This window comes from Micrasema longulum, unplaced genomic scaffold (genome assembly GCF_059751315.1).
Source record: "Micrasema longulum isolate JH-2025_06_02 unplaced genomic scaffold, ASM5975131v1 h1tg000097l, whole genome shotgun sequence".
Classification (NCBI taxonomy): Eukaryota; Metazoa; Arthropoda; class Insecta; order Trichoptera; family Brachycentridae; genus Micrasema; species Micrasema longulum.
The window spans coordinates 2,587,318-2,659,406 of NW_028277303.1; the positions used below are offsets into that span (position 1 = coordinate 2,587,318).

Consider the following 72,089-nt stretch of genomic DNA (forward strand, 5'->3'; position numbering starts at 1 on the left):
CCGTTGCATTGTATTCAAAATTTTATTTCCGTTATTTTTTATTTACACATAAAATAATTTTAGCATGCTCTTTTTAAATTAAATAAAAAACAGATTACAATTATATTGTTTAAAAAAAATACAAAATATAAAAATATTTTTAGTGAAATCATTGAAAATAGTCAAAAAAATATTAACAATCTCCAATTATACCGTTTTTACAACTTTTCTGGATGTATATGTACACTATAGTTATGTTATTCCTATTTTTTTCCATACATTTTTCATTTCCTTACTTTACCGTTTTCCTCAGTTTTACTATCAATCTGTCCCAACCAAATTTTTTTAAATTTCCGTAGTATAATAATTTATAAATTCTTTAAATTAAATTTACAGTTAATCGAAATTGTAAGCTTCATTTAAAATCATTTTCATAACACTCTGATTGTTAGTTTTTAAGGACATAACAAAATTATTATAAAATTAGTTTTGGAGTCAATGGTGACTATAAGATCCAACCTTTTTTTTATTTTGAGTAAAATAAACCAGCACTAATTTAAGTAAGGTTAAGTAAGAAAAATATGATATATACTATTGCTAACATAAAGTTTTATAAAAATAAAAAATATGTTTATTAAGACCATGAAAATCAGTAATTAACAATTCAGATTGTATTTTATGATATCAAATCACTTTTCTTCATAAATTATTGTTTCTCCGTTTCCAATTTTTCTGCTGATAAGAAGTATGCACTTTTTTTTTATATTAAAAATGTTACATACACTTTTTTATATTAAAAATGTTGCTACATCATTTTGCAATATAATTTCACTGGTTTTCTTGAGTTTTTAAGACAGATTGGGACCGACCAACTAAATTAGCAGTTTAATAATTAAATGTTAGTTATAAATACCAGCCTTTGTAAGATTTAATTTACATAAAAAAAAACCACAAGGCTCATACCAATATATTTATTTAACCTATAAGGATGTAACCATTACCAAAGTACATAAAAACGCATTTTAAAATATGTTTTATTTTATTATACTTTTAAGAATAACTCTAAATTTATGTTAAATAATAATATTATTATGAATCTCCTAGCATTGTAAATATTGTTTATTTATTAAACTTTAGATTACAGCTGTATAATTATTTTATTTTTATCCCACACCAAATTGGAGGCGGGGTGTTTTATTTTAATTTTTTAAAATTTATTAAAGCGTCATTTTTGTGAAAATCACCTCAACGGCCCTGTACGTGAAATATAAATATCTCGACATGTCTTATAGCCACGGAGCACACGGGCAGTCGAGATTCCAGTATCCTGTCTCGAATTGTGGTAAAATGTAAATAAAAGGTAGGAGCTAGATTGGTCCAACTCCATGAGACCAGAGTCCTGTGTTGAGTTGGGGTGAACAATTTCAAACAAACATATTACAACAAATATTACATGAAATCAGAAACATAATAAAAATAATGACACGTGGCGCATCGTTTTCATATATATGTAGTTAAGATGATAACTGTGAAACTGACGTCGCGGGTTCGATTCCCGCCAGTTGCAAGAAAGAAATTCAAGAATGATTTTTTTCTCAATTGGTCTGGGTGTTGTGGTATCTTATTCATCACCGCCTTCCATATCCCTTCTTTCCCACCTGCTGACAAGCCTCTAAATCAGTGTTTCCCAGCCTTCTTTATGCCATGCCCCACCGTAGTCTTTTCAAAAATCAGATGCCCCACTGACATCTTTTTTAAATAAACAGCGGGTAAATTTTCAAATCATATTGTAATATGCTTGTAAACATATGAATCCCTAATGAAATGAAATAAAACCTGTTCTAACACATATATTGTAACTGAAATTATTACAAAACAAATTGAAAAGTAATTAAGTAGAATAAAATAAAAATTAAAACAATAATAAAACACAAGTGACAATTGAAATATAGTTCCAACACCCACATATCTCGACGCCTAATTCATTATTAAATTCAGTTATGCTTGTTACAAATAAATTTAATGTCCGGATCTAACTTAGTTAATTTTTAGTCCTAGGTCCCCTTTATACCTCTTAGTTATTTCCAATCTATTTCATTTTTCATGAGTAAATCGCTTGTGGCGCTAAAAGCACATACCACCAAATAAGACGAGGGAAAGGGTAATAATCATTTTCTGTCATGCAAAGTAATATTAGGATATTTTGTGTTATGTTCTTCGCAACTCCATGCCACTATTCCTACATCCTGCAAAGTTTCTGTGTTTTTAGATAATTATTGAAATTGAAACGGGTATCATTCTATTTTAAGTATTTTTAGTAAATTTTGTTATGCCCCACCGGTGGGGCGTACGCCCCACCATGGGAAACACTGCCCTAAATAGAGGCTTAGCGGGTTAATCCTTTTTTTTTAAAAAAGTCTTACGATTGCTTCAGGTGCCAGTCCAAGAACAATTACTTATGGCATTGCAGAACCACCGTTAAAATCAATATTTCACATCCAAAAATAAAACCCAGCGGAATTTTTTTATTTATTTTTATTTACAAACAACATTTTTATGTACGATAAAATTTTCGTATTGTATGATAACATCAATCAATATATTAAGATTAAACATTTATAGATTTCTACTTTTCTATACAGAAAAACTTCTGAATAAAAATAAGATAAGATTTTTCACCTTTTTCCATTATGTAGGGATCGAGAAGAAAAAAAATTGCATACATTCATATTAATTTAGAAAAAAATTATGTGCTAAAAAACAATTTGTTTATTGTAGGTATGTATTAATAATGTATGTGGATATCATAATTTTTCCGTCACCACGCCAACGTCATTATATTTAAAAAAGCATAGCTTTTGTCTATTAAAAAACATTACTCCATAATGACGTAGCAATACTGCTTCCATTGTGGAGAATGTGGGGGTAATACCATCAATCTAGAAAGGGTGTAATTTACATTGGCTCCATTCATTTCAATCAGTTTTGGATTAAAATATTAAAAATATTTTGAATTAAAGGTAACTGTGCAATGTTAAAAAGGTTTGTATAATAATTTAATAGTGAATTCTAAAAAATAATATTTTTATGCTTTCTAATTTATTAAAATTTAACATTTCTTTTCCTGGTAACTTAAATTTCAATGACTAGATTCTAGTCACTAGCACATAGAAGTATGATTTTCTTTCCAATCTAAAAGGTTGACAATAATTAAGTTATTTAAAGTGTCTACAATAATTATCTATCAAGCAGATTATTTATTGAATATTATAAAATTCTTATTCTTAAAAGTGGAGGTCAGTGCAATGCTTTAAGCTCCTGACGTCACTGCGACCTGTGAAGATCTATTGTGACGGGTCTCCATGAATAGTTCTTGCCCTCCGAGCCCAGGTCTATAAAGAGCCTGGCTACTGTGTGGAAGGTGAGAGTTCTCATTTTGCTAAATCTCCCCCTCTAAGCCCAGATCCGTTAAGAATTGGGCTATTAGATAGGGGGCGAGCTATTTAACATCCTTTAACAGATTTAACCAGTGGTCCCCGAGGATAGGGCTTCTTTAATGATGTAAAGCATCACATTCACGTAGAATGTGTATAGATGTTTTCTCATCATTCTGCAATGCAGACCCTACATCTAGATATTTCGGAAAGGTTCATTCTAGCAAGGTGTTTGTTCAATCTTCAATAGCTCTAATGATAAACCTCATTTGATTTCGGCTGAGCTTTATTAGGTCGAAGGCAAACCTTTGCGAGTACCCTTCTATCAGTTCCTTTGCATGGTGCTGATCAGGTATTTTCGGCTAAAGCATTACGCTCCGCTTCCTGGCCCATGACCTAAGCTCGTTACGAGGAGCACATCTGGGCAACCCACAATAGGGTGTATTATAAAATAGTAAATTTGATTATTTATCACAATAAATATGTCTACAGAAACACTCACCTACATATTTTACCTGTTCTCAATTGAGTTGTTTTGCCAATAGCTCCTTGAGAACATTATATAAAATGTTTTTGCATAACATGTATTACTTATAAATAAATTGGCGAGATAAGTGAACTCATTAACTTAACTAAATAATTCAGCTGTGTAACATAAAAAAGTATTCATTTAGTTACCATACTTGTGTTTTGTCACAAAATTTAAAATGTTATAATATCAAAATATGTTATTTAGTGGCTAGAATTTTGAATTTTTAGATAACAATACAGTTCTTAAAATTATACAGATATTAAAATAATGTTATTTGGTAATGTTAAATATGTATTAATGAATCGAGCAACATCAATTTTTTTAACACTTAGGTACATCACAAATTTAAAATGCAATAGCAAAACCATCAATTGATAATATTATTATAGGTACATTAAAACATCATCTACTGATATATGTATGAATCATCTTATTAACTTATGTCTAAAAAATAAATATATACCTATATGTCTTATAAAATGTTAAATGAAAGAAATATGTGTTGACTTATAAAAACAGTAGATTATTACAATAATATAAAAAAATATTTTTATAAAAACGAACTACTTTGAACGACGTCACTAATTCATATGAATCAACCAATGATAAGGGAGTTGTGAAATATTTCCGGTTTACGATAAGTTAACTGACCGATCGGCAGAACTTAACGAAAAGAAGCGGAAGGGAACTTGAAACGTCACACACTGAGTAATTTTAAAAACACACAACTTTAAAAAATCATTGCGCTGATAATACAATAGATAACAATGCTACAAAAAGAATTTTACTTAGTTTAATAGTCTATTCACAAATAATAAAAAAAACATTGAACTTCCTTTTTCTTGGATTTTTTTAGTTAAAGAAATAACAAACTTTTGATTTCTGTATTTTGAAAGAAGTGCTTTCAACATCATTCTTATTTCATGTATTCTTACTACGCTCGATTTATACGGCACCTTATTCCTAAAATAACATACCTCGAGCATTGAATCTATGAAGAATTTGATTGAAATAAATAAAAAATAAATCAATGGGCGCCGCCCAGACAATCTAAATTATCTGGGGTCTCAACAATATAATGTAGTCGATAAAAAAATATTTCATTTTTAAAAAAAAATCTAACATTTCAATCATTGGTTTTCATCACAGTTTTGTTTTTAGTTTTCGTTCGAACGGTTGCCAGACAATTCAACAAGTTGACATTATTACAATTTTTCCAAAATGCTGATTAATTTTTGTTTTTTTTTTGTTATTTCTGTAACATTTTATATATAACGGAATACTTTAATTTTCCTATCCGTTTTCAGTTAGTTGGAAGATGTTTCGTGTTTTTAATTTTTATTCAAATTTTGTGTAAATTACGCCAAAATTATACGTGTATGAGATGTTTTTATTAAATTAAAAAAACTAAAAAAACTTTTATTGGCTGTAAAATTGCTACATGTCGCTTGGTAACTTTTTCCTTTTCAGCTTCGATATGTTTGTACGTATATGTATACATTAGGAGTAAACAAAAGTCGTGATCATTTTTTTTCAAATTTGAAAATGAGCGCCTAAAACGGTAAAGGTTATATGTTATTCAAAAGAAAATTATCTGCTCTAAAATATATGATTTACTTTTACGTTACATGTATTGTTTTATTACAAGCCTTAAAAATGGAATGTCCACTAGAAGAAAGTTTTCGAATTTTCGACACCTCCTTTTGTTCGCGTTTAATCGAGGAAATAACTAGGCTGCTCGCTATATTTGCGCAGTGTGTGGTGAAGATGCTATGAATTACTAACTGATTTTTGTAAAATAATGAAGGAGAATACGTTATTAAATAATTTGTTTTTTTTCCAAATAAAGGAACAAGTGGGAAAATTTTAAAAAAAAAAAAAAAAAATAGTCAATAATGTATTTTCCTTCATTATTTTACAAAAAAATACTCAATAAATCTGTGGCTTGAATCTAGAAAGGCCGATGTAAGATTTAATATTTTTCTTGCCACCATTTTGATCGATGTTAATAAAAAAAATTGTACATGGTATTTAACTATTTTATGCAGGCATACATGTGGTGTAATGTTTTTTATTAATATTTGCTATCAAAGACGTCAAATAGTTTATTAAAACGCCACAAAATGGCTAAATGATTACTCTCCTGTAGTATTACAATTCACAACATTGGCCTTTACATATCCAAGCCACAGAATACATCGCATCTTCACCGTACACTCCGCAAATATCGCGAGCAGATTGGCAGCTTTATTCCCTCGATTGAACACGAACAGAAAGAGGTGTCGAAAATGCTCACTGTCGTCAACTTGACATACATTTTGAAGGCTTGTCGAAGACAATCAAATAAAATAATGAATGTATTGCAAAAGGAAATACAGTATCTTGAAGAACAAAAAAATTTCTTTCAAATTACGTAGAGCGATTACCTTTTATTCAAAACTTTTGGTTCTCATTTGCAAAATTGGAAAAAAAACGGATAAAACGCAATATTATATAATACCGCATAATATGATGTTCAATGAAAATAAAAAGTTAGTAAATGTTTAGGTGAGTTAAATGATATTTAAATACAAAGAAGAAAACAAAAAAGCGGTTTTTAATATGAGGGTTTTGAAAAGGATGCTCCACTTCTCAAAGTCTTTCGTATTTTTGTTGTCTTCCATCGACTTCTGGGGCCCAGAGTTGAACACATAGAAGCAGGAGCGACTCCTTCGTCTACGTCGTCTGCTTCAGTTTTGATTTCCATTTTCTAAACATAATAAACAATAAAATAATAGGTTAAAGATGCAATATACTAAGAAAGCCAGACAGTTAATACTTAATTTATGAGTCCAAGTTTGTTTTAAGTGGATTTAAAAAATGTGATGGTAAAAAAAAGGTTTCGCTTTAATAGTATTTTTTTGAATATGATGAATATTTTCCTAAACGTCCTTGCTCCTAAACAGCATGTTGGTTACAAATACATATGTGTAAATTAAAATAGTAACCTAGAGTCCTATGGGATTGTTCGGCCTTTAAATCTATGTAGGTTAGGGTTGGCCGATATTATTTTTTCCGAATTTTGAAACGAAAGGTGTCTAAAAAGTCGCCGTTTGGATTACTTGGAATGCAAAAAATATTTGATTTTCTTTTTAACCCTCAACCAGAGCTTGAAGTTTTCGAAAAAGTATTTTTTTTGCGCTAAACCGGCTGTCATTCGTATTTAAATAAGAAAACAGTCCAATTAAATTTTATAACATGCATTAAATTTGATTAAATAAGTATCTAAGGGCGTAAGTTGCACTTTGTTTTGTAATAAATGGGTAGCATTCTTTTAATGAGTCATTATTTTCTTCAATATTAGCCAGGCGCTCAACAGAATCAGTTCCGCGGAGTGTAAACTTTTTCCATTTTGGTAGTTTTAAAACGTGTTCGAATTTGTAATGTGATTAAGTAATATCTTTACTAACATTTTTTTTATCAATATAGATAACTAACAAAATGTTCAGACTTCATAAACTTCAAACCTCGGCTGAGGGCCAAAAGTAGAACATGGAATATTAAAAAAAATAATTTTTATGTTCAATGTGATCAAAAATGCAACTATTTAGACCCACTTTGATGTATATAAAAAAAAACTTCATACATCACCGGCCCACTCTAATGTAGGTATATGACTCATATGTATACACGCATTTTCAGGGCCATACCACAAAACTTCAGAGGAACAATTTTAATTACGTACTTTTAAAAATATCCTGATAAATTTTTTGGAAAATCGTATTTAAAAAAAAAAAACAAGTCGAGATTAAAAATGTATTTGACCAATGAAGCGATATTCACTGGCCCAGCCAACGCCAGAGCGGTGTTCGCCGGCAACATGCCGGTGGGCACTGGTCAGATGGGACGCATTCTTCTCAAGCGACCGGGCGGGTCGGCCTGTTGCGGATAGCCGACCCCACTGGCGTGGCACGAGGCAGTGGGGAACATCAAGGTTGATCCCGGACAAGAAAAAATATCAACCTTTCCTGTCCGGACTGGTTGGGATACCTATCATTTCATCCCATTATCCAACTAACAAACCTTCTTTCGATCTGATCCCCGACTCCTTACCACTGTCCAGAGTTCACCTTGATTCCAAAAAACCCCAATCTATGGTGTTATCCGACCCGTGCCTAGAGATGCGTGGCTGCAGGGAAGTGCAGTCAAGAACGGAGGGTAGATACCTGATACCGGGTGATTTCAAGTACTAAATAGCCTTCCCAATGAGGAAGTTCAGTGGTTTTTTTATATTTTTTTTCATGTATCATATTATCAGCGCTATAATTTCTTAAAGTTTTGTATTTCTGAAAAAACTCCACGTGTGACGTCAGAGGTTCTTTTCGTCTTATTCTCGATCAGTTCTTCCCATTGGTCCATTGACGGCAAGCAAACTGGAAATCTTCCATACCTCTCTTATCATTGGTTGATTCATATGAACTAGTGACGTCGTTCGTTGAAGTAGTTAGTTTTTATTGAAATATCTTTTATTATTTTTTTCATATATTTTATGGAAACTTTGCGGGACAATTTAATGCTCCAGTTTTTACGGCAGACAAGAAAACATTTATTGTATGCAATTTCCCGTAGGGCTGAACTTCCTCACTAGTGGACATTATAATAATGAAAATACTCGTGGAAATTTTATGGACACAAATCTAAACAAAATAACCGATGAATTTTGAGGAAACGACAGTAATTGTCCAATTGGCACGTTAGGAAAAGGCTCCAACAGCTCTCCTAACTCAATGTTACGATATGCAAAGCCATCCGATCAATTGACCAATTAGAATCGGCGGCAGGGACCTTGAATATAGTATGATCACTGCATACCATGATAACTACCCCCTGAAAACTACTAAGAGAAATCGCGAGGTCACCTGGTGGAACCACAAACTAGAATGTCTTAGAAGAACAGCTCGAGTGCAATTCAATAGGGCTAAAAGAAACCAAAACTAGGATCAATACAGAGAAGCCCACACTGAATTTAATCGAGAACTAAGGAAAGTAAAGAAAGCATCTTTGAGAAATTTCGATGAAATCAATGAAGCCGCACAATATGGCCCAGGTATCTTTTCCCGGTTTGGTGATGACTGACAAAAGAGAAAGCCACCCTATCGCACATGAAAATTTGAAGACAATACATAAATATTTATTTTTGATCTCTCAGACAGTATGGTTTCTCTAAAAGCACTGAGCTCTGTCAAGATCAATTCTAAATTAACCTTGGAATGCCTACGGGCGCTCAATTGTCTCGGTGAGTGTAACAGTGTGATATTAATTTGGGAACCTGGACACAAACGACGGTAACGAAGCAGCTGATCAATTGGCAAGGCTGGGAGCAGAGACAGCCTTGATAGGTCCTGAGACCTACTGTGAGTTGTCCAAATGTGCTCCTCGCAATGAGCTTAGGCCATGGGCTAGGAAGCAGAACGTAATGCTTTGGCAAAAAGTACCTGGTCAGCACCATGCGAAGGAACTGATAAAAGGGTACCCGCTAATGTTTGCCTTTGACCTAATAAAGTTCGGCCAAAATCAAATAAGGGTTTTCACTACAGCCCTTACAGGGCACTGCAGATTAAACAAGCACCTTGATATAATGAACCATTCCGAAATTTCTAGATGTAGGTTCTGCAGTGCAGATGAGGAAACACCTATACACACTATATGTGAATGTGATGCTTTACATTATAAAAGAAGCCTCATCCTTGGGGGACCACTGGTTGAACCTGAGGATGTTTAAGAGCTTGCCCCCTACCTAATAGCTCGATACTTTTACGAATCTGGGCTTGGAGGGGGAGATTAAGCAAAATGAGAACTCTCGCCTTCCACACAGTAGCCAGGCTCAATATAATCCTGGGCTTGGAAGGCGAGAACTATTCACGGGGACCTGTAACGCTAGATCTTCACAGGACGCAGTGACATCAGGAACCTAAGCATAGTTATAATGGACTTTGTCCGTAAATAAATAAATAAATAAATAAATAAATAGCACTGACTCTCACCTCCAAGAACAAGAATAAGATATGCACCGGACGCTGACTAGGGAAGCGGCTCAGCAGGGGAAATGTAAGGGTTTGTGGAAGAGATGCTAGTCCTTGCATCCCTAGTCATGGATTGTCTTTATTTTCAAATAGTAATAATTTATTATTTTCATTTTCGGCCTGGTGGTGTAATGGTTAGCACATTTGCCTACCTAGCAAGAGGTCTCGGGTTCGATCCCAACATGGTTGATATGAAACACGCTAGAATATTTCATAGTCCCTGGACTAGCACCTGAAGCGTAAGACTGATCATCTTACCTTGATGTACAAAAAAAATAAAAAAATAAATAGATATGCTACGATTGATGCACCAATCCAGTTCCCTTTGCACCATTAGGTGCGGAAAGGGAATGATGATGATGATAATAAGATTTTTTTATTTTAAATCACACGTCAGTGGTAACGATTATTTACCTGAATAATCAAACGCAAAAGTTGATGCTGCTGGTCCAAAGTGTTGGAGATTTCTTTGAGACGTTTCTTATGTTTTTCGAGTTCAGAAGAGATGTAATCTTCCCCACTCTCCAGTACCATGTCCAATCCTGTAAATATACACCATTTACTCAGTAATAATAACAGGTATGATAAATTTATTTTATAAGTATGCAGGATTATGACAAAAAACCTTTTAAATTTATTATTCTTATTGTAATAAAAAAATGTTTGGCAGCCCAGCTTTCGTGGGGCATAATATTTTAGAGACTCGGCTCATGCTCGGGGGTCCCAGGTTCAATTCTCAGTGCAATCACAATAATTAAATTAAAAATGTCATTTTTCTCAAGTCTAGATGATCTGTTCTGTTATTTGTTATTCACCACTGTATTTGGGCCTCTTGGCCTGTTGTGGTGCAACAAATTAGAAAATGCAAATAATTAACCTGTGAGTTGAAGTACTCATCATGGAGATTATTCATTAAATATCAGCATCAAAATTATCATCCTCATCATTCCCCTTTTCGTAACCAATAGTGCATATGGCACCAATGCAGTGCTCTATGCACCATTAGGAGAGAAATTAGAATGAAACTTTTACTACCTACAAAGTTAATTGATTTGATATGATAATATTACCCTCTTCAGTGAACGGGTTGCACAACCATTTTCGCAAAATGAAGTCCAAAAATCCAACTTTGCATTTCTTCTCGTTAGGATATTCAATCAGCTCATTTTTATCTACTCTTGCTAGTATCATTTTTGGCAATTTTCGTTCAAGCTCAGTGTGGAGAACAACCTACAAAATATAATTCATTACTGAAACCCTTCGGTGATCGGGCTATTCAATTTTGATTATAACAGTTTTTTTCCACTAACTCATTGATCAAAATAGGAGAATTTATTTTTATTTTTTTATATTTAAATTTTTCATTAATAAACCATTACATACATTTAAACAAATATTTTTACTTTTAAAATTCACATTCTACTGTTGATAATAATATTTTTAACATCCTTTGTAAATGTTGTCTGAGTCTTGTTTAGTTTTGTCTGGTAGTTTATTGTATAATTTCAGTCCATGGTTTATGAGTCTCGATTGTCCTTTTCTCGTTTCAAAAGGTTGGATATGATATTTTTCTGATATTCTCGTATTGTGTTCATGTTTACTACAGTTTTTTTCAAGTTTTAATTCTTCGTCTACAATTACATTAGTGGCTAATTTATGAATAAATTTTAAGGATTCTAGTTTAAAAGTTCCATTTAATTAATATTTTACTTTGTTAATTTTACTAACTTTGACATTTTATTTTGCTGTCTTTGTAGTCTGTTTGTCATTTTGATTTCCCGTTCCCCATAGTTGTTGCAAATAACATAATTTAGTTTTTACATAGGCTTCATACATTAAATTTTTTCCCTTTATTGGAACAAAGTTTTTGATTTAAAAAAAAAAGACTCGATAAAGTCGCCGCTTTGCTAATTAAATTGTTGATATGAATTGTCCATGTCAATTGTCTGTCTATTGTTAGTCCTAAGTATTTAACATCAGTTCCATGACAATAATTATTAACAGTAATCCCCCCACCATGCCCTATTTTCGCCGCGCGCATTCGTGATGTCGCCGCGTAATGTTGCTTGATGGGAAAATAATCATAACACAAATGCATGGTAAAAAAAAGCAATCTGTTAATTTTTCTAAAATTTTATTGTGCACGCGGAAACATTTATTGACACAATAAAGTATATAAGTAAAGGGTCATTTAATAAGAGTAACTGAATTAATTAACTTTGAACTTAAAATATAAAACAAATTTTATTTTACATAAAACGGATATTTTTATATCATGTTAAATAATATTTGATATTTTAAAGATAGTGTCGTCCAAATGTCCCCCACGGCGTTGTTTAATCCGAGGTTTAACTTTCATTAGTTCTTTCATTAGATGAGAAAAGTAGGGTAAAATAAATTTACTACCCTGGCAACACTAACAAAATTTCCATTTTGTTTCTTCGACAATCTGATAGATGGAAAAATAATTTAATTTTAAGTAATACATTTGCTATTTAAACATTCGTTTGTTAATTACACATAAAATGTGATACCATCCTGTTTCTTTAAGATTCTAGCAGTATTTTTACACTTTAAAAGGACACAACAGGGCATAGTTGAATTCAAATCAGGAATTGCGTACTGAGCGACGTCTACAAAGAAACGAATGGGTCAAAACGTAAACCTACTCATTTATGAGTAGTTTAGTTGCCTTCTGTTTGATGTACATATGCGGTTTCTGGACTATTTTTAATTCTATGCTTCGAACCAAATATGGTTTATTTATTTTAAATGAATTGAATTAATAACTTAGAATATTTATGACTAGGAATAGTTTATTTACCAGTTTAGATATATTCAAATAATAATTCTAGAATATTTACAAAAAAAATAAATAGTTAATTCAGTACTTCAAAATATATTCAGGTATCAGGTATAGTCTTAAATTGATAGAAATAAATGTAAAAATTCTCGTGATTATGTATTAAATTCACATTCTGTAAAGAAGGTGTTGCACTAAAAATATTTTGTCTAGTGTATTTCTGTGTTTTATGTGGTAATTTTCAAGCCGAGTTACCCGTCATGCTCTAGCGTTGTAGCCTAGCCGGTGGTGACTGGTTTTGTGAATGGAAGATCGCAGGTTTGACAATGCATTTTTCGGTGAAACGTGTCCAATCTTTAATTATTTTTTTATGTATAGATCCTCCATGAGCTCGCCGATGCAATGTGTCTGTGTCTTCAATGAAATCCACTTATGTTTTAATCCAGTCCACAAAAATAATAAAAAAGAGATATACTGAAAATACCTGCATTGCCAATCTCTTCAGCTGAGCATTCCGTCGCACACTCTCGATGTCACCAACTGCCAGACCGATGAGTAGGTTCATGAGGAGGATAGGCATAAAGACCATGAATAAACCAAGGATCAAAAATGTTGGAAAAGGATAAGGGAGGGAGCGGTCATCATCGTCTGTGAAGTATGGCTGTACATAAGTCCCCACAAAATCTATTTCTCCCAGCATCATGGCAAATGTACGCATCAAAGATATTGGAATCGAACTGAATGACAGGTGGTTTCCCTGAAATATAAAACGGCATAATTAGTCAGTAAACAATGCAATGGGTAGTAGGCTTTGCGTCGGTGAGAACATTTTAGATGATTTATTAACTCCCTAGGGTGGAAAACCAGTCCATGTACAAGGGTTGTTTGAAACGTTTCCGACCTCAACATGAAGATGACAACACATGTCAACGGAAATTGGGGAATGTGTTTGCGCATGCGTTGAAAGGTACCCATAAAAAATTTGGCCGTTTTGGTCTAGCAGTTATTTTTTGACAGTCGTTAGAGTGAGTTTCCATAAGTGTGGAAAATGGAAAAAATGGAAGATGAAATTGAAATAATCGCGTATTGAGCTGTTATATAATATCTATTTTTGAAAGGCAATATACGCCTACGCAAATTAAAGACGAGTAGGACACTGTGTACGGAGACTTTTCTCCATCGTAAAAAAGGAAAATTTCGGGCAGCTGAATTTAAACGTGAACGTACCAGCTTGGATGACAATGAACGTTTAGGACTGCCAAAATCTGCAACCACTGAAAATAACATCGCCCAAGTTCACCAAATGGCTCCGGACAACAGTCGGATTAAGGTTAAAGAGATAGCAAAGTAAATAAACATGTCTAAAGAACGCGTTTGTTTCATATCAAAACAAGATTTAGGCATGAGAAAGCCGACCGTGCGATGGGTGCCGCGTTTGCTCACTCCGGACCAAAAACGTGTTTGAATAAATATTAGCACCGTTCTGTTGGTGCACTTAAGGCGTAATTAATCAGACTTTTGGCGCCGATTAATTACGGTAGATGAAACGTGGATTCACTATGCTACTCCAGAAACAAAAAATCAGCCCAAACAGTGGACTGCAAGGGTGAAATCGGCCCTAAAAAGGGCAAAAACTGTTACTGTTACATACTACACATCATTGATTAAAAAATTTAAGACGGAAATCACGGAAAACGCCTACATTTGAAAAAAAGGTTTCACCAAGACAATGCGCCTTCTCACACCTCAGCGGTTGCCATGGCGAAAATCCACGAATTACGGTTTGAACTGCTTGACCACTCCTTACTCTTACTTACTTCCTTACTCACTAGATCTAGCCTCGAGCGACTTTTTTTTGTTCCCTAAGCTAAAAGTTGCGCTCGAAGGACAGAGATTCTCATCTAATGAGGATGCCATCACCTTCGTAAACGACTATTTTACAGGGAAAGACGCTAACTGCTATTCGGATGGGTTGAAGAGATGAGAGCATCGTTGGGAGAAGTGTCTAAATATAAAAAGAGACTATATAAAAAAACAAAACAAAAAATGATTGAATATGATTTGTTTCATTGTTAGGTCGGAAACATTTCAAACAACCCTCGTATACAAAAATTTGGACAAACTTAAAATATTAGCTATATGGTTAGTGGCTAGTGTCCATCACAGATCAGAGATTTGAGGTTCGGAACTCGCTCTACTACAACTTGATTATTTTCTAATAGCGAGTTATTTACAACCTGTTGAAAAAGGACACTATCATTGAGATATTTAGATAAATCATAAGAACGCAAATATTTCATTTTCAAAGAAACAACAAAATCTACATCTAAATAATTGAAATAATTGTTACAATATGGTATTGTAGGGTGGGATGGTTAAATGGCCAATATATTAAACCCTCTTAAAATAGTACAAAGATGAATTATTAAAGTGATTCTAAAGAAACCCTCAACATTCAATACGGAAAGTCTGTAGACACTCTTAATAAAATAAATTTTATTATACAATATTATGTATCTTTTTTGGGTGATACCGTGTATGTTGGATTTGATCCGACGTTTCGGCTACCATTGCAGGAGCCATCTTTAGGGAAAACAAAATTTCAGATGCATTGGACCATAATAGATATAAGAAGAAACAAATTGACAACATTATTAAATCGCAAGGGACAAAGAAGAACAAGGAAGAAGATATTACCAGAGGGACTGCATACCTGCCATATGTACAGAATGTAACTGACAGGATAGCCAAAGTGCTGAAGAAACAAAATATTGCAACAACGTTTGGGACTGTGGGAAAAATAAAAGACCATTTAGTAAACCCAAAAGATAAAAATCCTCTGGAAACTGAAGCCGTGTACAAACTAAGTTGCCAAGGATGTGATTAAGTGTATATTGGACAAACAGGGCGCACAGCAAAGAAGAGAATTGACGAACACAAAAGAGCGTGTAAACTTGGGCACCCAGACAAATCCGCAATAGCGGAACACTTTATAGACACAGGACATTTTTTCGCCTTTGAACCAAAAATTCTACATAAACCTAGTAATTATAGTGCACGAATAATAAAAGAGGCAATTAAAATACACAGACATCCAAATAATATAAACAAAGACGACGGGCTTAAATTAAATTCAACATGGTTCCCAGCACTACATATGACAAAAACGAATAAAAATGTGCCTACTGCCGACTGCAACACGGTACAAATTACTAGTACATAAACATAATTATTTTTTCCTACAAAACTAGAAATGTGCCTACTGCTGACTGTGACACGGTACAAATTACTAGTACATGAACACATACATTTCTTTTTTTTTATCTTTTTTTTTTATCAATATTCCTACAGAGATGAGGTAGAATTTGTTCAAATTCAGGATTATCGATATTCGAGCGTTTACAGGGCTTATGACCTGTCATTGGCTGGGTTGAGTGGCCACTTTACGTTTTTTACAACATTCCCCATTCCGCTTATTAGCGAATATCATACATTTCTCTATAAAACACACAGTTTTCCCTGAAGATGGCTCCTGCAATGGTAGCCGAAACGTCGGATCAAATCCAACATACACGGTATCACCCAAAAAACATACATAATATTGATAACAGTGACCGTGAAAACCTTCGCACCTATTTATTATACAAATTTATAAAGAAGAAAAAATAAAAGAATTTGAGATGAATAAGTCACTCAGATACCAACATAATATTAAAATTCCTAAATTCCACACAAGTCATGAGCAAAATAGCTTTGTCTTTAAAGGTGTAAAAAATTATAAAAATCTTCGCAATGAACTAAACACTTTTAAAAATAATATATCAATAAATAAATTTAAAGTAAATCTAAAGAAATTTTTTGAATACGTGTAAAAACTACATTTAATTAGTTTGAATGTATTATTGTTTTATAATTTTTCTTTGTACATCCTATGTTTTTTTTCTTTGTACATCCTATGTTTTTTTTCTCATGTCCTCGTATTTAAAATTATATAAACTCCTATAAATAAACAACTACAACAGTGTAAGTCACTCCCCAAGAACAAGAGTTAGTCTCTTTTTTTGAAGAGTTACAGTGATAACTTTTACTAGATGTGTAAAAGTAGATATGTATAGAATTTTTTAATAACATGTATCTTTTATGAAATTCATTAAAAAAAATAAAAATATATCATATACCTAATTTTGTATTTGTAATGATGAATAAATAAACAATATATAGATGATGAGCTTGCCTTACCTTTGACATAAGAATAAAGAATGCCAGTCCAAAGGCGATGATTAGTATAGAAAACACCATCAAAACCTTTATGAGAGTTTGTAGAATTTCTAAAAACATCACTACGTATATTCCAATTCGATCAAAATGTTGCAGCAGTAGAAGCAGTTGGAACCAACTCAAGAATACGGTTAGAGATGCCGCCGAGTACTGGAATTAATAATAATAATAATAATCATAGTTTATTGACAAAAATAATAATTACTTTATCTACTACATACACTCTTAGGTAATAGATTTCTCTAAATCATGTCTAGTCTGCCTAACTAGGTACAACCTGTTTTAAGGCAGACATTTTTATGCAAAAATAAACAATAAAATTACTACTTACTAGTTAATTTACTATACAGTTTTACAATATTAATTTATTGGGAATGTATTTTGAGTAAATTTTCCGATTTTTCTCGACCTAAAACCGGTAACCAATTTTTTACAAATTTGTTAAATTGAATCCGGGCCATGGTTTTGCAATTTTTGGGTAACATATTGAATATTTTGGGGCCCAGAAACCTGAAATTTCTTTGCCCGAATTCAGAGTTTGTGATAGACCCCATGACTCTATCCTCTAGTTTGACTTCTGGTAGTGTGGGAGTGTTCCTTTTGGGATTTGATAAAATAATTTACTTTCACAAACATTATTATTCTAAAAATTTGAAATTACCTTATATCTAAGATCTCAAATTCCTCAAATAACTTGACGCTGGGGTACCTGAAGGGCTTTTTAAAAATTATTTTAATGATTGATTTTTGAGCAGATTCGAGAGGTTTTAATATCGATTTATTAGTGCGTCCCCATCCTATTATGCCATAAGTTAAAATAACAAAATACAATATTATCATAAAATGTGTACTTGAATAAAAAATAGTGACTACAATAAACATGTATTTCGACCTTTTTAGCAAGATTACCTGAATGTCATCAAAATAATCGGTTCCTATTGGTGAAATCATTATCATGGAGGAAATGTGAAGTAGCCACGCTACTAAGTTGGTCGGGTCGACTACGTATCTAAACTTCTGTTGGGAAATGTTGTAAACTTCTCTCACTGCGCAGACGACATTGTACATTATTATCCCCATAGAGCTCACGTACATAATGGCAGTTGTTTGTACCGCTAAAAAAGGAATTAAACTAATATTTATTTTATTCGGGAAAATATCAACAGATATGAAAACCACTCTGGGTAAGGAATATAGAAGTGTAGACATGTACGTACACGTACAGGGCTTATGACCTGCCATTAGCTGATTTAAGTGATTTTACATACTCACTTTACATACTCTAACATTCACCACTCTGCCTTTGTTTGATCAACCACATTTATTTCATGATACTCAAGATGTTATTTATATAAAACTGTTTTAAAATTTATACAAAAACGTATATCGATGTATCACAGTGAGACTTTGCAATTACAAGGGGCAGGCGCTCGAATTGTTACCAACTTCACGCTGCTGCAGCAACCAAACGGCTAATGACAGTGCGCTCATGTTTTGACACGTGTCAGTCTGTTATATTGTTAATAATTCTACTTAAGCATACCGTTTTACGCCACAGTTAAAAATAGTTATAGATATGGAATTCAAACTCAACAGTGTTATAGCTCTGTATCTGGCTGTAAAATCGCAACCACCCATTATTAATGAGCTACGACATTTACATGTCAACAAAATGTGTCTGTATCGGACCATTTAACGTTAAAATGATACTGGTAGCATAAAAAACGCCATGGAGGTGGACGTCCAAAAACAGCAACATCAACAGAAATGTTTCGAAAGGTGAAGGCCAGAATTCAATGTACCACGTTCTACGACAAAGCGCAGTTTAATTAACAAAATATCTCAATGTGTCCGCTCGTAGCATGGGGTGCATTTTAAAAATGAACTACGATTAAAGCCCTACAAAACACAAAAAGTGTAAGATTTAACGCCTGCACAAAAGGTAGTTCGCCTAGCAAGAGCAAAGATGTTCAAACGCTTGCACGTTGGTGGCGAGCTAGAAAATTTGATTTTTTCTGATGAAAAAAATTTTACCGAGATTTTTTTCGATATATATACTTTCGACAAGACTTTTATTTCATCAGTCATAAGCCTAACCTTAATATCAAAGTACCTCTCGGCGAAACTAAGTTACGATATTTAACTAAACGTATTCTTCTTCGCTCCTAATATTATGTAGGAATAATGCATTTACGTGCAATATGATAAACTTTTTAGTAGCTTTAAAAAAGTACTATTCACTGTACCAAAGATCAATTTCTTACCTTCTTGTTTATCACCATAGCTCTTTTTAATGATATGAACGAAATCAAGATTTTTCAATAGATATCTGCTATGGTGCCTCGTTGTATTCCCCCCATCAGAGTAGAGATTCATGAGGGACGATGAAAATATGGTAACAAGGGATAAAAATACACAGTAGAAAACCAACGTCGCGAGGTGGAAGTATTTCCCATATGAATTCCATTTCATCTCGAGATATTTTTGACTCAACGGGTGTGCCAAGAGTTCCACTCTCCCATGGGAAACCATCGCCTGAAAACATATTCTCAAAATTTAAAATTTTTGAAAAGACACTAATATTGGGTAATTTTGAAATATAAATGCATGCTTAGTTTTACATATAATTGATTTTTTGTGTGTGATGTTATTCGTACCTATCTCGTAATTGCCTACCATAAATTGCAGTAGATATACAAAAAATACAATCATTATTCCATGTCCGCTCCCTAGTTGTAGCATATAGTGTCCACAAATGCAGCTGCGAGCTTCTGTATACCCTCCCGAGTCATGTTGGTTTTGCGTTGTTATGACGTGAGCTGGCAAAGAACAGTTAGCAGTGGATATCCCGGACGCCGGGAATCTGATGCCTTCTAAATTTGACAAGCATGGTCAGGGCATTCAGGATGCATCTGCGGTATATTTGGCCTAGCCAATCGTATCACCTCCGCTTGGTAAGAGTTGCCACAGGAAGTTGCTGCATCAACGAAAACAAACCACCGCAGACCCGAAATTCTTAGACTGCTTTTCTCAAAACTCATTATTTTACTGTTCTAGACCACCCTAGTGAGGTGCCACGATTCTCATCCGTAGAAGAAAATAGGTGTTATGCAGGCATTTGGTATTGAATGAGTAAATATTCGATCTCCAGATAGCCATCAAACTGTTAAATGCGGTATCTGCTATTCCTGGCCGAACTCTCGGCTCTTTTTGATAACCGCCATTTCCCGTTACTTAATATGTAACGGGAAAGTACATAATATGAAGGTACCTGGTACATGAAACGCTGAGCCTTTTCGATGACTCGGTTCGACAGTCGGGGGATTTTACAAAACCATATATTACCAATAAATGACTTTGCATTAACAAGAGGGTTTTTAATAAAATAAAGTACATATTTGCAGACATTACTACACTATGCACGAGAGGAAAATTTAACTTTGACTTCCCTTGAATTTATAAGTTATACAATATTTACAACAAAACTTTATGTAAAATCGAATTAAATGTCTTTCTTAGGTCTAGAAAAATATCCAAACTTACAAGAATATTATCTAGAAGATTAATTGTTGCTTCTGTTTTAAAAAAATATTATTTTTAAAAGAATAACCCGCTAAGCCTCCATTTTAAAGTCTTTTTAGCAGCTAGGAAAGAGAGGACATGGAAGGAAGTTATAAAAAATACGCCCAACACCCAGACTAGATGAGAAAAAAAAGAAGTTTTTTTTTGCAAATGGCAGGAATCGAACCCGCCACGCCAGTTTCACTGTCGGCCGTTTAACCAACAGCGTCTCGGCACCTGTCATTTTTTTATTAAAAATAATAAGCCCTTGCATTTTCAGTATCCATGTCTGTCCGAAATCTGAATTTATTTTCTGAGAGTAGGTAGGTTATTATTTTACAGAAAGTTATCAAGTTTGAGTTGAACTACAATAGATGATTGTTTAGTCATGACACTCTACTCGTAAATTCTATTATGTATTTCGACTGACTTGCTTGAAGAATTCAAAGGTATCTAACAAACATTTGACTGAATTTACGAAAACCGTCTTGCAAAAGTAGCAAAAAGTCTCATTACTCCGACTTAATGAAGATTATTTTTTGTTAATTTAATGTATTATTTGCAAATGAAAAATAAAGCTATAACGAGAAGGCACATCTCATTTTTTAAAGTAGAATAATGTATAGATACTAATTATGTTAATAAGAATTAACATATACATTATTGGCCCAGTGCCCAGCGATATATTTGTTTATGTATCTACGTATGTGGGTGTTGCTTCGTAATGAACCCAGGTCGTGGGCCCGGGAGCAGAGCAAGAAGCACCTGGTCAGCACTAAGCGAAGAACTAAAGAAGTAGGTACTCCCAAAGGTATGTTTTGACCTAATGAAACTTAGCTGAAACCAAGTGAGGGTTATCACTATGGCCCTTAGAGGGCACTGCAGATTGAATGACCTCCTTGCTAAAATGAAACTTCTAGACAAAGATCCTGCACTGCAGATGATGAAACATCTATAAACATTAAATGTGAATGGATTTTTTTAAATAGAAAATGAAGCTGCATCCTTGGGGGACTGGTGAAACCTGAGGATGTCTAATAGCCGGATACTTTGAAAACTTGGGCTTGGAGTGGGAGATTTAGCGATATGAGAACACTTGCCCTCTACCCAGGCTCTAATGATCCGGTTTCGAGAGCGAGGACTAATTCACGGAGACCCGTCACAATAGATCTAAAGAAGGACGCAGGACGTCAGGGGCTTATATGGCACTGACCCCATTTTTCAGAATGAGAATGAGAATATGAATAATGTGAGTGTTGTTAGTAATTTATTTTTTACAATAATAAATAAATAAATAACAAGGATAATTTCGAGCCTGTGTTTTATTTTCTTTTTTCTTGTGATAATAACACTGTTTGCCACAAAATCACTTGCAAACGAGTGGAGGTTTAATAAAATTAGTTTTTTTTTTCTGGGGGCATTTAAATTAATGTTAAAATACATCGTTGACATTTAAACAAAAAGCGTGAGTTACGAATGTTGATAGGATATCAGCGTAAATTATTTTCTTTATTATTTATAAATTCCCTCTTTTAAATATGAATTTAAAGCTTTTGTTAAATTATAAATTATTTAAGCGTAGCAAGAAAGTTTTGAAAACTTACAACATTGAGTATTTACAGGTCAAAAGTATAATTTAAACGATTTCTGACTTACATTGGCAACACACAGTGGCTGATACTTAGGATCATCAGTTATCCCCAAAGAAGAAATTTCGGCTTGGGTTTTTTGGTAGAAATTGAATTTGTACTTGATCTATTATTCGAAACAAAAAAATATCTTAGTAAATGCTTGTGGTTATGTGACTTACATTCAATGCAGGCAATGGGAACATCGTGAAGCTCTTCTTTCGTTTATAGTCTTCACAAGATACAACAGGACACAGCAATGAACTGAAGTTGTATTTTATCTATATCAAAAATACACATGTCCATTATTGAGAACTAGCCCTAATTCAATAGGTAACCTCAATCTGCTTAAGTAATAAAGAATTGCAGAAAATACCTCATTAAAATAAAAAAAAACAATTCACAAATTAAGTTTGTCATGCATATGAATGGTTCATTTGAATGATAAATAAATCTTAATAAACGATAGTTACTACAACATAGATGAAGTGGAATTGAGTGGGTAAAACGAAAATCTTTCTTAAGATCTGTTATGTCTAAACACCAACATAATGTGCATGTTGTATCTTCAATTCTTCCTTTATTGATGTGCGTGAGATTCTATCAAATTATTTACCCACTAGGAAACTTTCACTCTTTATAGTCTCTATACATTTTATAATATATTTTGATCCTAATAAACTCAACATATAGTTGTGAAATTTATTTAGCGAAAATACAAATATAAATTATTGAACATTTTGGGGAAAACGATAGTTTTAAGTAAGTTTTTGTAGATTTTATAGACTTACGTAAAAAGATTTAGAGTCCTTTTTGCAGTTGGCTTTAGTTATGCATTTATCCTGCACAGCTTCAAATACTCGCGGCATGAAAGCTATCAGAGCCAAAGTCACACAGGGATGTTTATCTGATCGGAGTATCATCATTTCAGCAGCTCTGGAATTTAATTAAATTAGAACTCCATCACCCATAGCGTTTAGGGCACTGCATCGGTATAACAAATGCAGCATACCTAAATAATTATATAAAGAAATAGTGATCAGCCTTGGCCAACTATTGCATAACGAGGCGGACTTGTCTCCACTCGATTGCATTTTTCAGGATTTTGTATGAAAAAGGTCATCGAGTCGAAAATACTCGTGCAGGATTCTAGGTCTATAGCACAAACAGAATTCTATTCAACAAACTGTATTTTTCGTCCGCCTAGCCATGGACAGCGGAATAAATCTGGCAGAGTTTTTTTTAGATGATGGCAAACCATGGACAAATCCATTTGTACAAATCCGATGCAGAAAAATGTATTAAATTTGACCACACCGACATGGCCGTCTCTATTGAGAGAACAACAGAATTATTATAGTTGTACAGAACTGGAACAATTGAACGTAGTTATGCAGAAAGCAGCCAGTCCACAATTTCAGAAAAATGAGATATTGATGTCATCGGGTGCAGTAAGGTCGATTCTATGTTCTGCTAAAAACAGCCAGACCGCTTTCATATAAAAAACTGTATTAATCACCTCCGGAAAAAGGTGTCGATCACAAAAACGGTATTTCTCAATTTGCAGAAATCACCCACAAAACTAGAAAAATCTTATAGTACTTTTAAAATCTTTTAAACTGGTTAAATACGCAATAAGATTCTTGTTTGTAATATATAAAAAAACTTATGTATTCATTGTTTATCAAAAACATTCAAACGATTGTGTAGATTTTATAATTCTCTCTTTTTATAAAATGGCTATTATCTCAGTTTCACTTTTCTATGGCTGGCTGCTTTCTGTATAACTACGTTAAATTTATTGTTGTATGTGTATACAGTCCTCCATCAGTTTTATATGATGACTTCCAAAAAAACATAGAAGAAGTTTTACATAATCTAAATAAAAACAAATATTATTGTTTGCGGTGATTTCAACATAAATATGTTAGATAACACAATACATGTTAAGCTATTTATTATTTATTTATTTTAAAGAAACAAACAGTCGACAATGAAATAATATATATTTTTTAAAAAATCAGACCAGCAAAGTTTCTAAATAAAAATCATACATATTATTAAATTGTGTTACAACAAAGGTATGTGTTTTTGTGTATTTGTATGAGAGTAAGTGTAGATGTGTGTTTATGTGTATTAGTGTGGGAGTAAGTGTTCAGGAGTATGCATCATTAAATAATAAGTGGAATCGTATCGCAGCCAGAAATAATAAGTCTTAATTTATTTTATTTTATTATTTAAGGGGTATGTAAAATATATCAATAGATGAAAAAAAACATTATAGTTAGAGCTATTAAAACAAAAAAGTTATTTGCATCTTTTAAGGTAATAAATTTGTTTATGGAGCCGACTAGAATAACTGCCAATACTAATTCCACACGTAATGATACTTTTTTCAGACATTGTACCAATACATCGATCAATAATTAGTAAATTGGACTCGGCTCATTGTGGCCAGCTAATACGAATTGCAAGTTGTGAAAGAAAATAGATTAAAAGAAAACTCTCATATAAACCGGTAACTGTAGATCGCGTGAGAAGAATGAGATTCTATTTCATATAATGAAGATTCAAAGAGTTAATTTTTTAAAACATTCAATTTTATTAGTGAAAATTCTTGGTGGAAGATCATTGTGATTTAATATAGAAATAAAAGATAAGTGATAATTAAATCCACAAATTTGGAATAACCATTCACCGGCTTCATTACTATTGCGATAATTTCGAGATTAGTATACAAAATAAATTTATTTTAATAAATACATTAAAAAAATGTTATTAAATATTTGTATACAATCACTTACCGTCTTTTCTATGTCTACCGGTTTCAAGACGTACGCGTTTCTGCGTCATAGAAAAATCGGTAAGTGGTTATATATAAATATTTAATAACATTTAGTAAAACGTTTGACCACAAAGTGAATGCTTTTAATATTAATAATAAATACATTTAATTTTGTAATACCGATCTAAATTTTTTTTAAAGTTATGCATAAAATTAATGATATTCTTCAAATTTATTTTTGTGATCCTAAAAAATCTTTTCTTTTATATTTTGTATGTTCGTTTTATTACTTGCAAGCGAATACAGAAAACAACATGTTTTTTGGAATGTTTAATTTTTAATAATATTTTATGAAAATGTTAATTTTTCTCCACAATAGACATAATTATAATATATTATTGTAAAGTAAATATGTCACCTTTTTTCATGTGTGACCATTGCAAGAGCTGATTCCGGAAATTTGTAATAGATAGCATAATCGATTGCACTCATATCCATAGCATTATACGTCAACTTGCATCCCATATTAAGTAATAGAGTTAATGCCTTTGGTTTGTTTTCCATTGTAGCCAAATGAAGAGCTGTATTCTGAAAGAAAAAACTGTGAAATTTATGTATTGTTTTTTTAATAATGCAAAAATGGAATGAAATTGGATTGAAATTATTATGTTTTTAAAACTGATATGATAAAAACATTAAAACTCAAAAAAACACAAACCCACGTTTTTGTCTGACGTCATCAATATTGTTACTTCTCGTTCTTTAGTTTTTTAATTATAATAATTGTCGAAATGATTGCTTTTAAAGACCAATAAACATAGTTTAATCAACTGACGAGTTGACATACATTTAAAAACCAAAAAGCTTATTTTGAATTTACGGCTTGTACAGCCTTTTTTAAAATACAAAATTAAATATAACAAAACTGCTTTTACAAGTTTCGCAAATAAACAAATTGAACTAAATATTATGCAGTATTCACATCTACAATTAGTATTTGCCTTTAGTTACGTTTCATGCAATAAAAATGATCAAGATAGTTGGATAAGTGTACCAATGCAGTTTCCTATGCACCATTAGATGCGGAAAGGGAATGATGATGATGATGAGTTTTATCTTCAGACGATAGGCCCACCAATATTATGAATAAGCGTATCGTAAATAATTAAATACGTTTCACCCGGGATTTTAAAATTAAAATAGTAAAATGCAAATTATACTAATAAAACCTTAAATAGTAGAGATGGGTGCGTAGGTTTTCACGGTCACTGTTATCAATATGTATATTTTTTGGGTGATCCGTGTAAAGCTAGGGTTTCCTAGGACAGCGGTGCCCGTATTTTAACGGCCGTAGTGAACGGTGATGCAGTAGACAGCCGTCGTAACGTCGACTAGAGAGTGGTTTCTTAGGAAAACGGTGTTAAATGGTGTTGATAACACCGTTTTCCTAGAAAACCACACTCTAGTCACCGTTACGACGGCTGTCCACTGCATCACCGTTCACTACGGCCGTTAAAATACGGGCACCGCTGTCCTAGGAAACCCTAGCTTAAGTCAGGTTAACTTTATCCTGAAGATGGCTCCAGCAATGGTAGCCGAATAGTTGAAACGAATCCAACTTACACGGGATCACCCAAAAATCATAGTAAATAGTTTAATAGTATTTTTTTGTTATTATACCAAAACAAACTTCTTTGAAATTTCATGAACTTACATCAATCGATCAAATAAGAGTAAAAATTATTCTGAAATAATACGCTTTTTTACTGTTGGCAACACAAAATTTTGTAGCCCGTTAAACTGATTTTTTATTTTAAAATACATAACATGTACTCATATTTGAAATTACCTACCGTACATTCACGGAGACTGGACCGCTGTGAACGTGCAAACCACGAGCCCACTGCGTGATATCGCATAATTGGCCCATTTCACACCACGGCGAAACTTTACACGGCATGATAAAATACAATACGGTGGATCAATACGTATTGTTTTACAGTTATTCATTTATTCGATGCCTGGCAAACGCAATAACCAAGATTATACCAAGAGTATACCAAGAGACCGACTAATCTCCAGTCGATTTCATTGTGCAGAATTTTTACCTGACAGTACTCGCTGAATTTTAATAATGATTTTCATAAAATTATCATTAAAATCTGTTTTATTAAGTTTTACTTTATTACTTGATTCGAGTTGTGGTCCCGTGACTAGTGTTGCGGACTCATGGATCAGAGATCTGAGGTTTGAAGCCCAATCTACCCCAACTTTTCCACTTTCTAATAGTGAGTTATTTACAACTCGTCAAAAATGGTAACCAGAATTAAAATATTTGGGTAAATTATAAGAACGTTAGTAATTATTTTTATATAAGAGACGTTTTTAATAATATTTTTATTAAAATCATTAACTATGGAGTTTTATATAAAAAAAACAAAAATATAAATATTATTAAATTTAAAAAGGTACAAACGAATCTAAAAAATGTCGATCCATTATAATTTTACCGTGCCGTTAAGATTAAGATGATATGTGTGAAACAGGCTATTCTCCGTCGGTTATCACGCGGCTGGTTTGTTCATTTGGAAATTCTTGTAATAATGAACAGACTTTAGGCGTTATATTTCAGTAAGTACTGCATTCTTTAAAGTGTTACCACAAGAATACCAGCGCAGCGAACTCAATGATGTTCTACTCTTGTTTGACAGATTATATGCATTACAGTAATTGAAAATGGAAAAAAAAAAATGAATTTGTTTTCAACCCCATCTTTATCCGTCTGGTCCAGAAGATGCGAGTGCACAGAATGCAGGAGTTCAACAGTCTGAGTGTACCCCGACATGGCAGCGAGGTGCAGGGGGTTGCGGCCGTGATGATCTCTATGTAGCAGCGCGCCCCTGGACAGCAGCAGCTGGATGACGCGAGTGTGGCCTTGCTGCGAGGCTATATGGAGAGGAGTTAGCCCTTCTCCGTCACTCTCATTAATGATGAACGCCCCCTTTAGAGAATCGAGCAGCTGGCAAACGGTGTGGTAGCGACCATACCTGAAAGAAGTTTCCAGCCCTTTGGATGCTTACACTAATCATGCTTTCGCGCTCGTATGTATTTTATGAGAAAACATATTATACATATTTTTTTTTGAAATTCTCAAGGAGTTTTTGTAAAAAACTTAAATTGACAAGCACAAAATAATGTCGGCTGGTGTAATGGTCAGCACGTTTGCCTACCATGCAAAAGGTCTCGGGCTCGATTCCCGAGATAGTTGATTTGAAATATTTATTTAAAAGGGTGTTTTCACACTGGAATATTTCACAGGACTGGTACCTAAAGCGTAAAACAAAAACAGATGCCGTTTAACAAGTACTTTATAAGTACTCCTGGGCCCCGATTACAATGGGAAGTTAACATTTATCTATAACTTTATCTACAAAGTAAAATTAAGTTTTTTTTCTAAACATGTTCAATTATATAAATATTAGTTTTTCTTCATAGACAGTCGAAGATAACTGTTAACTTCCCATTGTAATCGGAGCCCTGGGCCGCGATTATGAACGGCTATCTTCATCGGTAAATACTGATACGGTATAAACTAATATCGATATTTATGTACGAAATTGTGTATATTTGTATTAAAATTCAAAGTGTCTTCGTCGGTAACCGGTAATTGAACATATTTAGAAAATATAATTGTAAACATATTCAATTTTTCATACAGAAAACTTAATTTTACTTTGTAAATAAAATTGAATATAAATGTTTACTCCCCATTGTAATCGGGGTCCTGATATGAATTATTTTAAAGACAGGATATACTTATAAAGGTAATTAAAATATAGACTTATTGTTGGATTTTTACCTGGCTGCGAAATGCAGCGGACTTTCGTTGTTATTATTTTTCAAATTGATACAAGCTCCGAGTTGTATTAGATTTTCCAAAGAACGGATATGTCCACCTCTGCTTGCATAATGGAGTGGTGAACATCCCATGTTGTCTTTCTCGTTAAGTAACTGGCGGATGTTCTTACTCTTTTCGTGCTAGAAGTTCATAAAAACTAAGTGAGAACTTAATAAATACAGATTATTAATTACGCTTTCATAGTGGATGTGATTTGAGTACCTTGTACAAATTAGAAAAGTCTTCTAGACGACCTCCATTGAGAACCACTAGATGCAGTACATTCCGGTTGTTCATGTCTTTAAGAGTTATGTTGGCATTAAGTCGAATCTGAAAATAAATCATTTTCACTTCCTGTTCCAGCTTTCATTTTGTATTTGAGTTTTTTTTTTTTGTTTCGCGTTGTGAACAATGAACGTTTATTTTAGAATTTTATACAATACTTGCCTCCGACATTGAAAAAATAAAGTCTTAAATTCAGACCCTATCTAAGATAACTACGAGTATGTAATTTTTTTTAAATACTCCTTATTCATAATGTAAAAATTTTGTATGGAGTAATTACTAGATATTTAGTAAGGTGGTTCGATTTCTTATTTTTTGAAATTTCAAAACGGCCCCATGCTGAAAAAGGTGTTATATGGCCTACAGATTAAGATAAAAATAAACCAAAAAATATATTTTTACGATAATATTTACCGCGAGACCGTTGACGTTTAGGTATTTTAGCATTTTCATACTATTATTAAATAAAAAAATTTCGTAAGCAAATACGTTTTTTTTTGTATTAATTACAAAGATAAAACATATGAATAATGGATGCAATGTATATATTTTTACTATACGTATTGAGCAGTTTCAGAATACTTTATTTTTTCTTTTAAAATAAACATCAAAATTTCGGTTAACGGTTATCACGCCTAGTGTTAAGTCGGGCTGTAGTCGGGTAAAACGCACAAAAAATTAGGAAATCATACCATTTTGCCATTTCAGAAATGAATGTATTTTTTTAAATCGCTCAATAATAAAAAAAACATAAACAAGATAAAAACAATAATTATTAAATTTTAAATAATTTTTAAACAATAATTTTTTATTTGTTTTTTCCCCTATTCTACATACTATAGAACATCTTTTTCCAGAGCCATATTGATAATTTCTTTTTTTTCCATAAAAGATTGATCTACCCTAATATTTAGGTAATCAATATCCACTCTATTAACTTATGAGCGAAAGGCGTATTTTTTTAAACATTGTTCACTGTATTGGAGTAAACAAACAGATCATTATACTTACGCAAAAAAATAATTTGTACTATTTTTTTAAAAGGAAATTATGTTAATTTTCGTTAAAAAAGGTTTATCGTAATAAAATCCCCAACTTTCAAATTGTGAATTATTGAGACCATTAAAAAAAAAAATTCTTGCACAGAGCACTCAAATGAACACATATTTTAGAATTAATTCAAAATAAACCATTGTGCGGAGTCACGGATCGGAGGTCCGTGGTTCAATCCCCATTCAATCACAATACGAATATCTTACTATTATTAAATTTTAAAATGATATTAAGACGTTAGAGTTTGCTTTATAATTTTATGGAACACTGTAAATGTTTCGGAACGCTCGTCAAATTGAAATATTATAAGTATTTACTTAATTTTTTAATTTTCTAAATTTTTAAAGAATTGATTGTAAAGTAATAATAAAAAAAAACATGAACGATAATAAATTCAGAAATAATTATTGGTATTTCTATTACTTAGTAAGATTTCCAAGTATTTATTTTTACATGAAAAATAGTTCCGATTCGTAAACATACCAGAGTATGAACTGTTTTCCATCCTCCCCTAGAAGCAGCTAGCAATAAGGGAGACCGCAGTTCTTTATCGAGCGGGTTAATGTCCGACCCCTCCTGTATGAGATATTCTACTATGGCTGGGTGGTCGAACATGGCCGCACAGTGAAGCGGAGTCATCCTCTGAACGTCACAAGACATGAGGCAAGCTGCTTTCTCCGTTGGTTGCATTCCAAACATCAACTTTATAATGTCGATCGCACCCTGGAAACATATTTATTATCTGCTATAAGATACAATTAAAACAAGCGGAACCGGTTTCAATTTAATAGAATTAAAAGGCTGACCATATTGTTTAGTATCTAAGACGCTTGGCATTAGATTAGTGCTGGGATCACAATAATTAAATGTGATTTTTCTGAAACAAGGCATGGGTGTTATTCACCACTGCATGTGGGGTCTCCTAGAATACTGTAGTATTAAAAAATATATATGCTACATTGATGTATACAATTATGTTTATTTCTTCACATAAAACACATATTATACTCTCAGAAATTAATAAGCTCATTTTGGGACGGTACGCAAATAAATAAAAATAATGCGACAACAATACCTCCATAATAAACATAATTTAATATGATAATATGCATATTTTTATGATATCTATAGGCGTACATTGTATTTTAGTAATACAAATCGACCTTTTTATTAAAAATATGGCATAAAAAAAAACAAAATAACTTTTAGTAAAAAGCAAAATCTTTTTATTTGAATCTATTTATTTATATGGGCTAAATTTAATAAAAATATTAAAATGTATATAACGTTTTGTATCAATCCATTTTAAGTCATTAGTAAATCATACCTGGGAACAAGCTAAGTGCACGGGAGTAGACAAGTCATGTTGTTGCGTCGATATTTTAGCCCCTGACTTGAGACAAAGTTCTACAGCCTTGATGTCTCCTCCGTGAACAGCCGAGTGAAGAGGAACGTTTCCTTCGGAGTCATAGAAAGATATCATCTCCTCTCTACTGCAGCCCTTGGATTCTCCCCACTGCAGAAACACTTCCATGGTCTTAGAAGACGCATTTTTCGCAGCTTCGTGTATTGGGTAATAACCGTTGTTGCATGGACGCCGTGGACATGCCCCGAATTCTGTGATCTGAAACAGCCAAATTTAATATTTTTACTCGCGACTTATATTTTAGGCGCCCTTAAACAAAAAGGTGGACAGAAGAATACTCAATATCGAATTGCAAAGTTTATGTTGAAATTTTTGACATATGAAAATACATGTGTTTTACTAATAAAGCGAAAGTCGAGCTGGAAATAATTACACTCCGTAGTGATATTGCACTAAAAAGTACTATTAATGAAAACGATGCAGTTTTTAAGGTTATGGACCCAATTAAATATAAAAATATACTCAACTGTGCACTAATTGTCAAAGCGTTTTTTCGGCCAACCTTTTTGTGTGAACAGGTTTTCTCCTAATAAAAAACAAATACAGCAACATGTTGACTGACGAGCAAGATGATTTTGGCATTCACCAGCAACCGGATTTTAGGAAGTTATCCAAAAATGTAAATAGTCGAAAATCACATTAAATAGATTTTTTCTGTATGTTTTCTGTATATAAAACTTTCTGAAATTTCTTTTATTTTACTTTTATTTTTTTTTAAACAGTACGGAGGCTTATTCGAAGATTGTCAAAGCATGTTGCTTTTTGTTATTTAGAGATGTATGTTGTGTGTTTAGTTGTATTAATTACAAATACCTTTTAAGTATTTTGCAAATGGATATCTTATTTATAAGTTTCATTTTTACTTATAAATAAGATATCCATTTGCAAAATACTTAAAATGTATATAATATATCAAGATTATACCAATTTGTGATATATTTAGGGTACGACCATCCATTGGTTAGCACTTGCAAAATCACCCAATCGCTCAGCAAGCCGATAATTCTTTAAGGTTTTTATTCGATTGTTGGCTTTTTTATTTTTCATATAATTTAGAATCGAGGTTAGAAGATAAATCGATTTAACGATTAACCTAATTCATCTCTTCTCTTCCTAGGTATACAAGTGTACAGGTGTACCTACCTATGGTCACCAAATAGTGCATTGAGAACTGCTTTGGTATACAAACGATGATCAAGTTTTGCGCTTCAGATATACTCGTATCTTTGCGCGCAATTTCGTTCAGAATACAAGCCCAGCGCAGCGGTGCTATTCTGAACCGCTCTCGTGGCCGTAGAAAACACTTTTATCTCGCGTATTTTGTATGTAAAAGCTTTTTTTACGGCCGCGAGAGCGTTTGGCATATCACCCCAGGAGTGCAATTATGAATCTTCTCTATCTTTTAGACTAATTTTTGCTTCATATATGGCCACACTGATGATTAAACGTCAACAAATATGAACACGTGAAATCAAACATGATGATTTTCCTTTAGAACATTATTGCTACCTTAAGCATTACACAAAACACTTACCTAATTACGTGACTAAACCGTATAATTATATTTCTGTTTTTGAAGCAGTTTTATAGACCATTTGACATTTAATCATCAGTGTGGCCATTATATGAATCAAAGTGTGGTTGCATTAAAAAAAAACAAATTAATTAAAATTCAAACGAAACGAAATACCTACGTGTAACGTGGTCACATGTCGCAGCTAGACTGAACTAAAGTACTGCAATATTTAGAGTTTGTCCAAATTTTTGTAGACAAGGACTGGATTCAACTCTCTGGGGAGCTGTTAATATTAACATACTACAACAGAGATGAAGAACATTTTAGAGAAGGTAATATTGAATTCTAGGTATCTACAGGGCTAATGACCTGTCATTGGCTGGTTTAAGTGGACACTTTACACACTGTGTAACATTCACCATTCTGCCCATATTTGAACATCTATATTCCTTTAATTCATGCATCTGTTGATGTTTGTGAAGTTAAAGAGCTGAAACCTTTATTTGTGGGGTGAGATTCATCTAATTGAATTATTTCACCTACATATTAGGCAACGCCTGATTTTTTATTTTTTATATCTTTACTTCTTCATGGACCAGGTGAATTTATCAACAATATTCCGAGTTTGTCTAAATGATGTATCCAGTACGTGCATCAGGGTAGCTTTGCGCACATGTAGTGATGAGTAAAAAATACATTATGCTTTGCCCTCCCTTCCCCTGTTTACTGCTTACAATTAGATAAACGCTTTTGGAACTTACCAAAATTCTGGCACATTCTTCGTGATCGTATATGGCAGCAAGATGTAAAGCTGATCGTCCATGTTCACCGCCCTGCTGGATGTCTATGACGTGACGGTGTGCGCTCATAGCCCGCAGCGTCAAAGGCCTGTTGAGTTCTGTAGCCAGGTGGACGGGGGCCTGTTTCTTGTCGTTCAAAATGCTGGTGTTTACAGGCCTTCGAAAACAATACACACCAATTAACATAAACATATCCATTTATTAAGAAATATTTTTTTTCAAAACACAGCAGTTCTGTTAGCAAGCAGCAAGGATGATTTGCAACAGGTAGTCTCTAGAATGTATGATGTATGCCTGGAGAGCGAATTGGCGATGAACGATGTAAAGTAAGTCAAAAGTGATGGTATTTGAAAGGGATAGTGAGGTTACTGACTGCATAATAAATGTAAACAACGAATGTCTCGAGCAAGTAGAAGAATTTGTGTATCTGGGAAGCATGTTTTCAAGAGATGGAAGAGTAGAAAAAGATGATGAAAGAAGAGTGAATGCGGGCAACAAAATGAACGGAGCACTAAGCGCAGTAATTTCTAATAAAAATATGTCAATCGAAGCTAAACTGGCAGTGCACAACGGAGTTTTAGTCCCAACACTTATGTATGGAAGTGAAACATGGAACTGGCAGAGGAAGGATGAAAGCCGAGTAAACGCGGTTGAAATGCGATCTCTTAGACGAATGTGTGGGAAATCAATGTATGACAGGGTTACGAGTGATGAAATCAGGCGAGAGTGTAAATCTGAGTCAAGTATAATTGATAAGATTAAGAAAGGGTCTCTGAGATGGTTTGGTCACGTAGAACGAATGGACGACGAAAGAATGGTAAAACAAATATATATGGCAAAAATGAACGGCAACGTGAGACGAGGACGACCAAGGAAGACGTGGCATGATCAGATAAACCAAAATCTTAAGTCTGGTCATGTCAAAAGCTGACTGAACCGAAGGGCATGTATGACAAGATGTATGAATGTGGAGGAAGCTAAGAATGTATGCTAGGATAGACGTGTGTAGTGGTCCATTCTCTCTGCCTACCCCTACGGGGAAATGGCATGATGGTAGTAGTAGTAGTAGTAGTAGTAGTAGTAGTAGTAGTAATGTTTTCCAGTTTCATGAAAATTTTATCTTGTGTTGATTTGGGACGTATGTAAAAATACAGTTACATATCGTAGGATTTTTCAAAATAATAAACCATAATCTGAATTCAATTGATAAAATTTGAAGTTTAAAAACAATCTAGTGGTTTACAACAGAGATGGAGAGCATTTTACAGAAGGAAATATCAAAGTTTAGCTAATAACTATCATTGGCTGTTAAAGTGGCCACTTCACACTGTGTAACATTCATGATTCTGTCTATGTTTGAAAATCCAATTTCTTTAAATCTTCCATCAATTGATTTTTGTTAAATTAAAGAGCTGAAACCTTTGTTGATAAGGGTGAGATTCGTCTGGGTGAATAATTTATCTTATCAATTTTTATACTTCTTCTTGGACCATTTGGTTTGATCATAATGTCTTGAGTTTTTCCAGCATTTTTGTGGCCAAAGACTGGCCAACGACTGTATTTTAAATGTCACAAGTGTCTTCCTTCCTATAAAATCTATCTGCGAAACTAATTGTCCGAATATTTAAGAATTGACATTTTGAAATTTGTTATTTAACTTACCAAAAACATAAGTGCATAATATATTTCTTATATAGTGCAACAATTCTCATTTTTTTTCAGGTATCTACAAAACGTGTAAAATTATTTAGAATATCCACGTTTTCATTGAATTACAGACTAAAGCTAAGTTATTTATAAAATTACTTACACTTGCAATAAAAAGTTAATAACTTCCAAGGCATCACACTCTACAGCCACATGAAGTGGTGTATTTCCAGCGTTATCTTGTATATTCAGATCTAAAACAGATTTAAGTTAAAATTCACACAAAGCACCCTAAAAAATTGTACCTAAATATATACATTGAGGGGATCCAAAAGCCCACCCGCGGCGCGGTGTTATAGAGTCCTGGGGGACTCTGCGCAAAGAGTAAATTTAGCAAAAATATCCCCAAGGAATAAAAACTCTTCAGATTAATGAGAAGCAGAGGATGTATGGACGATGGCCAACATGTCGCTCCCACTCCTTAGGATCCCCTCTATACCACTGTTTTTTTTATTCAACAATAAAATACCTACATAATGTATAAACAACTGATTTAACAAAAATATAAAACAAAGAATCAAGCATACACTAATAATGATACTGGTAAAACCTTCTAAATGACTATATTTGAGAATATAAGTTATAAATGCAGTTACATGCAAATTTTCGTGCTTTATCAACTGGTAAAAACCATCTAAACCCTCCCAAGTTTAGTTTCAAAGTTATCGTGTGTGAACAGCACTCACATTTTTTCATTTTTCAAATGTTTTCTGGGGAAAACCATTAATTCCATTTACTAGATATTTTTTTCCGAAATTTCATCCATTCAAACAATTTAAATAAACTTAGATTGTTTTATAAATATGTATCTCGTCCAAAATATGTAATTGAGTAAAATTATTTCTCAGCATAGTCAATAATGCATTTAAAGGGTTTTACCAGTATTCCGACGGTACATAATATGACAAACACGAAAATAAAACGTTATTAATAAACATGGAGTTCGTAATGTTTAAAAAAAAGTCATGTGAATACGCCGCTTTAGAGTACATTGCCTTTTAAACGCAAAACTTTGCTTTATAACCTTTGTAACATAAGGTATTAATTTAAATTAAATAAATAAAAATACAGATGTTTCCACGGAAAAATTTATTTCATTTTTGAGATGTCAATAAGGGGGGAAATTGTTCATTCAAAAGTAATGCGGAAATATTATAGTATAAGTATCGCTTGTATCGTCATAATCATAGAAAAACGACGCATGTGATTTTCTTCATATTTTTACGAGTGCGGCTTAAACTAGAGATGAAACGGATATCCGGCAACTATCCGGTATCCGGCCTATCCGGCCTAATTTTACTTTCCGGCCGGATACTGGATAGTAGCTCATTATATGATGAATTTCTAATGTTCATTAAACAGCGAAAATTTCATGAAATCAAAGCCACTAAATTAATTTATTTACATCGACCGTATTTGGGAAAAGGGAAGTAATTGACTTTTTTGCATAAAACCGTTCGTCGGTGTTCAGATACACTCTAGAAAAAGAATTTAACCGGTATATATTATTTTTTCAATTGATATGCAACTCATAGATCGATAAGTGATTATTAAAAATATTTTAACCCCTTTTCATGTTATGCCAATTAAAAGTTTTGTTTTTAACTATGAGGGAAATTCAATATCCTGCTATTCGGCTAAGGGGCTCGCCGAATATTCGGCATCCGGCCAAACGGCTATCTGTTACATCACTCGTTTAAATATCATTTGACACGTTATGTTACAACTCGATAACTACATCTTCATACTTGGGTCAATTACACATACATATTTTTTAAACCGGGAATATAAAACCTTTTCTAGATCAAATATAAAAGAAAGCCGCATTTTTCGCACTTGAGTCGTCGTTTTACGATCACGACAACATATTCACAAAAATAACAAATATTTATGGTAATTTTTATGCAGAGTATGGATGTCTTTTTGGTTATGACGATCAAACACTTAAACCTAACCACGCTTAAGAATGGTGTAAAGAAATAGGTATTAAAACTAGAGCAAGAAGTTTGACAGATTCTTTGTCCATAAAAATTTTTTTTACTAAGTTTTATCAAGAAATTTGGCAAAAAAACATCTCTATTATGGATAAATATCACATGAATATATAAAACTGTCAATGTAAAGGTAAGCAATGAAAGACGCTTTTTCTAAAACACCGGTATCCGGCAATGACCTAAGAGTGGGTGGAATAAAACATAAATGCTTACAATTTTACATATTTATCTTGTTGAATAGTTTGACACATAACCGCTAAACCTCAGAGTAATAATTCGCTCTCGCTTAAAGAGACGCCCTTTACCTCTATTGCATAGAACTAAATCGTTCCAAACTTCGTAGTTTGGTTTTTAGTTTAACAATAACCGTGTAATAATGATTTCGGTTTACGCTTGCAATTCTCAACGGCTCGTTGTATTGCTGTAAACTGTAGCTAACTTCGTAGTAACACTAGTCAACATGATTTTTGTCGTACGAGGTGCACTTAATTCAGTATTTTATCCTGTTTTTAAATATGTAGTCGGAATTTCTCCATCCACGGATAACCTCTTGGTTTCATGTACCTCAGAACAGAAATTTCCTTAAACAAGTGATGCAAAGATTAAAGAAGGAATATTTGTGACGATCACTCAATGCATGGTGAAAACTTTGAGGCACTAGAGAATGCAGCTTAGCAAGCATTAAAAAAAGGTTGCTCAAAGTTTCTAGATAAGTCAGAATGTTTGAATATCAAACAGTTAAGAATGCAAAAAGTATTAAAATGTTTGAAATTATAAACGCCTGTTTCTTGGAAACCTTGGGTGATGGGGAAAAATCGATATCATATTTTAATTTAAGCGAAAAAATACTCTCAGAATCACATATTTTTATTTCTGAGTCAGCAAAAACATTTTTTGTTGCCCAGAGTAATTATAGAATGGTTATTGTCCGTGTTGGCGACTCTATTAGCCAGTGGCGTATTATTACTCTAAGCGCTAAACACACGTTAATTCAGTTTCGCTAACAATGTAAACATTGTTTTATTGAATTTTGTAATTAAAATAATGATTTCACTATTTTAGTATTTTTTTTTAGTTTTGGTTTTAAACTTATAATTAATAGCCAAAACGTCAAGTCGGTAAATTGCACTCTAGCTGGAAAAAAATCAAGGAGTTTTAACAACTAGTGTGTTAGGTAGAGCTGTTAATTGACAATAACATATTCTGCTTGCGACCTTGAATTCTTAGTAAAAGTATATCTCGACTTTAGCTTATCCCAGACAAATACTGTTAACTACAAGAATGGAGAGCACTGTTTAAAATGCAATTCTTTTTATGACAACTTTTTACGCTGCGTGGCGCGTGCGCGGCCTAGCGCGAATTTGTTGATCTATATAATAAATTATAAGTTTTAGCAAAAAGTTGATTAAGATCAAATTGTAGCTTAAATAGTGCTCTTTATCTGTTTATTAACAGTATTTGTCCGGGTTAAGCCAATGTCGTGATATTCTCAAAAAGACAAAAATTCTGGCATATTTTGCATTTTTTTAAAAACTTCCATTAAGAATTCAAGGTCGCAAACATAATTTGTTATTGGCAACTCCCAGCTCCATCTGACACACAAGTTATTAAAACTTTCTTGAATTATTTCTAGGCAAAACTATCAGACATCTGAGCTATAAAGCAGGATACAAAATCCATTATCTCAGTGGAACATTCCAGTTTCTTCCGAATGGGTTTTCTGCGGTTATCTATTAAAAAAACAAATCTTGCCATAGCTGACGATCCCTTCAGATCCTCAAATAATAGTAACAGCAGTTAGAAGTAACATAATGCAGTCAATCTTGCACATAATAAGCGAGACATAAATTAAGCAACTCCCATCTAAAAAAAATATTTGTTTTGCACTGACCTCCGCCCGCTGAGTTGACAAAGTTTAGTATGGCGGGGCGGTCGCGGGCAGCCGCGAGGTGAGCCGCGCAGCGCCCGCGGTTATCTCGCACGACCAGCCTCTCCGGGCGGGCGACATACAGAGCCCGAAACTCCTCTACGTTACCGCTTTCCGCTGCCTAAAACCGAATATTTGTTTGAATATTCCTCAATTTTTAGAGACCCTAGTAATAAATAAATAGCACAGTTTTTGATGGACAAATATTTAGACAGAAATGAAAAACTTATATGCGCACCTGATTGTGCACAGGGCAATGAAATAGGGACAGTAAAATTTAAAATATTTCTCCACTGAATTTCATGTCGTCCTTGCCTAGAATCTAATTCAAGACCCCAGGCACCGTTGGCCCACGCACCAGCCAATAATTAACCACTAATCTAATCTAATCTCTACCAGATTTCCTACTTCAGGTTTTTTACCCGAAAGTAGTCATCGAGTGGAAACACTCGTCTTCAGTTCACACTCTGTTTATTTTGGTGATGCAAAGATCTCAACCCCTTAACTGTTTAAATTTGTCGATCTTGATAAAAATCCCCCGTGTATTAAATCCATTATTTATCAACAAATTTTTAAACACAGGCATTAAATATATATTTTTTAGAAGCACGAACGATTTATTTAACATTTATTCTGAACAATCCATCATCAGGGTTCTGATTACAGCGGGAAGTTAAGAGAGTTATCTTAAATTGCCTATAAAGTAAAATCGAATCTTCTCTCCGAAAATGTGTATATTTTTATGATCTTTTTATTCGAAAAATGTTTAATTACATGTTACCGACCACTTACCGACGAAGAAACTTCAAGTTTTTTATAAAAATATTTTGGTTTAAAAAATATTTTTCTTTATAGACATTGACGTTTACTTATAGTTATCTTTGACTGTATACAAATAAGAATGTAAGTACAAAAATGTGTATATTTGTTAAAAAAAAGTATCTTCGTCGGTAACCTGTAATTAAACATTTTGAAATTGTTGCAAGGGAAGAGCATGTCTAATTAAGTAGAAACCTCGTAACTATTTAGAAAAAGGTTTTTCGAAAAAAAAATACCCACATTAATTGCATTAAAATCTAAACCAATAATGTAGCCTTTGTTACTTTATTACTGAAAGGGTAAGAAGTCATATTGGATTCTGAAAAGTTTTTCTAAAAGAAAGTTCGGAAATAAAGCCAATTACTCATATGTATTCTGAGAAAAACAAGATTTATCCAAGGGAAATAGCAAGATACTACTCGTATCAAAAGCGTATATAATATACAGTCAAATACGTACGAAATCTCAAGTCTGACAGTTTTATGGAAAAAAAACGGTTAGGTATGAACTGCTGAAATAATTAGGAGTAACTTTGTTATCTTGCTTGTGGCTTTTTTATTCTCCCATTAAAAATAAAAGTTTTTTTAAACGAGCCAATCTTTAAAGATTGTAATTCTTGAAAATTCAGTATTATTTTGCGAAACAATTTATTTAAGGATGCAAAAACCCATACGCTGTATTGTAACACTACATGCCTTGATGCCCAAAAACCCCAGACCCTGTGAACACAAGTCATCGAAAGGGTCGAGAGTTTTAAATACCTGGGAGTATACTCGTATGTTACGGAAAATGGCAGCTTTCGAAAAGAACTGGGTGCGGCTAGGAATAGCAGGCGCCACAGTTAACGGTATGAAGGCTGACTGGAGATCGTATATTTACTCAGTGAAAACCAAATGCCGCCTATGGATCGCCTGCAAAACACCTATTCTCCTCAATGGATGAGAATCGTGGCACCTCACTAGGGCCTAAAACAGCAAAAATCTGAGATTTGAGAATAGGTGTCTCAGAAGAATCTTGGGTGTGCGGTGGTTTGACTTTGTAAGGAACGAAGTAATAAGAGAACGGACGCAGCAATCTCCAGCGACAACTGTCATCAAACGGCAGCGATACGGTTGGCTTAGCCACTTGCTGCGGATGCCTCCTGAAAGCCTTAACCACGCATGACTACTTTACAAGGCGTCAGTTTCCAACGTCCTGGACGTCCACTGCTGACTGTTCGTGTGCAGTTCGTGTCAGAACTACGGGACGCGAAAATGACTTGGGAGGATGCACAGAAGCTGGCAGCCGACAGGGATGCTTGGAGGATCTTTGTGGACACCATATGCTCGCGGACATGGTATGAAGAAGAAGAAGAAGAAGAAGAAATTTAGAAGTTCTTCTTAATTACTATGGTATTAACCTTTTAGAAGAATCCTCATTAACCCTCGGCTGATATTATAGCATCATCCCTTAATGAGTTATTTGATACTCCTGTTTATTTTATCTAAAATGTTGTAATTTGATACTTGACTGTTTTATCGATAGAAAGGTTACAGAAACTTTCCTTGTTGTTTTATAATTTAGTCTAAAGAAAAGTAATGATTATTATCGACGATAAAATTATAAAGACAATTCCTTTACTTGTAACGAGTAAACAAAGTCAGACGTCATCGAAGGAGAAATATTTTTAAGAAGATAAATTTTGTACAATTTAATACTTAGGTACAAAAATAATGCCGAATTTCAGAGTTAATAAAATATGAACCAAAACAAATAATAAAGTAGTTAAATTCATGAGTAGTATTTACGTGAGAACGCGGCGTCTGAATGCTATACAAAATTCATGGGTGTGTCAATTTATTTATTCATTACACATTTTTGAGAGATAAGTCCTAACTCCCAAGATGATCAGGTGCCAGTTCAAGGGCTATAAATTATTCTAGTGTAAAAACACTGTTTTAGATAAATATTTAATAGTAAAGATTTACATTTAATTTTTTTTTATTTGGGTTCACCAATAAGGACGACAGGAATTTTATAACTCATGACGGCCATATTTTAAGCTCGTCACTTCAGTTTGTTTTTGTCCAGCAGACCAAAATACAAATCTGCTGAAATAGAGCTTTAAAGTTTTTTTATTCGAAATAGGCATAAATAAGGACCACAACTTTAGACAGAAAAAATTCTTTAAAAAAACACATTAATTAAAAAAATATATTGTTTAAATTTAATTTTAAAAATAAAGGCTTCCCCGGAACTTCTGTACAAGTTTAGTTAGAATGATAGTTTAGATATAAAATTGTAAAGCACCCTTGAGGTGATTTTTTACAAAAATGGTGCTATATAAATCAGCCAAATATTATTATTATTACTTAACTCGTTTTCGTTAAAAACGGTCCGTTGGACAAAAACAAACTAAAGCGACGAGTTGTCATCAGTAAGGTTTGCCATTTCATCGCGAGTCGTTTCACGTTGCCCCAGTACAGCGTTTGGAAATAATTGTTCAAATATTCTACCAAATTCGAGAAGTTTTGTTTTTACTCAAATAACATTTTGTTCAAAACATAGTCGTCATTCTGCTCCTTCTGAGCTCACTATTCGTCGCATAGTTCAAAAGTTTGGGACTAAATTTACTCTACACGATAGTAAGACACCGACACGAATTCCTAATGCTCGCAGTGAAGAAAATATACTCGCTGTTTGAGCAAGTGTGGCAGAAAACGATCATGTTTTCGCTTCGCGCCGTTCACAAGAGTTAGGCTTGCTCAAAATAACTATCTGGTGAATTTTGCGATTGGACTTGGGCCTACATCTGTATAAAATGGTATTGGATCAAAAGCGCAGGCCAACTGACTATCGTTCGCGTAGAGAGTTATCTGATTGAGCTCTAGAAGAGATGGAAGGAAATGCCGATTTTCTTCGAAAAATCATCTTCTCAGATGAGGCTCATTTTTGTGTCTAAACGGCTACGTCAACAAGCAAAATTGCCGCTATTGGTGTGAGTCAAACTCTCAAATGATTGATGAGGCTCCATTACATCCAGAAAAACTCACTGTCTGGGCCCCGATTACAATGGTAAGTAAAGGAGTTATCTTCGACTGTCTATGAAGAAAAACTGATATTTGTGTACGAAAATGAGTATATTTGCATGAACATTTAAAGTATATTTGTCGGAAACCTATAATTGAACGTGTTTAGAAGAAAAAAATGTATACATATTCTGCTCTTCGAACAGAAAACGGGATTTTATTTGTAGATAAAATTGAAGATAAGTGTTAACTTCCCGTTGTAATCGGGGCCCAGGCGTGGATTATTTATGATATATTGTTCGGTGGTACTTTTTTCCAAAAATGAGCAAGGACGTACCGTTACTGCGAATGGTGAGTGCTATTGTGCCATTCTGAATGTTTTTTTTTTCTTTAAATTGAATAAATTGATAAGGACGATATTCATTTTTAACAAGATAGCGCATCTTGCCATACAGCGGGCGTTACGATGTAGTTATTGAGTAAAACATTTGGTGAATCGGTTATTTACATAATGGTCCTTACAATTGACCACCAAGACCTTGTGATATGACACAACTAGACTATTTTCTGAGAGGATATGTTAAATCACAGGTTTACACCGACAAACCTAGGACTCTTGATGAGCTCGAAGCCAACATTCGCCGTACCATAGCCATTGTATCGCCCGAAATGCTGCACAGAGTCGTCGAAAATTATGATTAATGTACATGTTATAGATCATAAGATTATTTTTATTTTTTACTTAAGTACCTTGAATTATATAGCTATATAAATACATTTAATCCATGTAATAATCTTCACATTTCATTTAATTACATCGTTTGAAAATACCCTAACAAGGCCAAACAATTGCTATGAAATTTTTGTTTTTATATTTGTGAAAATAAAAGAAAGTGCTCAGTAGACTCAAATCAGTGTTTGATTTCTTATATTGTAAGTTTTCCTATCGTTCTTATTTGTAAACCCTCTATGTACAATAAATAGTTTACCATTATACTTTCCATAGAAGTGTTTTTGAGAAGTGAATGCAGAAATCACCTTTTACGACTTATCCGTCTTTTTAAAGAAATATTTCGAAAAAACGTTCGCCTTTGAAGGCACTAGTAAACGTAATTGGTACGCTGACATACAGAATGTGGTAGTATCTATTTGGGAGTTTTCTAGAAGTAAGTAGTTTCACAAAAAAAGAAAACCCGTCTATCTTTTCCATTTTCTAACAGATTTACGATTAACTGAAAATGGACCCCAAAATGAAATTAACACATTAAAATAGAGATGTGGAACATTTTGAAGAAGGACAGATGGAAGTCTAGGTATTTACAGGGCTCATGACCTGCCTATGTTCAAATAACCATATTTCTTCAATTTATATAAACAGGTTCAGAACTAGACTGGATGCCGCTTCAGATCTCCATGTTTAATTGTCGGCAATTAAACCTAATTTAAATGCTATTAAAAATAAGAAAAATTTTAATTTTTCACATTTAGTAAGTGAAATGATAATTTTTAATTCAAAATACCTGTAGACTTTATTTTCAAACTGAACATTACAACATGCAAACAATGAGGTGTTGGTTATTAAAATTCATAGATAAGGGTTCTGTAGCCAAAAGAATGGCAACCGCTGGTCCAGACTTCCATATTCCCTTCTCGAAAATGTTTTCCCTCTCTGTTGCAACAATTTTAGAACAAATTTTAAGCTTTAATGAACGGTAACTTACAAATAGAAAATACGTGGATTTAATTTTTCCTACAATTTCATAGTCCCTGTATTGGTAATGGAGCCATCGAATAAACAATGACATATTTTGTAATTCTCAAATAGTAAAACGTAGTTAATTAAAAATGAAGATTACTTACCCTGAGGATTCTGTACGGACTATCCGTCAGTAAACACACTTCTCCTACTTTCTTGGAATCAGCTTTTTCCAAATTGTTTTGCATCATCGTCTGCATCTCCCCTCCTTCCACACTCCTCTCAGTCACGGACTTGCGAGATGATAATCCAAACACTTTTTGAAACCACGGCTGCAATAAATTCCAATTAAATTAAGATAACTGACTGAACTTCTCAAATAAATAGAATATCCATATTCTTATTAATAAAATGCAGATACTGCGCAATATTTGACAACTATGAAATATGTTTTTGAAATCTGAATATAGTAAAACAGGACCTTTTAATTTTGTATACATAAATGCGTACTAATGTTGTTAAGTCATGTTTTCTTATTTTCAGGCCACTAAAGAAAGAAATAAATTTATATTTTTATTTGACTTATTTTTTAAACTGAACCTAACAATGTCAAGTGGGATTTAGGTACCTAATGCTTTCAGGAACTCCTATATAATTAAATAAACATTGTTTATGTTAATCTGGATTCAAACTCGTAGGTTTTCACGACCTTTCAGATACTTGTGATGTTTATCTAGGTTGTATTATTTATTGTTCGACGTTTCTGACAGTGTTACAGTGTCCATCTTCAGTTAGAAGAAAAATAAATTCAAGACGCCACCCCGTAAAAAAACGCATTTTCCTAGACAAATTTGTTTATTAAAGCAAAAATAAGCATTAGGTAATATTGATAATACATACAACTGGGAATGAAGCGATAAGGCAAATGTGGAAAAATGACTACAGGAAGATGTACGCAGAGTTCTTAAAACTAGCATAAAGAAATAAATACAGTGATTACTATGAAATTGCGTGCACTATTCGAGCAGAAGCTGTTTAACAGGTCATAAAGAATACTAAATGAACAATGCTGCGCGCGCAGAAACGGTGCAAAGTGCTTGCCAAAAATTTATAATAATGTGAGCCTTAGTTTTAATGCTATGTTCCGGGACTTTTTTATTTCCGATCTGAAAGGCTGAACTTCCGTATAACAAAAATGATCCGGATACGCAGCAGTTGGAATAGTAATCCGGTGCCCTATGATACTAGGGAAATAGTTATGATGATGAAGAAATATCTATAAATCTTGATAAACTCCCTAGGGTATAAAGTCTAGTACTAGTGTACAAACATTTGGATATGCCTGCTAAAAATACTGTTTTTAAGTTTTTATTTTTTATTTTTTTATTTATCTTTTAGTTATCAATTAACTATTTCAATATTTGAAATAATTTCAAAGGGGGTTAAATAATTTTGTATCATAACTATTTAACTGGTTTTCATCAATTCATTAATAAGGTTATGTATTTCATAAAGCGATCCTTATCAGCTTTCAGAAAAATATTAAGTACCCAGGTGGAGTAGTTTTTTAAGCAATTACTTTATTCTTGTGAAAAGTCTAATCATGTATGAAAAAATCCCAATACCGCCATAAAACTCTGAGGACTTTGTGGTAAATTTGTTGCATAATATAATGTTTAGTACTACCCCTTTTAAGGAATGGGTTGATTTTCCAGCCAGCCTGAATAATGTTATCTTAATTACACGATAAAATATACAAATTACAGAAATAAATAATATATAAACAAACAAAGATATAAAAAAAAATATTAATAAGTTTTAATGCAAGGAGAGAAATCTTTTTTCATAAAGTTCAAGCTCTAACAAAAAATTGCACAATTTATTTATAAAGATCAAATATCATTATTTATAAAATACCTAAATATCATTGAACAAAACAAAACTCTGAACGGAACAATAATTTATTGATAAAATGACGAAACTAATTTCTAAAATATATTTTTTTAAATCCTCATTATCTTTCTACTCCTTATGGTGCATAAGGCGCTGCGTTGGTTCTTAAACCACATAGTATCTTAATCATTTTTGTTACACTAATGTAAGATAATCAATCTTACGCTTCAGGTGCTAGTTCAGATATTATGAAATACTGTATTGTGAAAACACCTATTCAAATAAATAGTTCATGTCAACTACATAGTTCACGACATCGTGAATCAAACCCGAGATCTCTTTCATGGCAGGTAAACGTGCTGACTATTAGACGACTGGGTGAAATACTAAAAAAACAATCAAATGTATTTTATAAATCAGGAGCAATTATTGATTGCATTGCAAAACATTATAAATTTATTGGAGAGCATTTTCAACTTAACAATTTAACACTAAATTGTGATATGCAAATTTTACAATTTTTTTAATGAAAAAAGCTCCAAAAACCTTCATAAATTAGTAATTTATATTCGGTTGGTAAATTTTTGTTTGTGAAAACAACGGGGTCAGATAGTAATTTGTGGTTTCAGTTTTTTTATTGGGACGAGTATTTATAATTACACTTTCAGAATCGCGATAAGGTTAATGGAATTGTGAAAAAGCGTGTGTTATGCGTAATATATGGATTTATTGAAATCCTTGTTGATGGAATATACATGTACGTGTGATGTGCGTTATTATTTGGATTAAAACCTTGTTGATGGAATCGTCGTTCATATTATTTGTGCTTGGCCTTCTGGTTGGTGTGGTGAATCCCAAATATCGGAACAGGAACATTATCAGAATCCCACGCAGTTTCCAATATTGGCGGAGCTAGGGGCAAACAACATAGGCAAACAATGAAAAAACTATTTTCCGTCGGGAAATTTACACATAAACAAACAGCAATTAATTAGATTATTTATATAACTAGTGATATAGTTGATATCGCTACATCGGGCTATTATTGAAGGAAAAATAAATAAGTCAAATATCACAAAATTTGTGTAATTTAAAGTGCTTGAATTTTTTTTTTGAAAACCAAAATTCAAATGTATTATTTATTCAATTTATTATCTTTACACCAAATGTTCCCTTTATATGAGTACTAATGCACCTAAGCTTAGTCTAAATTTCAAGATGCGTAATCTGCCGGACGAAAAGTAATTTTGTTTTGATTATATAAAACTTTTAAGTATTTTTTTAAAATCAGAAATACCTAAGAAAATATTGTTTTCATATAAAAGTTATTAACATTATTTTTTTAATAGCGCGATTCTCAAAGAACCATGTTTTAAAATCGCAAAATCAAATTATTTCCTTACTTTTTTTAGGACTTCAGCTTCAGACTTCGAATCGAGTTTTAAAAAAAATATATTTTATCAAATCCAACAAGATACACCTATATAATGATTTATTTTACAATCAACATACCTACCTAGTCATATAAACCTTTGTAATTGTTTGTAGGTTCATTTTACTGGTCCATAGGCGCATTCTAGAGTGCCATATGAATCATTTTATTTATATATTTACAATGGGCTAAAGATGTATACTCTGAGGCATATTCCTCTCTAGTCTCTCTTCTAGTCGCATAAAATAAAATAAATGTTGCATAAGAATTGCAAATCAAAACAGCAACTGCTTTGTGAGCAGGGTATTAAAACAAGGTGGCGCAAAAGTTGTCACCTGATGTTCTTTGGCTGTTTTTTTTTTTATAAATGAACATTTTTGGTTCTGTTTTTGGATTGTATTTATTTGATGTCTTATTTTTTTCCATTAGTTGAGAAAATAATATCGGCCATGTGGCCGCCGCCAGAATTGATTACCATTTATGGTATTTCTCATTACTCTTTCCAGAACTTCCAGGGACAGGTTCTCGCATTTTTGTCGGATATTCTCTTTGAGGACTTCCAGAGTCTGAAACTTGTTAACATAGACTCGTGACTTCAAGAAACCCCACAAAAACAGTCTGGGTCGGTTGAATCGGGCGATCTTGCCAGCCGGTGCAAATCACCAAAACGAGAGATTCGGCGACCCAGAAATGCAGGCCTCGGAATATTGGTTGTGGCTCGTGCAGTATGCGTCGTTGCTTCATTTTGTTGGAACCACATGTTCATCCAATTAAGGAATGAGAGGTCGTAGAGCATGGCTCTGTAGCGTTCGCCGTCCACAGTAGTCGTTTGACCCGTGGCGTTTTCAAAAAAATAAGACCCACTGACGCCTCCAGCGTAAACACCAAACCATGCAGTAACTTACCAACCAAAATTCTCTGTAAAGGTCGCCGATTGATGCCTAATTGCGTGGCACGTCATCTGGTTAATACTCCGGGGCCCTCTGCGACATGTTTAGCCACTCCGCAGAAAGGCTGCTCCGGGGCCGGCCAGACCCGGCGGCTTCTTGTGTTGTCTCATACTCGTCTAGGCGAGCGCCTAAGCCCCGTAGTGTTTGCGCAGTTAGCGTCGGACGCCTGGGAAATCTGCGTCTAAATTCACGCTGCGCCAACACCACCGACGAATTATTCCGCAAAAAAATCAAAACAATTTTTCCGCGTTCTTGAGAAGTCTAGCGATTCATGTCTTGTTTGCGTGTATCTTGTATCTGTTTACTTCACAAATACCAAAGCAGAACTGACATTTGCCGCTTTTTGCAAAAATTATGCCATCTTCTGATAGGGTGATGACTTTTGCGCCATCTTGTATTACTGGAACCCAATACTAATATTATTATCTAGTTTGGACACGAGCCAATGTAACTGTGTGACCATGTTCAATAAAAATAAAGAAAAGTAAAGTTTTAATGAAAGTTATTTAAACGGATATACCATACCACAGGTAATAAGCCTTGTAAATTGTCTAGATCTACACATTCTCAAATGGTTTTGCCATATTTGTTGAAATATCTGTCAATATCGATAAACTGCCTGGAAAGTGGAATACAGTATGCTTCAGTTCGGGTTTGTCCAACTGACCAAAACACATCTGCGGAAATAAAGCTTTAAAGTTTTTTTTTTACGAAGTAGGTACAAATAATAACCACACGAAAGGACGAAATTCGTTAAAAAATTTCTCAAACAATTTAAAAAAAAAAACTTTGTTATTTTAATTTTATGGAAATAATTTTTTTTTTTTTCTCAGAACTCTGGTAAACTTAACTCAATTTCGTCGAAAATGGTCTGTTGGACAAAAACAAACTAAAGCGTCAATTTATCTACGAGCATTTTGACTTACTCAAAATATGAATTATATGGATGATAAAGTAATATGATATTATATGATGCTTCATTCCTAATCTTAAAAGTTCCATACCCAAAATACGTTATTTTCTGTTTCATTTATGACAAATAATGTAAAAATAAAGAAAACATGGACAAATTTTACCGTTGATACGCGATGCCATAAGATATCCTTAAATTTTACACAAAAATAGATAAAAATAAATTACCATTTTAAAAATACGCTTAATCAGTTAACATTTTAGCATAGCTTTCACACTAATGTTGTTAGAGCGAATTGCACAGTTTGCGCAAGAAAGTTTTTTCTCTTTATTTTTATTATTTAGGTAAGCAATAAAAAAAGTTTAGTTAACAAAAAAAACTAATAGAAAATTTTACACAATAAAATAACAACAAAACTAACTGCGACCCAACATGTTCAGTACTTGATACAACAGATCAAATTAAATATCTTGGTAGACCAAAATTTAAAATGGAAAGACCATATTAGTGAACTAGTTAAACGTATTAGAAAATGTATTTACATTATTATTAGATTAAGGAATATTTTAAAAATCAATCATTTAAAAATAGTTTATTACTCTATTGTACAATATTTATTACAATATGGTATTGTAGGATGGGGTGGTGCATATGCCAATATATTAAACCCTCTTAAAATAGTACAAAGATTAATTATTAAAGTAATTTTAAAGAAACCCTCAACACTCAATACGGATATTCTATACAAACTATTTAAATTATATACAGTAGACAATATTTATAAAATGAATTCCATTATACAAATTTATGAAGAAGAAAAAATAAAATTATTTGAGATGAATAAGTTACTCAGATACCAAAATAATATTAATAAATCCTTAAACTCCACACAAGTCATGGTAAAAATAGATTTATCTTCAAAGGTGTCAAAAATTACAATATTCTCCCCAATGAACTAACAACTATTAAAGCGAATATATCAATAAATAAATTCAAAGTAAATCTAAAGAAATTTTTTGAACAAGTGTAAAAACTGCATTAAAATTGAATTAGTATGAATGTGTTATTATATTTTCTGTTTTTCTTTACATATCCTATAAGTTTTTTTTTCATGTACTCGTATGTTCAAAATTATATAAATTCTAATAAATAAACAACTATAACGGTGTAAGTCACTCTCCAAGCAGAAGAGTAAGTCTCTTTTTTTAAGAGTTACAGTTATAACATTTTTCACTAGATGTATAAAAGTAAATTTGTACAGAATAAAAAAAACATGTACCATTTATGAAATATATTAATAAAGAAATTAATATATGAATGAAGAAATATAACAATATTATAATGTTATGTAAATATTTTATCGAATTGAAGAGTTCAATTGATCGATAATAATCAGAATAGATCAATTAATTATTGCTTACTTTTGTTATTCAGAGGATAGATGCATTTTTTTTTTCAGTCATTTTGGCTATTTAAAAATCCATACAGTTCATTAAACTTGACTAATGTGTACGTGACAGAACGTTTTCATATGAAAATTCTAGTGTGCTTACTAACACAAACAAAATTTGTATATTTTATTTGGTTCACCGACAGGTTTGGTTTAACGCAATAGCATGGCTTATTAAACATTCGAACGCCCTGTACTTGGTTTACAAATCGTGGGTATTCTGGAAAAAACTTTAACTCAAAAATATGCGGATTTGACTTAATGATGCAGTTTTGTAAAGTTTTTGACGTTCTACAAACTGGCAAAATACACTAAGCCATATTAAATTTCATTTCTCTTTAGTTTTAAAAATAAATTTAAGGTTAAGCCGTATACCAGGTATTTTATTCAGGCTAAAAGCTTTAAATAACTTAATTCTTACTTAATATAAAACTAAGAAACGGAAAAATTAAAAACATGTCCTCAAATGAGCACTTAACATCTTACTACATTTAAATAAAATATAAAAGAGTAAAATTAGAACAAAACTTAAATGCCTAAAATTAAGAATAGTCCTGAAGGAGCGTAGAATCATATTTGAATACATTGGACTGTGTCCAATAATTCCCCCACTTATACACACTTTCGCCGCGCGCATACGTTAGGTCGCCGGGTAATGTTGCTTGATGGGGGAAAAAAATAATCATAACACAAATGTAAGGTTAAAAAAAAGCAATCTGTTAATTTCTCTAAAATTTTATTGTGCACGGGGAAACATTGATTGACACAACAGATTAGATAAGCAAAGGGTCATTTAATAAGAGTAATTGAATTTATGAACTTTGAACTTAAAATATAAAAGAAATTTTATTTGACACAAAACGGATGTTTTTATATAATATAATATTTATATGTTTTACAGATAATGTCGTTCAAATGTCATAAGTTCTTTTACTAAATGAGCAAAGTAGGGTAAAAAAAAATCTACCCTGGCAACACTAACGAAATTTCTATGTTGTTTCTTCGACAATCTGACAGATGGAAAAATAATTCAATTTTTCAGTTATTCATTTGCTACTTAAACATTCGTTTGTTAATTACTCATGAAATGTGATGCCATCCTGTTTCTTTAAGATCCTAGCAGTATTTCTACACTTTAAAAGGACACAACACGGCATAGTTGAATTCAAATCAGGAGTTGCGTACTGAGCGTCGTCTACAAAGAAACGAATGGGTCAAAACGTAAACCTACTCATTTATGAGCAGTTGAGTCGCCTTTTGTTTGATGTGCGTATGCGGTTTCTGGAATATTCTTAATTCTATGCTTAAATGCTTGAATTCTCAAAACAGGGATTTGAGAGTTGAAGGTTTTTGCCAGTATACCCACGAAATACGACTCAGAACAAAGTACAGTAGTTCTACAAAGTTCTTGGTCAGAAGAAGAAACGGCAATAATCTATTATTATTGTGCAATAGTCATCGATCTTAAACACTTCTCATACAATTTATGATTATACTGCTACAATATCATTATTTATACACATTTCAGGATCAGATTATCTATCACCAAACATAAGTGGCCGTATGTTGCGAAGCTTGATTACATTGCGTCATATTTGCGTTAAATAGTTGGGTTCACTTTTATCACAGGAGATTATTTCGTTCCGACTAATTAGACACTATCTAATTAACGATAGAAATCATCCTACATAAAATCATTTATGGAATTATTGACTAATCACAAATCACAATGTTTCTAGAAAGATTTTAAAACGTTTTGATAAATATGTTGCGCGCGCCCGGTGGTGTGCACGGAAGAAACAGCACAGGAGTTTCGAGTTCGCTTCCCTGCAATATTTACTACAAAAATAAAATGTGTGGTTTGTATGTGTTGTATTTATTCATTATCATTATTCTATTTCCGCACCTAATGGTGCCTAGGGCACTGCATTGGTACACCAATCGCAGTGCATCTTAATCGCTTCTGTAACATGAAGGTAAGATGATCAGTTTTACGTTTCAGGTACCAGTCCAGGGACCATGAAATATTCGAAATAGAATCATGAAATATTGATAATAACTGCAATTGTTGTGGTGCGAAAAAATCATACTAATATTGTAAATACGAAAGAATGTTTGTCTAATTGTTTGTGTTTCGTTCACGTGGTAACGGAGCAACCGATCAACGTGTTTTTTTTTACATAGGGACAGCCGGAGAGCTGAGAAACACTGGCTATTTTTCATCCCGAAAAAATCGCTCCTCAAGTTTTGATGCTATAATGTGTGTTTATTATCTATTTATTCATTAATTCATTCACAAATAACTTATTTTTTTGCCTTTATTAAAACTCAAATCCTAACTCCACGAAACTAATATCCTGTGATGAGTCGGGGCGGATAATTAAACTTATTGAAAATAGTAAGGGAACCTTAAGTGTGCACATAAATATATTCTTCATCTATTGTTAAACTATGTACCTACCTTTTATAAATTAAAATAAAAGAAATAAAAAAAGAAATGTAAACCGCAGACATGCCTCGGCTTTGCGGGAACAAAAATACAATTATGTATGTTATTTTATTTGTTAAAATAATTAATATTGAAGAAAAAAACATGTAATTTCATTTGTTAGATTATTGTTATTTGTATATCAAGATGTAGTTTACAATTAAGAATTTAATGGATTGTTTATAAAAAAATAGATTGGATAATTTTATGAAAGATATATATTTTTTTTGAATAGTTTTTACTAATAATTATTACTTTCGTATACTTTTGTGTATTTACGTGTTTACTTCAGTAGATAATTTTTTAATTATTATTTTTTTGAGATTATAAACAATTTTATTACTCTTTGTATTTTATTTATTTATATTTTTAATATAAAAAATCTTTTTTTTTTTAAATTAAAAGTTTTATATGGACACATTGTTGAATTTTAAAAAAAAATCTATATCTTAGCATGTTCTTTATATGAAACTGCTGTGTTTTAGTATTTATGAAACATGATACTTTTTTTTCTTTATCACATTATATTGAAGTGTATTTTTCATCAAATATGTATTTTTGTAAGGTAAAAGGCACTGCGTGTCGTATATATTAAAAAATAAATAAATATATTACAAAAATAAATACATACCTAAAGATACATGAAGTTAAATTTTTGATTATATAAGAAATATTTTGTATTTTGATCTGCAAATGGTATTATTTTTATATTAAAATCTTCTTTTCTCCGAAAAACCACTGTCATTTTTGGCCAGATGTCAAGGCCTGCGAGCGAAATAATAAAGGTTTTTCAGTATATACAGTGTGAGCTGAACCCGGCTATGCTTTGCTATTGCTAGATTTGAGTACAAACTCGCATGTAAAATTATTTTTTTTGCGTTTCGGTTTAGATAAATTGTGAGGATAATTTTTTTTGATAAATACGTAATCGAATATTGTTTTCCTGTCTCAGTCTTGCAGACGCTTCCTTGATACTGACTGATACTGAAAGACAACTGCATGTCAGACGTTTTGTTAAAATAGGCAAAATCATCGATTCGCTATCCCGTTTTCCGCACCTTAAAACTAACCCGATTTTGTTTTTTTTTTAGACAGAGCACCAGACTGAAATGTTCAGTAACGGTACGTTTTGCGTTTTTTTTAATAGGTATATTTGTATACCGTGCGCCCGATGACAGCAGATAAAACTGTGTTTTTTACGGGTTTTTGGATGGTTCTATTTCACATAAAAAACTATTTTTATAAAAAAGAAACCATAGGGACACGCCATTGGTAAATATCTATAGTGTGTAAAAGATCACTGCTCTAGCGCCATAATCCAGAAACAAAATAGGGGAATACATTTGTATGTAGAAAAGTCGGACCGCGTTTCCTCTTAAGATTAAATATTATTAAGTATACTTATAAAACTTTACTTCATTATGCTTTTATGTAACCATAGAAACTGGTTCGGTGTTCTTTAATAAAACCATCAACCTATTAATACACAAAGACGCACCCGGAACCCTCTAAAATTATGACACTTAACTCATGCCCAAACGCTCAGTCCTGCCCTATGCGTATTTAGTCATTCTTTAACCACTAGCTGTATTTTGACGAGAGCTTGACGTGAGCTTAAACTTGTTCGGATAAAAAGAAAAAAGATGAAGTAACTTTTCTTTGATAAGTAGGAACCTTGGTACTTGTTTATGATTAAATTCCAAATCCAAAAATCATTCATCTTTAAATATTAAATTTAAGTACTTACCTAGGTACTTGTTTACGGTTGATTTCCAAAACTTCAAATAATTCATTTTTAAATTTAGAATTCTTTTTGAAAATGTCAAATTCTGCTCTTCTCACCAATATGGGTGCACTTTTTTTAGGAATGCTATTTCAAAAATGCATTGAATGTCATTTTTTAGAATTACCAAAAATCCAGTAAAAAGAAACAAATGGGTAAAAATTAAAAGGAATTTAAGGAAAACATCTGATTGGGAGTCATAAAAAACGAATGTTGTTAGTAAACATTCAAATACAAGCTTTTTTGAAAAAAATAATATCCAATCAATTTTTTTGTAAATGCATTCTCCTCGAATGCAGCCCTGGTTATGGTGAATAAAACATTTACGCTCCCAACTTTTTTCTACATAATATATTCACAATCATAAGAGTTATAAATAGTACCCGTGGCTAAACCCATCATTTTGATAAAAACCGCATGTAATTCGGTCCAGTAGTTTTTTTTTTTTATAAAAAGAAATATTTGCTTTCTTATGATTTACCCAAATATTTAATTTTGAGGGCCATTTTCAACGAGTTGTAAATAACTCACTATTAGAACATGGAATCAAGTTGGGGTAGAGTGGGAAGTTATCTAGTATATCGAAAACCCACATGAGAACATTGCCTTGTATATATATCAGATGGACCAAATAATTTCCCAAATTTATTTAATAAACAATGTTGTAGGATTTTAAAAATTATACTTTTATTAAATATACTGTTTTTTTATCCTTCCTTAACTGCTTCAGTAATCATTAAAAAATTAAAAAACGGAAGAAAAAAAAAGTTTTTTTAATGAATTAACTTTATCAACTGAACATATACAGATATTATCCTTTGTAAAAGCCATTTCAGGCCCAAAATGGGACATAAAGTTGATATACTATGGTGCATAGCGTGGGTCAAGAAATAAAAAATATTCATTATAATTCATTAAATATCATATAATATAATATTATATAATAAATTATTTATTTTCACCCGAGTGTGTTCGAGAGTGGTTTTTTCTGCTAGTAAATTTTGCCCGAGTTATTTCGGGTGTGGAAATTCTCGCACGTGATAGCCGCCCGAGTATACTCAGGTGTAGTCCGGTTAAAAAAAACGTGGTTTTGCAATAAGACTCCGCAAACGGTATGTAAGTTTGCACTTTTAGTTTACTTTTCTTCTTCCATATTTTTGTATGTCCAAATGTTTGTAATCCTGTAGGGATATAATCGAAATCAACAAACATTTTCAACAGAGATGGAGAACGTCTTTAAGGTAATAAAATATATGAAAACATCGCACACAATATACTTTTCATATAACTTTCTAGATTTGCGCAAATAAATTTGTATTATCTGACACACATTCAGACTTTAGCTATTTTTCCCAGGGGGAATTATTTTAAAACATAATTGAAAATATGTAGATTGACCTGCATATTCTTGATTGTCATGTTTCATATCGTGTACCGCGGAGGTAAATGAATTATCTAACCACCCTCCTTCCTAGCATTGTCCGAAGGACGTACTTATCATATATTTATAGACGTTTTTATTACGAGTAGTATAAATATTATTATTATTGTTTATTTTTATTATTATAAATATATAAATAATAAAAGTATCATTTTAATCTATGATTTTTTTATTTAATACGTACAATACACAATTTTAGAATAGCACAATCGTATTTATTTATATCCCGACTAAATTTAATATATTTTTAAATATTACGACACATCCATATTATACAAAATACATAATAATAATTTATACACGTCAAAAAATGCAACACAGATAAGTTATTAAATAATACTTTATTTAGCAGAGTTAAGATCACATTTTTTAAATTTTAATTTACTTCTTTAATAATTTCATAACTCAATTTAAATATTAATGTTGATAGTAAGAATAAAAATAAAATAATTCAATAAAATAATAACAATAATACATTTATATGGTACAATATACAATTCAGTGAACAGATTAATAATTTATTTGTTTATTAAAGAAAATATTTGCGTTCTTATGATTTACCCAAATATTTCATTTTGAGGGCCATTTTTAACGAGTTGTAAATAACTCACTACTAGAAAATGGGAATCAAGTTGGGGTAGAGTGGGATTCGAACCATGGACCTTTGATATGTTAGTCCGAGACACTAGCCACGGGACCATAACCCGATTTTATTTTTTGATAAGCAATAGTTAAAATACATATTTACAAATTATTAAGCATCGGTGTTTATTTCAAGTATTGTCCGAATTAATGGAACAAAACACACTGTTATCATAAAAAAGGATTTTTAATAATACGTTGACTTACATATGACATATAACCATAAAATATGTTTTATAAAATATAATATAATTATGTTTTTATATTTTTTTAACAGTCTGAGCACGTCTTGGCAAAGAAATATTTAAATTTTGACAATTTCTCTTTTATTTTATCGTCCCAACACCACGTCTTAATTACAACTTATATTATCTTTATCGCGGTATCCACTCATTTTCGTTTTCTAGATTTACAAATCGCCATTACTGTCTGTTTGGTTACAAACCTTGTTGAAGTGGTTTGACGTAAGGTTAATTTTTTCACATTTTCCTTGGCGTGATACTTATGATGAGAACCAACTCAAAAACACGATTCAATAATATATGCAAGTACTAAAATCATTATTTTGTTTAGAAAATTTTAAAAATCATAAATCCACTCACAAACGCCAATATGAGCTCTCAAAGAACCAACGAACTTAGAGATTTTTGTTAATTCTGGTTATAATTTTTACTACGTATAGGTCATTTTGAGTGTGTCTAAATGTTATAGGGCAGATTTCATAAATTTATCGCAACAGAGAGGGATATTATTTTTGAACGTGTAAGCTGATTGGCTGGTTTAGGTGGCCACTTTACACCCGGTGAAACATTCACCATTCTGCATACGTTTAAACAACCTAATTTCCTCGGTTTTTCTATCTGTTGACTTTTTGAAGTAAAAGAGATGAAACCTTTATCGATGTGGGTGGGATTTATTTGGCAGAACTATTTCACCTACTAGGCAACGACTAAACATATTTTTCAGTGTTTGTGCTTCTTTTTTAAGGTACCAGTAAGTTTAATCAAAAATATTTATTTTTCACTCTTTCGAATACATACATATTTCAAAAAAATCATAACAACGTATCCCAAACTCTGTGAGGCTAAGGGCCCTGTGTTGAGTTGGGATACAACATAATGAAAAGTGGAAGCATGCGCATTATTAAATAATATCAAAAATAAAAATAAAATTTTATTACATAAACATGCATATATTTCTATAAACATCTGGACAACACGCTAAATAGTATATAAATATCTCGCAGCATATATATATATATATTGAGTGTGTCCAAATGTTAAAAAAAATATGATGTAGTACATCATTTTTCAAACTGCACTAACATTTAGATACTGTTTTTATTTATACAAAAAACTCCGAGGGTTCAATGTTCCTCCGAAATTCAAATAAAACATATTTTCTCTATCTTTAACCACTGATATAGTACTTTAAGTGTATGAACATATCGCTAATAAAATTGAACAGTGAAATACATCTGAAGAACATATTCTGTGATAATGGGACTCTGAGGTGTGCAAAGGATTTAACTGAATAAAATTATTTGAAATAGATTACGAATACTGTATATGCATGTAGGTTAACTATTCTAATTCAACATGTTATTATTTAAAAACATGAATTAATTAACGTATGTGCATGATTGTGTATCTTAAAATCGAAAACGTTTTTTTTTGTTTTACTGTCGCTTTGTGCTAGCGATATTCAGAATGGTAAATGTTACACAGTGTGAAAAGTGTCCACTTAAACCAACCAATGACCCTTCGTATTTCCTGAGAGTAGCCATTAAGTCACAAACTCTTCCACACGAAGAACTGTATCATTTATTTCGCCACATTTTGGAGAAGTTTGACCATAAAATCAGTGTTTGTGTTGATATTGTATCCAAGAAATCATTTTAAAAATACGATTTCAGCTAGCAGTAAACTTTACCCGACGACTTTTTGGGAAATGGGTTAATAGGTTTGAATATTTGGAACGCGTTGTCATATGAATAAAGAACTTTACAAACCCAAAAGATTATTTCATATTTCACCAGAGATAGAAAATACTTTTTAAAAAGGAAATATATTCCAAACATTTTTTGTTTGCTATAGATTATCGTTAAATGTCTTTATTTTAATTAATTACTTCTCCAGTAGGATCAAAGTACCGTAAAATGGGGTTATTTCAAATAAATTTTAGATTATCATCAAAACTATAGAATTCTTAAAGAAAAAAATATAAGAACAAATTAATAATCTAATCCTGCGCAATATCAAAGAAGAAGAAACAGGAATTTCCTAGCCAGTGGGGCGCTATTTGGAATTGGATTTTTGTAATACCGTTTTCATTAAATTAAACCGTAAATATCAAATAACTCATTTAGTACGATACTTAAATCATAAATTAAACATACCAGGGTCCGTATTTTGACGAAAAGTTAAAATTTATCTTCAATTTTATCTACAAAGAAAAATAAAGTTTTCTGTGTGAAAAATATATAACGTGGTTTTTTTTTCTAAACGTGTTCAATTTCAGGCTACTGACGAAGGTACTTTGAATTTTTATACAAATATACACATTTTCGTACACAAATATTGATGTTAGTTTATACCGTCTCTATATGTACCAATGAAGAAATCGTACATAATCACGGCTCAGAGTACTTTTATAACTTATTTTTTGAGTAGTTTTCTTAGTTTTTTCATCAAAATGCCTGTCGTGGATCAGAAAATCTTTTTCAAACAATTTCAAATATATTTTTGGTCACAAAATTGAATAAAACGATAAACTGAAGAAAAACATATCTAAAAAATTAAACAATAGTGAAATAAAAAATACAACAAACCAAAACAGTAATAAAAAATGTAGTAAAAATAGAGTGTAACAAATGTTCTGTTTGAAAAAATTCATGACAAGCTTATTAAAATTTACCGAACAATCTTGAAACATAATTATTTTTCTAATATGAGGGGCTATTCGAAACATCACCAACATTCAAACAAAATAAAAATCACACTCAATTAGGGCTATTTAAAACGTGTTCCAAATAATCCCATAGTTCGTTTTAAATAGCTTTACTGTAGATTACATGACATTAAAATGAAACTCAAGTACTGTTGATACTCAAGTATCATTTGAAAATCTGATTTATTATGACAACGTAATATATAATTACAATAAAAAATAAGTATTGCACTTCCTTCATAAATATTTCCGGTATTCGCGATGGCGATTTGACATAGACGATATTAGTGGTAATGGACACAATAACGAAATAGTCTTGCTGGAAAAATAGCTATCAGAAATATTTGTTTTATTTTAAATAGCCCCGCGATTCCAAATAGCCCTCATCTTACGGTATCATCATTTGATTTATAAATAAATTATTTTTAGTTTTAAAAACCAGATTAGGTCACACGTTTTAACATTCTCATGATGTAGTAGTTAGCTTTTTTTATAAAACCATAATAGGAAAATGAGAATGGTGAAAAATAATGAAATGGCACGTTTTCGGTTTTATTAAAATATGAATAAATAATAAATTAATAATAATAAGTAAATTAAACATCTGTAATGCTAGGTATAATATTATAATCTTGCCTTTATTTTACAAATATAAACAATTTGTTTTCACTTTGCCCAGCTGTATAAAATAGTACTTATGATTTTCTTGTTATATTACTTTAAAATATTTTATTATTTGATTTGTTTTTTACATTTATTTTTGAATTGTTTAAACTTTCTACTGAATATGTTGTATAATTTTTGGGTTAATGTTTAAAAATAAATCTTGTATAATTTTTAGGTTTAATTTTTTTTATAAATCTTGGGTAAAAGGAAATTTATGTTATAAAAAAAAGTATATTAAGCCAAATATGTTAGTATTATATTTTTTTGTAAAAGGCAAATTTGCCGTTTTTGTTAATAAAATAAAATAAAATAAAATAAAATAAAATAAAATAAAATAAAATAAAATAAAATAAAATAAAATAAAATAAAATAAAATAAAATAAAATAAAATAAAATAAAATAAAATAAAATAAAATAAAATAAAATAAAATAAAATAAAATAAAATAAAATAAAATAAAATAAAAATAAAAAATAAAATAAAATAAAATAAAATAAAATAAAATAAAATAAAATTGAATAAAAAAAAAAAATAAAAAAAAATAAAATAAAAAAAAAAAAAATAAACTGAAATTAAATTAAATTGTGCGAAACCTGTCACCCTATGTACCATTAGATCATCACGTGTTCATTAAAATGTTTTTTATTAATATTTTAAATACTGACTTGAAGTCTAAAACTGATGTAATATGTTTCCTTCTTTTATCGATTGGCGATAAACGATAGGGTACAGTTTACATTCATGTGTCGGCACGGAATGGTGAATACAATTATGTGTAAGAAATGGAACGAGAACCACGGACGAGTGTTTTCTATTAAATATCTGAGAAAAGAAATCCAGTGGAATTAGAGATCCATCTAAGATCTTAGATTCGACACGAAATGTTGTTTTAATAAGGAAGTTCAGTGGTTTTAAATATTCTTTTATTTGTTAAGAGACTATAAAACTAAGATAATTTTTGAAATATTATTTCTATGTGTCCCATGATCATCGCTACGTTTTTTTTAAATATTTTGTAATTTTATAATTACTCACTAGTTCTCTTAGGTGAGTTGTCCTGAATAGTGGGTTAGCTTTCCGGAAACCGGAAATCTATCAAAACACTCTACCATTGGTTGATTTAGAATTTATTAACTAAAAGTAAACCCCTCCCTTGGCCATCTAAATTTTTGATAATACAATAATTCGGATACTTTTTTATGAAATCGTAATAAAAAAGGAGACGAGAAAAAAAGGAATTTAATTGTTTTTTTGTAGACCCCTAAAAATACGTTTGCTGACTTATGGGGTTTCTAAATATAACGATTCAAAAATGATCGCCGATATGGTGCGATTGAAGTTTAAATGCAGTGCGTTATGCACTATGGAATGATGTTGAAGATAATGAAATGATAAGTACAAATGTTTCATCTTACCTAAAATTAGTCGAGTAACTTGTAATCTTTGTACATGTTGCAGGAACGAATGTAGGGAAAAAACTAAATCAAACTGAAGGAAAACTTTTTACGTAACGCGCATTCGGGGTTTTCCGCTTTCATTCGGCTATTGTCGTGAACCAGGGGGTTTTAAACTATTTGGACCAAGGGTCATTGATTGTTCAACTTTTGACTTCTGACACTTTTTAAGTTCGGAGTGCCACAAATCAAAGTACCTACTCTATTACGATTTTACTGATGTTAAATGTATACGTGCTTGCGTACACGTTATGTGTTTTGAACATATTTTATTAACAATATTTCAAATTTTCATAAATAAGCTTGATTTTACCTCGAGGGAATTCGTAAAGGTTGGTCGAAGTTTCAAAGGAGATAGTGAACCTTTTTAGAAGTAAATATGGAATTTTAAGCATTTACATTGCGTTTATTTTATTTTCATTTTATTAACAAAGACGCCTCGTAATGTAAATAAGCGTGGTAAGTAAGGTATCAGAAGGTAATAATGTTTTAAGGTCGTCTAAATGTTTACACACAGGCTGGATTTCCTCCCTAGGGAGTTATTCAGATCTAAAATTGTTGCAACGGAGAGGAAAAACATTTTGTTAAGTAAATATGAGAGTCTTGGCATATACAGGGCTTATAATCTGTAATTGGCTGGTTTAAGTTGCCACTTTACACACTGTATCATTCACCGTTCTGCCTATGTTTATGCCTAGACTACCATATTTCCTTCTCAAAATGTTTTCCCTTTCTGTTGCAACAATTTTATACCAGACGGCATATTACGCAGTAACCTTTCGATCGATGACCAAATCGATTTTTTTATAACATTTAACATACATATTAATTAAACACGTTTTCATTTATCTTACTGTTTTTTTTTTTAAATATCGATAATCAAATGTTTTACATTTTAAATGCACCATATACGTAATTCTACGTACCTACCTACAAGTTGCTTATACAAGGAAAGTATTTCGTATTTTTCGGACCATAAGACGCAATTTTTTACTCTGAAAATTCAACCGAAAATTAGGGTGCGTCTTAAAGATCGATGCGTCTTGTTTTACAAAACCATTTTTTCTTCAAAAAATTGATACTTATATAAATTTTGGGGTGCGTCTTATCGCCCGCAAAATACGGTAGGTTTTTTCATCAAAAGTCGATTTACGGAACTAAAATCGACGTTTTGTAGATTGAATTTGGGAGTTAAGTCATCCCTAAGCAGAAAAGTCAGGCGACTATTAAAAAAAAAAAATTCTCTAGTTAAGTGCCACGAGAAATTCGTACAGAAGAATATGTATGAATATGCAGCATTTAGTTTTAACAAAGCATGAATCCAAAAGAAGGAAACAATTCTGTGTGGGAAATAGATCCAGAATCCTGGACGAGTGTTTTCGACTCGATGACTGCCCTCAGATAAGAATCCTGAAAAAAGAAATGGAATGGAGAAAAGTCCTCATAGTGTAGTGGTTGGCCCGTTTGCTTACCGTGCTCGAGTCCTATGTTAGATTTCTGGAGTGGTTGACATGAAATTTGTTTATATGTTACTTTTAATTTGCAATATTGAATTGTCCCTGGAAAGGCGTAAGACTTGCCCTTCCTAACAGACGATCGAGATACGCTTAATTTACTTAAAAAATATAGCGCCCTATTCACCATCAGGTGTGGATAAGGTTTGACGATGATGCTAAATCCTATCTTCAGATATTGAACATAGCGCAGGACCGACGCCTGTTAATTCTAGTATCTATCAGTTATAAAAGGTTTAGTACCTTATATATCCAAATGTAAATACATATCCACAATATTTTGAGTATATCTAAATGTTTATAGACAAGAACTTTTCCCTCCTTTTCTTCCTAGGGAGTTACCAAGATTAATTTTAATATTACAAGACATATAGTCCGTAATATAACCACTCAAACCAGCCAATGATAGGTCACAAGCCATGTAAATGTCTCTACTTTCATACTTTAATCTCTGTCGCTATTCAAAAAAGTTTTTTTTTCCATTTTTATTTTAAAAAGTAAATAACGTCACAATTCACGCCCGAAGGATCGATTTAAGCGGGACGATCGTAGGCCGCGGGCCGTAGTTTAGAGACCCCTGTCGTAAACTAACAAGTTTGTATAGGGGATGCTGTAAAGACACGTAGTGAAAACGCTGTCACCCCGGCGGGTAATGGTTAATGCATTTGACTACCGCCCCGGGTTCTTATACCTGGAAAGTCGTTTTGAAGTAATTGTTTATTGAATCATTTATCTACGTATTTTTAGTGAAAGTTACTGAAAACCAACCAGTTTCAGAGCGAGGCTGTTCTTATATTTATATTATTAAAAATGAAGAAAAATCACCTCTTATATCATATTATGAATATCTCAGATCGACCTTGCTGGGCAATGATCATAATACCTCAGGCGCGGTATGCAAACACTAGACCAGGAGGTAGACTAAACTCCACTCTATTTCTGTTTTTAGGATAATTTCTATAGAGCCGAACAATCGTTTAGGGTTCTTATTCTATTCAATATACAGAATTGTATATACACTAGCTAAAATGTATTTGGGACAGATTTAATAAATTAATAAAATAAAAATTAATAAAAAATATTATACAAAAACCAAACAAACAAACCATCACGCCTCACGCATCACGAAGGGTAGGCAGAGGATAGAACGTCATATCACTCTATCTTTGCATACACGCACACTGATTATTCAGGCATTTAACATGTCTGAATAAACCTTCAAGTATTTGTGGGATTTGGTCATGCCATGTTTTTCTCGGTTTTCCTCTATTTCTGCATCCTTCAAAATTAGCATTGTATATATTTTTATTTGTTCTTTCACTATCCATTCGCTCTACATGTCCAAACCGACGCAGAGCTCCTTTCTTGATTTTGTCGATAATGTTTATCTCAGCCTTACATAATGTACGGATATCAACATTTAATTTGACGTAAATTTAACGAAAAATTTACAGCAAATAAATAAAACGTGCTTATTTAATATATTATTAATTAAGATCGGGGACTTTCTCTCCAGAGCAAAACCTACTTTTTGCCCTGTTTGAAGCTAAATATTGAAATTTAACAATCGAAGACATGAGTGGATAAAGGTGTTATTTGACAAAAACATAATTCAGCAATATCTGGGGTTAAAATTTAGAACACCAGTACAAAAGGGAAATATTACATATTACAAATACCGATAAAAACACCTGAAATAGATTTTTCAAAATTAATTGTGTTTTCAAAATCAATATGGATATTGTGGAAAATGTTTTCATGCATAATTTTTTATTTCAAATTGTTTAAAATATGTCGTAACAAAAACGCGATATGTTTGTTCTTGAAAAATCTGTGTCTTGGGTCTAAAAGGGCCAATGTCGGAAAGCCCTATACGGGGGTTGTTTGACGAAAAGTTTAAGTAAGAAAACGCACGATTTTTGTTGTTTTTATCATTTATTTTTCAACATAGTCCCCTTTTAGCGCAATACGTTTTCAAGAAGACTTTCCAAGTTTTTCATCCCCTCCGAAAGGTAATTTTGCTTGAGCTCTTCAAAATAGCGGTAAGTTTCGGTCGTCACTTCATCGTGTGTTGCAAAACGGGGTCCTCCGAGCCACTTTTTTTAGGTTTGGGAACAGGAAGAAGTCATATGGGGATCTGGTGAATACGGAGGGTGGTCGATAAATAAGGATCTTCAGCCCTACAGAAAATTGGATACAAAAATGTTTTTCTTTCGCGTTGGCGGTAAAAATAAGGACATTAAATTGTACAGCAAAGTTTGAAAATGTACGAAAAAAATATTTTAATTAAAACGAACACTATACTTTGAACAATGTCGCAAGTTTATATGAATCAACCAATGATACGAGAGTTGATGAAGATTTCCAGTTTACTTACCGTCAACGGACCAATCAGCAGAACTGACCAAGAAGAAACCAGTGCATTTTTTCTTCGATTCGGCGTCAAAAAGGTCCATTTATACTGCGTAGTAATTTCCAGTTATTGTTTTCCTCTCTGGAAAGTAATCAATAAGAATAATGACTTTCATTCTTCTTATTGATTACATCTTAAGTCTCAATATTACGTCTCCACTGCATCGGCGTGTAGTAATGGACCCACGTTTCATCAACATAGGCGTATCGATGAAAAAAATCCTCAGATCACATTTTATCTTCGCCAAAAAATTCTCCTTTCTTTTAGTGAGCAAACCCGGCACCCATCGCGCGAATAGCTTTTTCATATCCAAATGTTGGTGCATGATGGCGTGGAAAAGGGTCAGTTGATATGTTTTTTTGTAATTTTTTTATGGGAGTTGCGTTATCATTTACCTTGCTTATAATATACAAGGTTCAAAGTTACAGTTGTATATAGTGGATATGTTTGCAGCTTATGCTAGCTCACGGATTTTTATTCGACAGTTTTCTATAATCATATCATGGGATTTGTTGACGATTTCTGGGTGGTCATCATCAATAACACTTGTACGACCACGAACAAATTCAGCTTTCTAAAATGTAACTGTTGCTAGTGACTTCGATTAGATTTCTGCATTGTTTTTCCCTTTCTTGTGCAGAAACTTAATCACTGAACTATATTCGACTTTTTTATTTTTCACAAAACACAAGTTGATTCCTTGCAACGGCCGTAAAAACCAAACCAATAGTTATTTTGCTTCGAATTTTGACAGATGGCAGATGTCGAAACCAATATGGCATTTGCTGTCACGTAACGCCATCTATCGAAGGCTAGCTTCCGTCAAACGACCCTCGTATGTATATTATTGCGAGAACGTGTATTATTCTTATTCAGATCTATATTTAAAATAGACTTAAGATTACTATGTGATGAATCCAGTATTATTTTATAGGGACTAGTATTATAATTCGTCGGCCTCGTGGTGTAATGATCAGCGCGTTTGCCTACCATGCGAGAGGCCTCGGGTCCATTCTCGACATGGTTGATATGAAAGTTTTTCAGACTAGAATATTTCATGGTCCCTGGACTGGTACCTGAAGAGTAAGAACGATCATCTTACCTTCTTGTAACAAAACATGATCAAAATAAGCTGCGATTGGCGTACCAATGCAGTGCCCTATGCACCATTAGGTGCGGAAAGGGAATGATGAGTATTAATATTAGTATTAATATTAATATTAGGCGCCCTCCGTGGTATAGTGGTCAAGACGCTTGATTCACGCACGGAAGGTTCCGTGTTCGATTTCCGGTGAGAACATAAAAATTAAAATGTGATTTTTCTCAAGCCTGGGTGCTCTGTGATGTAATTCACCACTGTAATTAGGCCTCCTGGTCTGTTGTGGTGCAAAAAAAAATGTAAATATTCAAGACGCTTGACTCACACACGGAAGGTTCCGGGCTCGATTCCCGGTGAGAACACATAAATTAAATGTGATTTTCATCAAGCTTGGGTGTTCTGTGATGTAATTCACCACTGTAATTGGGCCTCCTGGCCTGTTGTAGTGCAAAAAAAAGTAATATTAGTGATATCATAGGTATTATTTTTATAGTTTTATGTCTTTAAATTTAATGTAAAAATATGCTTAAAAGATTAAAACTTTATTTTAAAGTGTTAAAAAAATTACACTAATCAAAAAAAATGAGTAGGTATAATATTATCTTTTCATCTCTATTTTCAGCGTATACACACTAAAACTATTTTATCGCTACGCATAAGTTTACTAGAAGAATTCTTACAAGATACTTCGTATGTATCTTAATTAGAGAAGCCTTATTTGTGTACTAGATTCTGAAATTCGGCAATTGTGTTTTTGTTATTCTTTAGCTGGCCAAATGAAAATACTTATTATTATGTATCTATATTATAAGATACGTTTTATGCACCACTAAATAATATTATATTTTCAACATAGCACGCATGATAGCATCCACGAGCGTATTTATAGCTTGCACGTGATGTTCTAGAAAAATTAAAATAAAACATTTGAACCTCTCTGTGCCCAGGCGGATGAAGAAAACAGCTTTGTGTGTGAAATAGAACCAGCAGACTTGTGCGCTTAATGACCGTCTGTAGGTATCTAACGATCGATTCAAATCCGGCTCTTTTAACGTCTCGATACACACACTCGGAAAGATAGTAGGAAACAGATGGAAAAAATATAATAACTAAATTTATTTTTTACTCTGGTAACTCCCTTGCCTAGATACTCTTAAAACTTGAAGGGGGGGGGTCAGTGGTATATCTTTGTAATCGCTAGAGGGAATTTATCTTAACTATACCGTCAAGGTGAAGGTATGACGACTTTATCTTCCCATCATAATCGAGGCCCTGGACGAACGGTTTCGATTCGATGGCTGCTCTCAAAAAAGCCTGAATACGTCGTGTAGCGGTTGGCGCGTTCATCTACCATTCTCGAGGTCCTGTGTTCGGTTCCTAGCGTGGTCGTGGTATACAAACGGCAGTATTTCATTGTTCATGAACTGGCATTGAAAGCGTAAGACTGGTTACCTTACTTTCTCGTAACAGATAATCGTCACACGCTGCATTTGGTTTGCAAATGCAGTGCCCTTTGCACAACCGGGTGCTTAAACGGAAACTAGTGTTCCCATCGATCTTTATTTTTTAATTAACGTAATGATGAAAAATTCGTAATAGGTGCCTTTGGAGTTTTCTAAATTAATTATATTTAGTGTAAATTACTTTTCGATGGGGGGTTTTGAACCCCCTAGACTTACCCCTTAGACCCTTATATACGTCGTTGGCATCTATCCATCTGTTTTCCATAATTCACATGTAGACACTTCTGTTGGAAAAATAAGTAACTTGTTGTCACCATATTTTCTTCTGTCTTCGTCGGTCGGAGAAGCCTGTCAAATGGAAATAGGAGAGGAAATGAAAATTCAAAGACAAGATATAGGAAATGTTTTTTGCGACATATTTTTACATAATGATTTTATACTCATTTACTACTTGCAGTTCAAATTACGTTTCTGGTCCTGACTACCGAGGAATTTCTTTAAATGTTAGTAAATACATAATTGTATATAACCACTTACCGTCTTTTCTATGTCTACCGGTTTCGTCAGGACCCTAATTTATTTATTCATTCAAAATTACACTCGTTGAAATATGAATGAAATAATATGAAAAATTTTAAGCCTTTTTTGCTGTGCCCGTGTCAAGTAATAATAATTAACAATAAAAAATACATACTAAAATTAATTAGAATAAATTATAATGACATGTGATGCAGTAGAATAACAATCCAGAAAAACAAATATAAATAATAAAATTCCAAAGAAGACAATGTTAACAAATAATAATTAGCTTTAATTATTTATTTTATTTTATTTTTAATTTATTGACTTTTCACGCCCAAGGCCGTACATACATGGAAGTTATATAAAACTTAAGTATATAAACAACATACATGGAAGTTATATAAAACTTAAGTATATAAACAACATAAAATTTTTTAAATAGAATATAAAGCAATAAAAGATAGAACAGTGTTTAGAAGTACAACAACAACAACTACAAACCATCACGCCGTTTCCCCGTAGGGGTAGGCAAAAAGGATAGAACGCAATAACACTATATCTTGGCATACAGACCTCGCTTCCTTTAAATTCATACATCTTCTTATGCACGCACGCCGATTATTCCATCTTTAAGTATTTGATGGACTTGATCGTGCCATGTCTTTCTCGGTTTTCCTCGTTTTCTGCAAAGTTGGTGTTAAAAAAAGAAAATGAGTATATAAACAACATAAATTTCAAAAAATACAATATAAGGAAAATACAAATTATACAAATTTAGATTCATACATAATTTTTTTAATATTTATTTTTCAAAAATATTTACAAAATAGTCTTAAATTAAAGTCCTGCTGAGTTGCATACATACAACTCGTCAGCAGGTTCTTATAAATTACATCGATTATTTACACTTAACCTACATTAACAATAATTTTACTTGAAAAACAATTACATATTACATTATGAAAAATTAAAAACAATCACTGTAAAAACATTATTGAAATGATAATTAAGACATGACTTCTAGAAACTTACTCTATACTGTAGTAATAAATAATATGCCAAATAACTGTAAATACTAAATAATACAAAAATACATAGTGAAAAAACATAAAAATATCCAGGTATATAAAGAGCAAATAAAAGTATGGAAGGAAAGCAGATTTGTAAATTTTTGCTAATGTCGAACTTTAAAAAGATTGACAACCTCGTCCCTATCGATGTGCAGCAACCAGTGAGGAAGTTCAGTGTCTTTTTTTCCCTTTTTATTTGTTAATAGAATATCAAACCAAGCAAATTTTTTATTTTTTTATTTTTATAGATCTTATTATCAGCGCTATGATTTTTTTAAAGTTTTGTATTTCTGAAATAACTTCGCGTGTGACCTCAGAGGTTGTTCTATGACTATTGTTCCGATTGGTTCGTTTACGGTGACCAAACCGGATATCCTTCAAAGCTCTCATATCATTGGATGGTTCATATAAACTAGTGACGTCATTCAAAGTAGGGCGTTTTTTTTTTAAATTTTTTAATAATTTTTTTAGTGCATTTTTAAGAAATTTTCCGGTACAATTTAATGATCTAATTTTTACCGCGCGCAAGAAAACTTTCTTCGTATCCAATTTTCAGTGGGGCTGAAGTTCCTCATTGCAAACATTTTTCTTAAATACATTGGCACTTGTGGAGTTCTTTATGGCTGACGGAAGTTGATTGAAAAAAATATTACACTAACATACCAATCCCACTATACACCTTCAACCATAGAGTTGCACAAAAATATAAACCCATCATGCTAATAGGACACAAGCTATTAGAAGCTAACGCCAACGT

At 32.4% G+C, this 72,089-nt stretch overlaps 2 protein-coding genes across 2 annotated transcripts in view; one reads left to right on the forward strand and one right to left on the reverse strand.

Annotated features, from left to right (window-relative positions):
* The window catches only part of LOC148284709 (rho GTPase-activating protein 1-like), a 20,580-nt gene extending 19,460 nt beyond the window's left edge, over positions 1 to 1,120 (forward strand). The window contains exon 9 of the mRNA XM_088236648.1: positions 1 to 1,120. This exon is cut by the window's left edge and continues 2,675 nt beyond it. The gene's annotated coding sequence lies outside the window, so the exon portion shown is untranslated.
* Positions 1,121 to 6,523: 5,403 nt separating this feature from the next.
* TrpA1 (Transient receptor potential cation channel A1) lies at positions 6,524 to 45,454 on the reverse strand. Its single transcript, XM_088236639.1, has 19 exons — positions 45,356 to 45,454; positions 39,633 to 39,789; positions 35,851 to 35,941; positions 34,002 to 34,197; positions 31,626 to 31,922; positions 30,782 to 31,021; positions 29,183 to 29,290; positions 28,922 to 29,100; positions 27,830 to 28,109; positions 25,481 to 25,650; positions 23,069 to 23,213; positions 22,460 to 22,558; positions 19,353 to 19,623; positions 17,998 to 18,203; positions 17,050 to 17,238; positions 13,295 to 13,567; positions 11,078 to 11,237; positions 10,422 to 10,549; positions 6,524 to 6,694 (listed from the first exon to the last, which is right to left on the reverse strand). The coding sequence occupies exons 1-19, from the start codon at positions 45,449 to 45,451 to the stop codon at positions 6,542 to 6,544; spliced, it is 3,438 nt and encodes a 1,145-aa protein (XP_088092765.1). The 5' UTR covers positions 45,452 to 45,454; the 3' UTR covers positions 6,524 to 6,541.
* Positions 45,455 to 72,089: the final 26,635 nt, after the last annotated feature.

Bases quoted from the DNA above. Each gene is read 5' to 3' on its own strand.
- TrpA1 (XM_088236639.1), bottom strand. From the start codon at position 45,451: ATGCAGACGATGATGCAAAACAATTTGGAAAAAGCTGATTCCAAGAAA. The intron at 34,198-35,850 runs GTAAGTAATTTT...TTGTTTTCGAAG, and splicing joins ATTAACTTTTTATTGCAAGT to GCCTGTAAACACCAGCATTT. The intron at 29,101-29,182 runs GTACTCAAATCA...ATGAACTTCTAG, and splicing joins ACTTTTCTAATTTGTACAAG to CACGAAAAGAGTAAGAACAT.